Source organism: Rhamphochromis sp. 'chilingali' (genome assembly GCF_963969265.1).
Source record: "Rhamphochromis sp. 'chilingali' genome assembly, chromosome: 20".
Lineage (NCBI taxonomy): Eukaryota > Metazoa > Chordata > Actinopteri > Cichliformes > Cichlidae > Rhamphochromis > Rhamphochromis sp. 'chilingali'.
This window is the reverse complement of record NC_137947.1, coordinates 30,421,654-30,493,742: the sequence shown is the minus strand read 5'-3', so window position 1 is coordinate 30,493,742 and position 72,089 is coordinate 30,421,654. Positions and strand designations below refer to the sequence as shown.

General features: G+C 41.1%; 1 long non-coding RNA gene across 2 annotated transcripts; it reads left to right on the top strand.

The window, feature by feature from the left end:
* The first annotated feature begins 40,886 nt into the window (after positions 1-40,886).
* On the top strand, positions 40,887-69,080 carry LOC308388125. 2 transcript variants are annotated; one of them, XR_013970058.1, is made up of 5 exons: positions 40,887-41,616; positions 41,832-42,002; positions 57,651-57,734; positions 62,366-62,452; positions 62,573-69,080. It is a non-coding gene; the product is annotated as an uncharacterized lncRNA (long non-coding RNA). The 2 variants fall into 2 exon arrangements; XR_013970059.1 differs by lacking the exons at positions 57,651-57,734; positions 62,366-62,452; positions 62,573-69,080 and adding an exon at positions 43,038-43,663 and having other exon boundaries at positions 40,897-41,616.
* Positions 69,081-72,089: the final 3,009 nt, after the last annotated feature.

Below are 72,089 nucleotides of genomic sequence, written 5' to 3'. Positions count from 1 at the left end.
CATTTGTTATTCTTATTAGCAGGCTTTTCTGAAAGTTCCCTAAAAAGCTTTCCCCTTATTGAAAACACCACAGTAAAAGTGACAGTGACTAGAAAGAGAGATTGAATTTCCTACAGTAGGTTCTCTTCCCTGGCTCCCTGTGACATCCAGCCTGGAGATGGCTGACATGGATGGAGTCTAGCCAGTGTTACACACATACTATAGCTCTAAATCATGCATGTTCCCTTATAGTGCTCGATAATGTCCACAGTGACGAACTCTAATTGACTGATATGTGTAATCCTGGACTCTGTTCCTCTCTCCATCGGCTCTACATGCTGCCTCGTCTCCAAGTTAGTGGCTGATGTTTGGCTTCCTGCAGCCAATCTGAGCAGATGCACACTACTGGAGGTCACTTATTTTAACACTGTCACAATTACAGCTTCCACAAGTAAAAGTGTGCATCCAATTAGACATGTAGGGATATAAGACAATGTAGCTGATCGTCAGCAGGCACACTGAAACTTTGCATCATCCAGTGTGTCCAGACTGCACAGCGCCGAGGGCACTGACTGTGTACGTATCCTCCAAGCAAACTAGTGTAGCATAATAACAACAATTATGCTTCCCGCATGTTTGCAGCTGCCCATGTGACCATCCACAAGGGATTATAATCCTGGCCTTATGCACCACATAGTCCCATAATCTGCCAAAGAACTGCAATGCATTTATTGTTTGTGACAATTTGTTTCAAAACGTAGTTTTCAAGGACATTAATATAAAGATGTTGCACTGCAGAAAGACTTTGTCTTACTGATTCAATACAAACAGTTCAAATTCCTCCAGCTGGCTCATCTTTTTCATGGACAGAAGTTTCCTTACAATCAGACGGAGTTATATAAAATCAGCTGTGTTGCCCTGTGAGTGGGCAAACAAACAGGAAGTCAAATGAGGCGACCAGATAAGGGCTTCTTTGAAGGAACAGATGATCATCATCTCAGTAGAAGTCTGGAGACGCTGCTGATTCAGCCCACGAACGTTAACAGAATATAAAATACGAAAAAATAATAGAAAAGCTGCAGATACACTCTGACAAACTGCAACACAGAGTTAGAGCAAAATAATGATGCATGTAAACAAAAGCAGCGCTGACGCTGATATCAACTACTCGCATAAAACAGAAGACTGTAGATATTTCAGCTCAAGTGAAGATAAGAGGGAGATGGACCAAGGGACATGAAATCCATTTCAGTTTTAGTTTTACCGAGGTCACACGGGTGACACATCCAACTGTTTTCTCTACCTCAATAGAGAAGAAAGCAAAAGGATTAAAGGGCACACCGTAACGTTACAATCCAATGCCAGTGCTGTGAAACAGGCTGCTACCTATTACAGTATGATGCGTAGATCAGTGAAATTATTGCAGAGCTATTTTCAATTTCAAAAGGTCAAGATTTTTACAAAGTCCTGTTTACTGAAGCAAAACTTGAATTAAGAGCCGAGATTTCCTTTAAGACCTTTGCTTACACGTCACATAAAAGCTTCTGCTTTATGTAGAATCAACAGTGTGGATCAGATGTGTGGTTTGCACAAAAAGGTCACTGACCTCAGTCATGACCAAACGCGTGTTGATGGCTGCTTCAAAATGGGGACATTTACAAATCACAACAAGTGTCAACCATCAGCTGCAAGCATCTGTGTTAAGAGCGGTTTTCTCTAAACAAGTGTTTGCCCAGAGACGCTATTATAAGGTCACAAGTTCATCTATTCATTTCTTTAACTGAAATAGGAGCTAATGAGTCTCACCAGTAAATCAGTCTGTAAATATATTCCCACTCGGCTGGCTTCAGCAGCTACTCTAAAAGGTTAATGCAGAGAGGGACTGATGAAAAAGAGCCACAATCGGACCGTTTAAGTGGTTTTGAAGCAACACATGACTGCATCCTTTTTTTGAGTGGTTTTTGCAGCCAAAGTGCTGCTCATAGGGGTTCATATGATTGTTGGGTTTTTTCTCTGTATGTATTATTGTAGGGAATATCTTACAGTATAAATAAAATGAAATTGAATTGAATGTGCACAGTTCTTTTATTAGGCCTGACTGTGACATGTCCCATATCAACATGTACAACTCTTTAATAGATCAAATCACTTTGGTTTGTCAAAGACGCTTCATCAGATGTGATTGTTCAGACAGGTTTGTATTTGGTTGTGTTTTTTCTCTAACCTCTATTCATGGTTCACTGACCGACAGCCAGGACTGGGCAACTGTTGTCCATCAAAACACCACAGCGGCCGAAGTGACAGCGTGTTAGTCATTGTGCTGTCTGATTAGAATAAATCCCTGCAGACTCTTCCCCTGTGTGGCTGCTCTTCTCACCTAAACCATGCCAAGAAAATATAGCCAGGAGCCCGCCGGCGCTGCCAGAGGCCTGCTGTGTGGGAGAGGTCTGTTGATTCCTCGTGGCTTTTGCCACAGATGCAATCCTTCCCTCGAGAATAAATTCACATAAACAAATTAAACCGTGAAAGTCAAAGCTGCACGTGGATTCGCTTTCTACTTGCATTATGTTCATTTTCCTCCCTTGGGAGTTTGTTTTCATTTGAGCTTGTTAGCATTAATTTCATTAATTCAAACACCCTTTGAAGAAAAAACGTTAATGAAGATTGCTAAAAGTTTTCTCAACCACTCCAAAATTCTAATTTTAATTGCATTCAGGCCCCAGCTCTCCTCTCAAGACCCTTGACATCCCATCGACTTGGAATTTCTTCTGAAGCACCAGATTGACTCTGGAGGCAGAAATAAATTAGCCAAGACAGACCTCATTAGCCAGAGGGTATTGAAGCTTGACTACCTTGGACACCTGCATGCCATGAAGGGAATTCTGGTCAAAAATATAATTTAATTGTAAATGTCAGTGACTTATTTTCAGATGCTTTCATTAAAAACTAACAAAGTGTCTAATCTAGAAAACTCACAATTATAATTCACATCATTTGTTTTATGTAAAGGTTTTGATTTTCTGTAACCAAATCAGCTCACGGCACATTGCCTTAAATATATTAAACAAATAAAAAGGACAATATTATATCTGAGATCATAAAATACAGCATTAATGTCTCAGATACAGCTGTGCCAGATGTCTTATTCAGTTGCTTTTATTTTGCATTTTTGATGCCTTGACTGCTCTCTCAGTGTCTTTTCCTTCACACTGCACATTTCATGAAGAGATGAATAAAGGATTTACTAAAAATGAGAAGGTGGGAAGCAGACTAAATGAGTTAGCCTGTGCTTTATTATCCCACTCCCTTATGTGTGTATTGAAGAAAAAAATGAGTGTACAAAAAAGGAACAAAGGCGGGCAGGAAAAACGGAGGTGAACTGAACAGGAATTCATGCAGATGAAAAAGTGCAGAGCAGACAGGAGTTTCTGGAGCTTTATATTTATTCATTCATTTCTCGTTCTTTACCTTCTCTTGATCAAGAAGTCCTTGTTGATTTTTTTTCTCATTGATAAAAAGTATAAACCAATTCTTGAACACAAGCTTTCTCATGCTGGAGAGCCTAACAAGGATATCTGGCATGCTAATTTAATACATCCATCCAACAGTGAAATGAGGTCACAGACGTTAGCACAATGGTCCTTTTGGAGCTATCTTTTAACAAAGACGTGATGCCCAGAAAAGATGGCCATCCAACGTTATTCGTGGTCAAAATGTTTGCTGGATAATTGCATAGACTGTGATGCTGAGATTACATTAATTGACTAAGATAATTGCTGAGTTTTGCACCATTCCACTGTGATTTAAGCCAACCAGAAAGGTTATTTGTTCAAGCTAATTCAACTTTGTCAAATGCCCAGCCAACATAATTGAAATATTGAGCTGCTGGAATCATGTTTATAGCCTGAACACAGTGATGCAAATTGCTTCATTATCTCAGGAAGTCAGAGTCTGTGCACAAACACCTGCCTTAAGGCATAAAGGCACAAAGGAAGGAGCTCTGTGTATGGATCGGTGCCAGAAGATCACGTAGTAAACAGCAGGTACACAATCTTTACTGGCCTCGCTGACATTCAGTTTTTCTTTCTTTCTTTTTTAAATAAAATCACATCATCTTTCTCTACATTCATTCGGGAGAAAGTAGACCTGCTGTCACACAGCGGAGATAAACTGCACGTTACGATGCCTGGGTCGTTGAACCAGGGTTTTTGAGTTTATTATCAGTGTTGGTCAAGTTATTTGAAAAAAGTAATCAGTAACTAATTACTGATTACTTCCCCAAAAAGTAATCCTGTTACTTTACTGATTACTTATTTTCAAAAGTAATTAATTACTTAGTTACTTAGTTACTTTCAGCCCAATTCTGCTTTTTCTACATGATCCATCATACAAAATGTAATCAAATGGAAAAGTCTCTTTTTAAAACTTGTTTTATTAGTTTTAATCTTTTAACTTAATGCATCAAGCAAAAATTTAATTATATGCAACATTCTCTGACTTGAATAAATTAGTTTAACATTTAAACCTATTTTCTGCACATTCCAGCACATAAAATATTTTTTTGTGTGTGTTTACACTCAGTCTTTCAAATAGATGCAAGTAAAACACAGCAGAAAATAAATAAAATCAAAGAGGAGGAGTGGGGTAGGCGGAGGTTTACCCTGGTGCAGGTGTGCCGCAGCGGTCAGTTGAAGAATCCGCGAGTTTCTCTGTGAGTTTCCCATCACGTCGTAGCGCACTCGGTGCTTGCTTGGAAGTTTAGGGTTTTTTTCGCTGTAAAAAGAAGTTTTCTTCTCACGCACAACGGACGCTAATGTTTTTGTCACTTTTTATGGAATCAAACTCAAAGTAAGGTCAGTACTTCCACGCTTTAAACGCTGCACGCTCATACTCTCTCCCACAATCGATATATGATCCACTGTTGATCTGCACACAGCTGCTGTCACGAACTTCACACGTCACTGTCGTGAGACATTCTCGCAAAGAATCACGGTTTTAGTAACGCAGTAACGCAGCGTTCCTACGGGAAAGTAAAGTAACCGTAATCTAATTACCGTTTTTGCAATAGTAATCCCTTACTTTACTCGTTACTTGAAAAAAGTAATCGAATTACAGTAACGCCCATCTCTGTTCATTATATTATTTATCATTTCTAGTCTTTGGTTTCTTTGTTAGTTGTTCTGTCTTATCGTTTATGTCTCTGTGTAATCCTTAGTTGCTGTCTCCCCTCTCGGCTATATCTCTGTGTCTGTGTCTGCCCTGGTCCCACGTCTCTGTTCCCTCTGTAGTGCTTGCCTGTGAGTCTGTGTCTGTAAATTCAATCTGTGTTATGTTTCCTGTTTTACTTTGAAAGTCCGTCTGTCATGTAAATGCGTCTGGTTGTGCTTCCTTTGTCTCGTCAGGCCTGATTTGCCCCAGCTGTGTTTCCCTCCTGTTACCCATTCCCTGATTGCTCCCTCTGTGTATTTAAGCCCTGTGTTTCAGTTTGTCGGTGTCATGATCTACCCTTATCTTGCTGTGTGGTCTCTTTGTGTAAGTTTTCCTTGGAGTCTTAGTTTTGTTACCCTTTTGAGTTCACGTTCCGCTTCCGAGTGTCTGCACATTGGGTCCTCCTACTACCACTCCTGCCTGCACACAGCCTGCACGTAACACTGCATAGTTTATTCAAAATATAAATAAATGAATGAGCAATGAAGAAACTAATTACAATCAATATCATTTTAAATGATAGTCAGAGGCTGTCTGACACTGCATTTACTAACTTCACAACATAATATTAGCAACAACACTGTGTGTGTGTGTGTGTGTGTGTGTGTGTGTGTGTGTGTGTGTGTGTGTGTGTGTGTGTGTGTGTGTAGAGCTATCATCCTTTACAAATATCAAATATAGTAACAACCCGTCAGTGAAGTGCTGTTAGCAAATACAACCCCAGCTCCAGAGCTGTTGGGATGCTCTGTGTAAATGTAAACAACAGCAGGATGATGTCATTTGTAAACCCCATAAACCCATATTTTATGTACAATATAAGCTAGAAAGCATTCCAAACATTCAGTGCTTAAACTGCAAAAGTGTAATTTTGAATCTGTTGATAACAACATGTCCCAACAGAGTTGGGTCAGGGGCGTGTTTCCCATCATGTAGCATCGCCTCTTCTTTTAGCAACAGTCTGGGAACTCCAGAGAGCAGCTGCTGGACTTTTAGCGGAGCAATGCTGTCCCGTTCCTGTGTGATGGAGGATCCTAGCTGCTCAGCAGTCCTGGGTCTTCCGTGTCCTGTTTTTGGTTTTGTGCCTAAAATCTTCTCAGTTGGGGAAAGGTCTGGACCTGAGGCGGAAAAAAATATTTCAGTTTCAACAAATATGGGTTTTTAAGAGCTCCACATTACTGTAGCCTGTTTTAATTTACATTTTGCAGTGCATAAGCTTCAAACACACACACACACACACACACACACACACACACACACACACACACACACACACACACACACACACACACACACACACACAGCCCACTGCGGTTTTGCTAAATCACACATAAAGCAATCAAACAACATACTACAGCCAGTGTGTGTATGTGTGAGCCTGTATTCATATCTTTATGGGGACCAAAAATGGGAAGTTTACTATACTTGTGGGGACCAACAGCCCTTGTCCTGGTCCCCACAAGGTTTTGTGTGTGTGTGTGTGTGTGTGTGTGTGTGTGTGTGTGTGTGTGTGTGTGTGTGTGTGTGTGTGTGTGTGTGTGTGTGTGTGTTTGTTTTACAACAGTGGGCTGTCTGCTTTCTGTGTGGACTACCATAATCCCTTAGCAGGATCACAGCGATGCGACACTCATATTGCTGTAAGCCGAGAGGTCAAGCGCTTCCCAAGCACACACAAACATATTTTGCTGACCTCTTATTTATAGGCCACCCATAAATAAGAAGTCATTGTTTTTGACCTTTAAGTCACATTTACATTTTGAACATTAAACTTGATCCCAAATGTCGAAGATGTCATGTCACAGCGTCTTCAGGAGATGGATGCACATACCTGCATTTTTCTAGGTCTGGGCGAGAAAAAAATATAAAGATTTTATATCTATACTCTTTGTATTTGTTAGGATTTTGACACAGCAATAGTCTTATACTACTTTATAGGTGTGTACATATTTACTACCCAGCTTACCGACATGAAGTCCCTCGAGGGGCCATTTCAGACCGAGTCAAGCCAAAATGGCCAGATTTACACCAGGAATAACTAAGTTAACAGTCTGCTCCAAGATCAGTGTCTTCTGCGATGCCAGTTTCATGCCGTGTCTTCTGTCCTCACCATGTGTTCTACCAACCCAGTATCAAGGTAAAGCATGTAACACACATGCTGGTCCACCATGTCCACTTCATGTTTTGTCTCTCAAAAATGTGAAATGGACACGCATGCAGAAGGTGCAGTAAGCTGCAGCAAGCTGGTTGGTCAGTGTGTCTATTACATACTGTGCCGTGATATTAGATTGGATGACATGTGGTTTAGACAGCAGGCTGACCACTCACCAACTGATACAGGAGCCAAGGTTGAGATATTTCACTCGACCTTTTCATTAAAAATAAATGAGTGTTACAATGAAATTATGGAACAACATCATACACATGCAGAACTGCACACCTTAACTGAACACCAATCAGTTAATGGCCAGAGCCACCATTATATTCCCCGCTGGGGTTAGATATTTTAAAGCTTCACCATTTGAGCACATTGGCTGCTACCATGTTGGTTTTGTTGGAGCCAGAAGCGACCAAACAAACAGTGGAGTGTAACAAACTAATGAAATACTAGAACTTAATTTGTCACTGAGCAAAGTCCCCAACCTACCTCTCAACCTCTGAACTTGACTTCTCAAATATATTTGAAATAAATGAAGTTTACAATTATTTGACTTGTATGTTTTTACTATGTAAAAATCTTGAGCCACATGTCTTTTCAAGCAGTCAGTGTTTGATCATCTTGACATAAAAAAGAGCAAAAGATGGAAACAACCAACGATGTCTTGAAGGACACTGGCAGCTCAGTGACTTGGGTCAATGAGGCTCAATGAGTATTATATGAAGATGAGCATGGAAATATCCATTGGTAAGCTACATTCCTTCCATGCCACATCAGTAGGCACCACATAATACTTCTAATGGACACCATGGGCCTGGAGACCACATGTTGAGAACCCCAGGTCACCAGAAAAACCTACCAGCGCAGTTATTTGTGTCTGAGCATTTCATATACTTACTCTACACATCAGTGTAACCGTGACAACTGCTGCAGGCAAAGAGAAGCAAGGTTTTTAAGATACTCAGTTAATACAAAACAACAGGAGTTAAGAGATCCAATCTAATATGAAACTGCTGACAGTACGATCCCCACTTTCCTCCGAGACTGTTGTCTGTCTGCTGCTCCCCACTTCTTGATCCCTCCTGGGTTTGATCTCTGCCTCCCAACCTGCTGAGCACGTGCTGGATTTGCCAGACGGTCAGACCTCAGCGCTCGCCTGTTTGATTTTGACTGTAAGCTCATTAGTATTTCAAGCTAAAGCTGCTCTTATCTGTTCTGTCAGTCTGCAAGTCACGAGTTCAAATCCCGTTTATACACGTTACACTTACTTAACCTCGAAAAAGGTGCGAGAGAGTTTAAATCTCACCGAGACAAAACATCGTGTAATTACCAAGAACACCTCAGCTTTTTCCCTCTGGCTCATTTTGCATGAAATGATCACGTTATCTGTTTTGAACACTTCTGAGTATGACTATGATTATTCACCAAACTGAATTCGCTCTTCATTGGTCTTATTAATTGGAGTAAATAAAAACAATTGAGTTCCTCTAATGTGTTTGTCTAACAAATAGCTGGAAACTAAAATGATATTTTGTTGTCTTCAAATGTTTGCCATTGTTGCTTAATACTGAACAGAAAAGGCCATTTTCAGCTGTTTAGTGGGAACATGAGGGCCCACACAGAAGGAGGAAATACCATAATGAAAGAGCAGAAGGCTTTTTGTCTCCTCCCTTCCCTCCAGATGGAATTAACAACATTTCTCATCATTAGTTTAGATCACTGATCATCCTATTAGGCCCACTGCATCCTCTTCTCATAGCATCCATCTCATTATCCAGTCCATCCTCATGTCCTCCCTGTCCTCTGCCTCTTTTTCACTTTCTCGTTCTCAGCCGGACTCTGAGCCTAAACCCAGACGTCCCAGTGAGTCGCCCTGCCATCTCGAGATAATCCCAGTCACTGCAGTGAGACAGCTGGGAGGGTGGAGAGGACAGTGGAGAGGCTGTGATACAGCTCTGGCAGAATAATGAGGAAGGAAATGGATGAAAGAGTAAAGTGGCAGCGGGGACAGGAGTGTAGAACAATGGACGGGAGAAGAGAAAAGAAAGAGCAGGAGGATAATTAAGTCTCCTGTACGCCCAAGTCATTCGACTTCATTTATTTATTCATTTACATTTTTAGCACTTTGCCTGGCTGAGTTCATTTTCACAGAAGGTAGTTCATCAAATGTTTCTGTGACTCTGCCAGTTTCTCTTAGCTGGGTAGTTTTTAATGTTACAACCCCAAAGCGCTAATGTTGACGCTGCAGAAAACTGTATTAATCACAAAGTGCAGCTTCAGTGGAGAAGAAAACTGAGACACAAGATGCTGGACTCGTGGTCATTATTAAATTTTGGTGGTAATTTAATTTAGTCAGAAAATCACTGTCATGCATCGATACCAATGCTGTGTGTTAAAGGGGGCCAACCATCCTCTTCGTATTTCTGTAGCTAGGAAATGCACCCTTTTGAAATTCTAAGCTTTTTATCCATCAGGACAAAACATCTGGTTCTTCACACGTCTTAAAATTAGGCAACTAAAACCTCAACACATTTCAAAGACACCTTGACTGCTTCCATAGGAATTAAGAGGGAAGATGGAGCCAGTGCTGATAACCAAATGCACTTAATTACATCAGGAAATGTAAGCACCTCTATAAACGTTCTGGTAGTTTGCTGTGCCGGGCAATTTTATTTCTACATTTCATCTTGCATAAACTCAATATGTTTAACATATTGAACCTGAAAACAAACACACACACACACACACACACACACACACACACACACACACACACACACACACACACACACACACACACACACACACACAGGACCACAAATAACAGGACCACAGTTCCTGAAAGCATTCTCAGCAAGTTGTGTTTCTAGAAGCATTTAAATTAAGGTAAAATAAATATGAACACATGCAGCAATTGATCACATTGAGATAAGAATTTTCTAATGTTAGATATATTTTAAAGTCACTGAAAGCAGTTCTGGTGACCTTATTGATGCGATTATTAAAACTAAGCTCACCATCCAAAACAATTCCAAGATTTCTGACTGCCTTGCTGTGTTTCAGAGCCGGCAATGATGAATATGAAACATTTCTATGTCTTCTTTCTGATCAGTTTGTTGAGACAATGCCAAGGAGGAAAGACATCAGGGATAATCTTGAAGAAGCAACTGTTGCTGTCCATCAATATGGGAAGAGTTTAAGTATAGTGCACTTTGAAACAGTACAAACCATCAGAACTGTAAGAAAAAAACATTCATTCTGACTCGTAAACACGAGCCTGATCATCACCACTGCACAGTTAGAAAACTTTGCACTGAATGGCTCAAGGACCTCACACCTGTTTTACTGCATGTTTATGCAACAGATTATGCATGTTATCCAATCTTCTTTAAATACAATCACATCCAGAAACTGGGAGAAGATCTGCATGTGTACATGAACTGAGGCAGGGAGGTCTCGCGGCAAAAGTGTTAAATCGTTGCACCTAAATGTTGTCTTTTATAAGCTTGAGACCAGGTTGACTGCAGTGAACAATTAGCCGAGAGGTGTATGAGCAGGAGAAAGTGGAATCCTTTCAAAATAAAACTGGATAGTTTAATCGATACATGTACTCTAAGGATGCTGACCAATTACTCTAAGATGAGCAGGACAAAGAGTGAACTGTTTAATTTCCTGTACTGTAACTGTAGCTCATCCAGAGCACCTTCAGATGTCACATGGTGATTGATTTAAATTGTCTTGACTAATTTTATCCTGGATGGAGTCACAACAGTCATTAGGCTGATGTCCATTTGAGTTAAAGATGCAGATACAGAGAAAGACAAGAAGAAGGTAAAAGAGAGAGAAACAGAGAAAGTGAGTTTGGTCAAAGCCACAGTTTGTCATATTACTTTTAAAAACTTTAATCATTTCATTTTAATGGGATCACAGTGGTGCATCACAGGCACAGATTTCCCCTGGCTCTTTGACCCAAATTATAACAGATAATGACCATCGGAGTACACCTGGACTTTTATACTTTCACTCTGTCATGAATCAGCTCAAAGATCAGACAAAATGGGAGAAAACACGGAGAATGTTTCTAAGATTGGGGAAACCTGCAGTCAGCTGAGACTGAAGAAGTGAAAACGTCCAGATGAACAGAATCAACCTTTGGACACGGAGAACGGAGTTTGTGCAGGGAGAGCTCAGTAGGTAGCGTGGTCGCCCCATGATCACAAGGTCGGGGGTTCGAATCCACTGAACGGCTATCATGAGGTACCCCTGAGCAAGGCACCGTCCCTACACACTGCTCCCTGGGCACCTGATTAGTGATTGCCCACTGCTTCACTGAGTGAATGGGTCAAATGCAGAGAGAATAATTCCCCCACGGGGATCAGTAGAGTATACATTAAATCCTTACATTAACAGAAGCAAAATTGATTAAATTAAATTGAAAAGAAGTAAATGGTGGTTAATTTTTTTTTTTTTTTTTAAAGAAGGAAAACTAAACCCAAAATCAAACAAACCACATCAGGAACGTGGGCTAACAAGGATATTTGACATGCAGGCTGGAGTAGCAAACAATCAACCAACCAACCATCCGATTAAGTAGTTGACCTGCTCCACCTCCTGAGCCACAGCCAAGCCAACGTCCTAAAGATTTTTAAAGGAAGTGGTCAAAGCTAAAGTAGAGACAGAGATTGCAACATCCCAAGTTTGCAAAAGAGCAATTAAAAGGGTATGTTGATTGGAGGAGCTGGGTTGTCTCTTCCTGGTTGTTAAACATGATGTTCACCAGCTATAGTGGCCACTAAATACACCGTCAATGTAAAAAGCTTCTGACATTTCCACTTTGTGCTGTGCTGCACTGGTTGAAATGATTTTGGTTTTGCTATAATGCAAATATACTTTTTCCATTTTTGTTACGGCTGCGATGGCTGGTGTGTTTGTGGAGCGGACAACACGAGAGGCAGAACTGAAGTTCAACAAAAAGCGAGCCTTTATTATGACTGTTAGAAAAGCGCAGGAAACAATGACGGAAACTAAACCATGACTTAAACTGGTGAAGCTAAAGCTCAACATGAAAAAATGTAAACATGGACCTGAATCTGGAAAACCTCAAACTTGAAAACATGAACTCCAGAAAACATGAAGCGAGGCAGAAAGACGACCTGACACCAAACAGAAGGAGATAGGACTTAAATACACACAAGGGTAATGACTGAAATGGAAACACCTGAGGAAACACAGCTGACACAAATGAACATGACACCACAGGGAACTAAACACACTGAACATGGAAACACAAGACTTTCAACATAAAACAGGAAACATGGAGAGATAAAAACTGGGACACACAAGCTTGGTACGAAAGAAAGAAAGAGGGAGTGAGGAGAACGAGACAGAGGAAGCATGAGAGAGAAAGGTAAAATAACACAAGGGACACAGGAAGAGGGAACAAGACATGATGGGCATACATGGACACCATTGACAGACAGGGGAGACGAGACACCGAGCTGAGACAACATGGAAGCAAATATGACTAAATAATAGAGATGGCACGATACCACTTTTTTATGTCCGATACCGATACCGATATCATAAATTTGGATATCTGCCGATACCGATATGAATCCGATATAGTGTTTTTTAATCAACAAAACTGTTTTTTAAATATCTTGCTGCATTTTGTATAAGTTCATACTCAAGTTTAAAACAACAACTACACTAAAGCTATTCTGTTATACCTGTATGCAAAAAAAAATATTTCATAGTTCAGCAATACTGATCAATCTAATAAACTTAAACCTACACCATCCTCCCTATTCTGGTATTTTAAAGAGTACTTAGCGTAAATATTAAGCAACCTAACTAATAGGGTTCCAACTCCCAGCAACAACAAAAATAAATAAATAAAAAATAGGGAACCACCCCTCACACTCCACCTCATGATGCTTAATCAACGTAATCAACCTTAATTTGATGCAGTGTGAAAAAAAATGCACAGAAATCAATTATTTTTCAAGAAATATTAAATAGATTCAACATCTTTCTTCAACAGAATTGCAGACTGCACAGATGGTACCTTCCCAAAGGAAAAAGTACTATAGCTTACTAGGGTGTATATATTAGACTTAATAGTCACTATATACAGTAATGGACTTCTATTCATTTTGCATCAAATTAAAACTTTGGGTGTCAGATAATTATTTATTAAAAGCTCGACATTTTAAATGAGAATAAGAAAGAAAAGTATGTCTTTGTGCCCCCTTTTCCCTGTTAATGCTCTATCGGCCCCCCTGGCTAAACTTTGCTAGATCCGCCCCTGCACAGTTACCAGCGTCAGCTACGTAGAAAAAGATCCTCGAGTAGAAATTAATATTAAATAAATTCTAACAACAGCTTATCAAGCTTAAACGTGCTGCTGTTGTTCAGCCGCTGGTTTCCTCTTTCTGGTGCAAAGTGGGCCAAAAGCAAACTAGAGACACGGACTCGCGACAGAAAAGCCGATCAGCTGATCGTTAAGCAGTTTCATGATTGAAGTAGCAGCAGGAGAGGCAGTCGCTTGTTAAGCTTAACGCAGGAATGCTTTACAAACATTCAGAGATGGACTTACACACTTGCTTTACTTCTCTCGGGGATAACTTTGTCGGAGATGAAATGTCGGGTTGCTAGCGAAGCTCCAAATGCTATCCAGACCACCGACAGGTCCCGCATGCCACAGCCGCTCTATCACGTGATGCATACTGCTCCGACGTGCTAACGTTCTGAGGTGAGTTACGGCGTGTTGCAAGTTTTGTGAGGTGCTTTCGTGATATTTAATGGATCGGATCACATTTTTTATTTTTCTCCGATATCCGATCCAGTAATTTAGGTCAGTATCGGACCGATACTGATACGTAATATCGGATCGGTCCATCTCTACTAAATATACAATCAAAGCAACGAATAACTAATACGAACTAATAGAAAGTAAACACTCCAAACACAAAGAACTACAAAAAAAATCACAACCTCAAAAATGCCAGTTTTAAGCACTTCTATCCTGAGTCTATAACATCAAATGATGATGATGATGCAAAATCCCAATGATTCATCTGTGTCTGATTCTTAGTGCTCACCTTTGGCTGTGTAAAAGTAAGCTGGTGGTTTTGGAAACTATTTTTACACAAATATTATACAATCTTATAAGATTATACAAATATGCAATATATGCTTGAAAGTCCAGAAACCTTTGTCTAAATCAAACAAGGATCGGCTGTTGTGGCCTGTTTTTCACACATCGAGAGCTTCGGGCTTGTTTTCACTGTGTTTATTCCAGCACTGCTGTCCACACTCATTAAGAACTTTCACTCTTGTTAACATCAGCAGAAACCTCCCTGCAGCACAGTTCCCAGCCACCAAAACAAGAAGAACATTTCAGCTGGCCCTTCCCTGCTTCCTAAGAGGAAATATTTCATAAAACATCTCAAGAAAATAATCGTATAACCATCAAATCACATCATAGATCTGAAACAAAACGGGCGGTCTTTATCCTTCAAGCTCGGGTCCTCTACCAGAGCTCTGGGAGCTTGAGGGTCCTGTGAAGTGTCTTTGCTTTTCCGGGGACTGCGCTCTTCTCGGATGTTGTTTCTGGGATCTGCTGATGCCACTCTCCTAGCTTGGGGATGACTGCACCAAGTGCTCTGATTACCACTAGGACCCTCCATGCATGGTCAGGAGCTTCCTTGTCCTGATGTCCTCCTTTGGCCAGCATATTATCCCAGCAGGGTATCTGAACACTGGCAGGGTGGCAGCTCGATGTCCTCCATAGAGGACGTAGCAGACGATTGCATCATTGCGTTATGAAGCCTGACAGGAGCTTCCATGTGGTACTAAGACAGGTTATTGGTAGTTGAATGGGTCCGGTTCCTTCTGGGGCAGGTTGGGGATCAGGACTGTCCGACCTTCAGTTAGCGATTTCAGGTGTCTCTCATCGATTAGCAGCTGGTTCATTTGTGCTGCCAGACGCTCGTGGAGTGCAGTCAGCTTCTTCAGCCAGTAGGTGTGAATCATGACGGGGCCTGGTGCTGTCCAACTCTTCATACTGATTAGACCTGTATTTTGAAGCCTCAGTATTTGCACTTTGGCTGTTGCCATAATGTTTTCTTTTGCTCTGTTCTGACCACTGGGCTCAGTGATAATTTATCAGGTACAGCTACATAAATAGGTACAACACTGATAAGAAATGAAATACAAACATCTGAAATGAACTAAATCTCTCAATAAATCATGTTATTTGACAAATGGTTTCATTAAAAAAAAACAACACCAAAAATTACAAAATTGTTGAGAGATCCAGTTCAGCCTGGCAAAGACATATCAGCTTCCTGTGTCACGACAGCTAACAGTCAGAGTGGCCACGTTCCTGTCTAACTACCCAAACGACTAATTTAAGCTGTAATTTCTGCTTGAAGGTCGAACATAGATGTAACATAGACATGGATGGGATTTGGCTAACTCTTGAAGACAGCCTCCAGTGGCCATTAGAGGAACAGCAGTTTTTTTTTACTCTGTTTTTCAAACCCAGGGGTCTGTTTCCATGACAGAAATACAGTACTGACTCATGAAACCTTAAGAAAATGGATCAGCTCTTAGAGGTTGTCTTAGAGGATTCATTCCAAACATAATGACTGTTGTTTTATATTCTGTTCTGCAGACGAGTGCTGGTGTCTAAAGTGTGGGTCCTAATGGCTTGGCATGACAGTGGTAATTACCAATCTGTTCCCCCTTGTGGTGCTCTTGTTTTTCTCTTCCGGGGATATCACACTTTCAATTCTTTGAAAGCTCAATATGAAGAGGAATTTAATTTTCTATTATCATGTTTGTTCACTGCTGTTGGTCGTGGAGCTGCAGTCGCTGGGTGATCCACGAACACTTGCAGAGATTTGCAGGAGAGCAAAATGTCACAGCTTGGACCTTTTGTGCATTGTTTCTCAGAACTGCAGTTTAAATTTAGCTGCAGTGAATGAAGTGAGACCCTGTGGAATACCTCCAGAACTTTTACCAGCATCTCTTCATTCTCTCTGATCATTTTGTTCATGTGGAAAGAAATCATTTAGATCAACTCAAGCGCCCTTCTGCCACATACAAGATGTCTTTGATTAAAATGTTATCAATTGTTATCATGTGGGAATAAAGTAATGGTAAACAGCCTGATTCTTATGTAGCACTTTATACAAGATGCCACATTCACTTTCTTCTAACCTAACATTCACACTCTGATGGATGCATCAGAGAGCAAATTGTGGTCAGCATCTTACCCAAGGATAGTTGGCATGCAGACTGGGAGAGTCAGGGATCGAACCACTAGATGCCCTGTGCAGCCTCCTGACCTACAGCCACCCTAATAATGGCAGCGTTTGGAAACTGACAGTGCTTGACTGTGATGTCTATTTCCTTCCATTTTTTACCGCTTCATTAAAAAGGCCTAAATAGCTACGATTTCATATGTCACAACTACTTTATCATTCACCAACACAGTCTAATCTGGGCTGCTTATGGAAGTTAAAGCTCATTTACAATTCAAACCTTTAGACCTGACAACGTTGGAGAGAGAACTCAACAATAGGAAGCTCTTATTTTACAGGAAGAGACCTCAGGAAACACCTGATAATAGTAATAATGCTCGGCCGGGAGAGGAAAGAGAAGACACAAAAAGGAGCGTGACATTTTGCTTCTGTAACTAAGGAGAATTCTGGCGATCGGGGGCGGGAGCATAGACATTATTAGATGGATGTGGCCACCGTGATGTCACCCACTGGGTCTGAAGCTGTATTTTGAAGGCTTGAGTCGAACTTTGCACAAACTCAGTGTCGACACCAGTCAAGGTACAAAGCGGTTTTCTCAAAGACGTCTATGGGAACAGAAGTCTTTTTGTGACCACCGCTATCGCCACCTGGTGGCAGAGATGCTCAGAAAATGCAATCGCAAGGTTTGCTACGTTTTTATTCTGCTGGACACTAATTTGGACAAAAACTTTATTTAAAAGTGAATGTGCTTTTGTTTTCAGTGAAGCTTGAAACAAAAGAATCCATAAACTAATTGGGAAAGTGTTTATTGGGATCATGCAGCCAAGCAATGTCTTTTTCTTTTTTGCAACCACAGAATTACTTTCTTTTTTTTTTGTTTTTTGTACTGCCCCTGCTGGCCATGAGAAAGACTGCAAGTTTAAAACCCTCCTTTTTCAGAAGTTTTCAGAACATCAGATTTTCAGTGGTTTGGGTGTGTGACTGGTCCATCTGCAAATAGTTATTAATGCAGTTTCGTTGTTTAATGGAAAAAATATGTTATTACACAGTTGCTATATATTTAAATATTTACATTCATTGTCTAATTCTAATGATTCTCATTGTATCATTTCTGTTTTTCAACAGAAACAGAAGCAACTTTATCAGCTTCTGTGGCAGCAGCAGTCCTCTGCTTATGGACCTTAACTGGGTCGCTCTTTAAAATCCATATTTATGAGGCTAAGACATTTTGCCCATGGGCAACCTAGTTTGTATGCACACAGAGGGCCGCGTGTACAGCTGAATTGATGAGCATCAGTTGCTCCTACACACACGAATGCATTAGCACCACTGCAACAAAAGTTTAGGATGTGATTAAAAATTTCATTGTGGGGCTGAGATGCAGTCAGAATTCACATGAGTCAATGCACAAACTCAAGACTTGACACAGTGTCACACTGAAGTAAGACAATAAAGATCTGACTTGAAGCAAAAGCCAGAATTATATGGCGTTATTTGTGCCACTATTCCGAGCGCACGTAAAAACAAATTGCAGGTGCATGTGTTGCATTTTGAGCGAGAGAATGGTGCTGTGTAAACTTCAAATATCTGCTCGATTCATCAAGACATCACATATTTGCAAAAGTGCTCTGACGTTTTCTTAGATGCCTGTAGTGGCACAAAAATAACGCCATAGATTTACTCCTTCAGTTCTTATCTTATAAGTTATGTGTGTAATATTTGGCAAAATTAGCCAGTAAGTTCTTATGTTATGTTATGGTCAAAATGTGTTCTTACAAAGCATATTTTGACCATTTAGTTTTAGAGAAATCCACTTGAAGCCTCAGTGGACACAAGAATACGAAATATGGATAAAGTGAGGTGAAGGCAGAAACAGGACATCCTTCCATTGTTGTTTCCATTGTTAACCCTCTTCAACTTGAAGAGGAGCTACCAGTAGTGCTGCAGCACCTTTCACTACAGAGATGTTCTCCTGTGACCTCTGCCGTCTATGCAGTAGGCACAAAGCCAAAGGACCACCAGCACATCAGAAACAAGAACAGCAGCAGCCCAATTTGCAGCCAGCTCCACATATTTTTGACGTCACTCTGAGGTGACAGCGACATGTCCAGCACTGGTCTGTAAAACTGTGTATATCACTAGAACCCTCTAATAGTAAGAGTCGTGTGATTCCTGTAGACGTCAGACCAGACATGCACAAAATCAGAATATAGAAGACATAGAAATGAAATCCATTCTTCTAACAGATATTCCTCATTTTGTTCTCGTGGTAGTAGAACTAAATTTCAAAAATAATCAGGTCTGTCTGGTGCTGTAGCCCTCAGTTTGCTTCCCGATCCTCCATGTTTTGTGTTCTACATTATTATTAGTTTTCCTGGGTTTAAATCAGCTAATGAAGCTTTCTTTTTGCAGAGACACATTGCCTCTCGCGTCCTATCATCCACTACTCTTGCCTGTAGATTCCACGGGCTTTTGGTTGATGTTGGTTTTTCAGTTTGGGTTTTGGTTGTGCTCCATGTGGCTGCCATGCGGGTCTCCAGAGACATTAAGTCCGCTGCCACAGTGCCTTTTGTTATCCCCATCTGCCACTGCAGGAATCTTGTAGTGGCAGATGGCAGACTGTAGGCCGTGCATTGGGAACTTTAAGGTCACCCACGAGCCCAGGCTAACCACCACTGCCTTTTAATTTGAATTTGAATTATATACAAAATGATACAAGGTAATGAATAATGTTAAATAATGAAGATTACAGTTGACGATATGCAATTTTTGCCTGAGCATATGATTCATATCCTTTTCTTGCTCATGAGCCCACATGCCCCCAAAGGATTGGCACTGTCCCCCTGAAAGAGACCACCGCCATCTGGTTAGAAATTTTACATAAAGGATCACAATGATAACTCTGAACAGTTCTGTACTGATTTGGGACAACTGGATCCAAGCCACGCCACGAGGATGTCAGAAACACCGCACCCCCTCATAGGGGTCAGCGACTCGGGTTTTTCCTTTAATTTGTCATCCATCTGCTCGTCGTGACTCGGAGTTCTCTGTGAGCAGCCCGGTGTGATTAAGTGAACAATGAGATGTGTGTGAGATTCACATTAACTGACGTCAAATGAGCCGCGGTGAGAAAAACAGCACAGCTATAAATAATGATTTTCTGGTGAACTTTTACCTGAATGGAGCTGGCAGTGAGCTGTCATTGCTGTTAATTAGCACCTGGATAATTGGATGCAAATTACATTGCATCTGTGAATTCGCAGCTTTAATCTGACCACAGGGAACTCCACACAATGTTGTATCAGTGTTTCTGTGAAAATTTATTACTGTGATTCAATATCCACCTGTTTGTTTTTGTCATCTTTTAGTAAGAAATTGTGGAGCTTCAATCGCTATTGATGAAAACTATCTTTTCATCATATACAGGAGTGTGAAAAAGAAAGTTTTCACAGGACATATGACACACACCCTCACTGCCTCCATAAAAAAGAAGCATAATAATCAGATGCTCTTAATTCACCGATTGTAAGCACGGCTTTATAAACAGACGAGTCGTGGCTAGTTGTTGGTCTGGAGCATTCAGGTGTGTGTTAACAAAATGCCAAGAAGGGAAGCAATGATCCCAGCGAAGCAGTTGTTGCTGTCCCTCACTCTGAACAGGGTTATAAGGCCATTTCAAAACATATTCAAGTCCATCATTCCACAGCAAGAAAGATTACTGACAAGTGGAAAACATTCGAGACAGCTGCCAATCTTCCCATCAGTGTATATGCCCCAAGGACAAACCACGCACTGCTCAAAGAAAGTTTAAAAACATCCCAGAGCTCAATCTCAGACTCCTCTGTCATGGTCCCAGACCTGTTATGTTGGTAGCAGCTGGACACTAAAGAGTCACAGCAACAACGTAACAGGAATCACCAAAGATTCATTTAACGTTGTAGATCGGTATCAGTGGTGTACAGGAGTGGATGGATGTGCAAAATGCAAATTAAGACAATCCTCCAAAAATGGACCAAAAGGGATGGTGAGACATGGAGACGACACAAACACCACCACAGGACCAGAGCAGAGCAGCAGAGGGGGCAGAGACCTATGAGGGCTAGAGTGGCGGCGTTTAAAGAGCTGCCGGCCAGGTGTTCTGCATTCCCAGCCATCTCCTCAAACTCCACCCAGGAAACTCCCGCCACACCACATGCACAAAGACCGAGCCCACACGAAGGACCACCTGGATATATATGTCTCTCTCTCTCTCTCTCTCTCTCTCTCTCTCTCTCTCTCTCTCTCTCTCTCTCTCTCTCTCTCTCTCTCTCTCTCTCTCTCTCTCTCTCTATATATATATATATATATATATATATATATATATATATATATATATATATATATATATATATATATATATATAGAGAGAGAGAGAGAGAGAGAGGTCTATATATATAGAGAGATGTAAAGTTCTGTCACAAAGTGTAGATTATTCCCCTTCACATCAGCGTGCTCGGACACCTTCCGATCCTCTGGGCCTAACTCAAGTTGCCAGGCCTCAGTCCAAGGTTGGCCCATCATTATGCACGATCCCATCAACGGTCACCAAATTTAATCAAACTTAATTAAACATTTTGCTTTTGCTTTAATGCATCAGTGCAACGAAAGAAAGCGTTCATCCTCTATTCAAATGTCTCATTAAATCGCTCCATTTCAAAGAGTATGTTGGCTCTTTCCTGGAATGCTTTTAATGTGAAACATCAGCAGGACCTCGTTTATAGATAACAACTTAATATAGATAAAAATAACAATAAAGCAGAAGTAAGTCAAAGTCGTTATTCGTGTAAATCTGTTTAAAAAGTTTCACAGAAGCCAAATGCTAAAGGAAAAGTAGGGCTTTTCTTTTTCCACCCTCCTGCTATTGTCTTATGTAATAATTTAATATTGTTGCACATTTCTCTCCATTAGTGACCTTCTTGGTGCTGTCAGGCAAGTTAATAAATGTAAAGGTAATTCACTTCTAAGTATACATCCATCCATTTTCTCTACCAGTAAAATATTAAAAGGAGCTTTTCATAGTCATGTTTAAGTAGAACTTGAGTGTAAAATGAGGGAAAAAAGAGTAAAAGCACAAAGTTAATGAGGACACACTAATCACCAGAGGGGTCATGTGACTGTGACATCACCACAGGAACTTCAGCTGCAGACCGCTCTGGGCATTACCACTGCTGGAAGATGTTAAGGACCACATTACTGTGCAGTGATGTTTAGAGCTATTTTATATTTGCATAAGTCCTAAAATAGTAACAGACCGTGTAAATCTTACGTTTAGTACGTGCGCTTTATCATTTGAATGATGTTCTTATATTTGTTCTTTTGTTGCTCTTAAACCTTTTAAAAACATCATGGCTGTAGAGGGAAAAGGTGTATTTCATGCCTTAAGACTGCATCTAAGCAATAGATAAAATAATATATATATATGCAGAATATGCAGAAAGAAATGAGGAAGAGAACAGAGAGGATTCACAGATGTAGCGAAGGATGGTTGGTATGACAGAGGAGGGTGAGATGGAGGCAGATGATCTGTGGTGGCGACGCCTGAATGGAGCAGCTGAAAGAAGAAGACTGGATCAGATCTACCGGAGCCCTGATGATGGGACAGACGTTCAGATTTCCTTCCAGGCTTTAAATGGAATGCATTAATGCATGCTAATGAACCACTCAAAGCCTTTTCACATTTCAACAACATTCATTAGTTTAATATTAATATTAAACTAATTAATATTAAAATATTAAAACGTGTTTCTGTTTCTAACTGAGCTTTTGTTGGGCGAGGACGTGATTTATTTTTTTGTTTTCAACGTAAACTCATTTTATCATTCAGATCTTGTCTTTGTGACTCTTTAATTTGCCACTTCGAATGAGAAACGTATCAATCAAGCCTGACAAACTCTGTTTTCAATCTGTGCGCACGTTTATCGCATACATCATCCATCCCTCTTCATCAGGCTGTTGTGACTCCATCGTGCCGCAGACTAATCCTCTCTCTCCTCCAATCCGCTCTGGGTTAACTTTAAAACTTTTCTGTGCTGATTACGCTTTGACTTTGATTGTCTTTTGATTTGAGTGACACTGATAAATATGAAAAATGTGCCCCTGAAAATTAACATTCACCAAAATTATAGTGTCTTTAAAGGTAATTTTTGTGATTTTTGACTTTGCAGTTCAGGTGTTCTTTGTCTAGCTATAAAAGTTACTCTCATAATTACACAATTTGTCATTTTTCCTGCAAGTAAGTAGGGCTGTGCTTTAAATGTGAAAGCTGTGGGTGTCTGAGGTGCTGACAGAAGTACAGACGAAGAGATGTAAGAATAAATATCGGGACTGTAGCACCTCAAAAGGAAGAAGCAGCATAGAACGCTATTAAAGTCAGTTATTGTTTAGTAAAAATTCCATTTTCCTATCGTCATACATTACAGTGCATGATTTATGCACACCTGAACATTTTATTTATCGAAACTGGGCTTTAGTGTGCAGCTGTAACAGTTTGCACATTTCTAGTTTTGGGATTTTCCACCAGGTTGAAATCTAGCAGCAGAGATTTCACTCCCAGCAGCCCAAAGAGCATTAGTGAGGTGCACCACTGATGTTGTGTAATACGTCTGGCTCTCGGTCAGAATTTCATTCTGGATGAGTAAAGGTGTTGGATGAGGTGAGGTTCATATGGATCTGGCTTTGTGCGTGAGAGCACCGTCATATTAAAACGGGTTCAGGCGCAAAGTTGGAAGCACACGGTTGATGTAGCATTAAATTCTGTTGAACCCAGAGCAAGAAAATCCCACAAAAAAATAAAACTAAATGAAAGTGCAGTCCTTTCATTTCAGCTTCCTGCGGGGATCTGAAATCTTGGCACCAGAAGTAACAGACGCCTTTGTCTGATGTCTCCTAGTTTAGTTTATCTTCAACTGATTCTCAGTCCTTTTATGTGACGTTTTAAAGTAGCGAAATGTCGCGGCTTATATAAAGTGTCAAATGAATACAGATTTAGTGTCCAGCATCATGAACTGAGCTCAGCGTGGCTGACAGCTGTGTTTATCAGTGCCAAAAACTCTGTTTTCTGCACCGGCAGCTGACATTTCTGGCATTCAGCAGGCTGACAGAGGTCAGATTACATGATGCTCTTTTAATTCCAACGAGACACACGAGAGCCATAGATGCTGAGGAACTGAAAGCAGATCAACAGTTGCCGTTCCAAGAAATAATCAGTTATCGCTTTAAGTACCACCCACACGACAGCCGAGCCAAAGAGCGAAACACTAAACATCAGCTGAGTCCGTGCTCGTGTTTGTCTCGCCTGTTGCACTTCCTACTTTCTTTATAGGAGACCGTCCTGCCTACGTGCTATCAGGCTCAGCCAGAGAACGCTGTAATGTGTACTCAGTGGAAATATTCTGCCAATTTACAGCTCCATAGTTGTATTCTTGGACTCCGCTAGAGTAGCTTTGCATGATTCACTGTTCAAACTAATCCAAGGTTTTGTTACACTGGGCTTCTTACACTCGTTATAAAGTCACTCCTGCTTTTAAAGCCTTGTTGTTGTTGTTGTTGTTGTTGTTTGAAAGGTCAAACTGTTGGGCAGAAGAAATGACCAACATCATTTCATCAGGTAAAGATGTTAATCACTTCCAGAATGAATTCAAATCCACAGAGATGAGAAGCTGAGCTATTCAAGAGCTCTATAGATAGAAATGTTTAATGTGACCTTTAATTAAGAAATAGTGAGAAATAATTTTGAGATAAGACCTTAGTTTTATATGACTGTGAACTGTGATTTGAAATAGATGTCTGTACCAAATACAGGAGGTTCTCAGTCTTTCCTGCACCCCCCTGCTTATCACAAATGGTTCAGTCCGCACAGGTGTAACCACCATTAAAGAAAACAGGTGCAAATATAAAATAAGGAGGAAACAAAGATCAAAGCTCATTGCTCTGGCAACCTTTCTGATGCTCCAGCCTGTCTCCTTTATCCCTGTGGCATGATCCCACTCAGGTTGCACCAGTCGTGGTATTTTACAGATTCCCCCAAACCTGTGCTGCCTTTTCAGAGGCCTGGGTGTGTCTGATGGAAGAGTGGTCATTTGGGATTAGCTGGATAATGGCATTGTGACTTCTTCCCCAGAATTGTGTTTCAAGACACAGGACCACACACAAAGTCTGTCTCGTTTGCTGTTTGCTGCCAAAAAGATTTCATTTATTTATGTATTGTCTTGTTGTATTTGAGGTACTAGAATTGGATTATGTGGCCAAAATGAGGGCTGCCACGATTAGTCGACTAGTCACGATTACGTCGACAATACATCGACGATTAATTTAATAGTGGATGCGTCGTTTGAAGCTTTGTAAGATCACAAAAGACGCAGGAATAAGCAGTTGGATTTAAGAGTGTAATAACGGACTGAAACAGAAGACGGCAGCACTGCATGTACAAGGATGCCAGCTGCCGTTAAACCCCGAAGAAGAAGTAGCTCTGTCCCAGAATTCATAGCGCGGCCCAGCACAGTTGTCAACAATGGCGGCAGCTAGTTAGTTTTAATATTACTCTTATTATTCTTTCTGGGTCACAAAATAAAGTTTAACATATTTTCAGGAGAGAATGTAGCTGTGTAAACCTCAAATATCTGCTCAGTTTATCAAGACATATTTTCAAAAGCGCTCCGACGTTTTCGGAGGCGTCTGTTACCCACTAGCTCGATAGCTAGCCGGGGGCTAGGCTCATTAGAGCCGTGAGAACACCGGACTCCCGGCAAATCGTTTTCAAACCCACCGCCGTCTTTTATGGGCTTAAATTGTGGTCATAAATATTTTGTACTTGTAAATCAGGATTTGTATGTGTAAAAAGAATTTGTGTGTGGATTTAGCCAAAAAAAAAATATGTGTGAAACTCAGCTCAGTTACAGTTGCAGCCATGCCTTTAACTCTACAGCTTGAACTTGTAAACATTGGGTAACGTGACAAGATGACAGTTTTAATGAAAATAACATTTTTCTACTCAACGTTTTAACAAGATATGTTTCTCAGGGAAGTAGAGCAGAATCATGCATGCACTGGTAACAGCAAAGATGTGTCCTGCGTGCATCCTAAATGCCACACTAAATGTACTTAAAGAGAAAAATGTTGTAATATAAGTACATAATAGGATCATAGTGAGAACAGTGTGCTGACGATGATCCCACATGATTGAGTGAATATGAAATGCTCGAGCTGTGCGATACACTGTTGTTTCCCTCTTAGGTAAATATAAAGGCGTCTCTGAAATGCGACAGACGCAGTGCTGCGTGCCATTCTGAAGATGTTTGATGTTGAAGGCGATGCATTATGGAATATCACCATGTGTCTTAAATGCTGGATTTAGTGCAAATAATCATAATTAAGCTTACAGTTATTAGCTGTTGATTGACAGTCTTAGCGTGGGCACATTTGTCACATCCTTTGCACCTTCTGTTGCATTTTTGCTTCATCTGCCTGGATTCAGAGCGCTGAATTCCCTCTCCACGGCTTGGTTAAAGACTCGGGCATAGTTGTGTTTTTCTCTCTCTTTCTCTGAGAGAGACATTAACACTCAAACAGACCTTGATAAATTTTTTAAGCAGAGTTAAATTTTTGTGGATCAGAGAGAAATTGTCTCTGGGGTCTCAGACAAATTACTTGAGATCACAGGGCTGTGAAATAACGCAAGCTTTTTTTATATTGATATCACTCTCTGTTTTCACCCGAGTCCTATTTAGTTGAGTTTGCCTCCTGTGAGACTCTCCAAAAATATACTGAAAGATTTGGAAGTTTCATTCAGCTGAATATTTAGAAATGTGTTATTAATAAAGTTAACCTCGTAGGGAAGGACGGGACTTTTACCAGATCGATGTAGGATCATGTGGGCCAATCTCCAGTGATTATATATTTAATCACCTTTCTTACTCACAAGCATAGACTGGGTAGTGGCCAAAATGAGAAGATTGCAGATACAAGCAGCAGAAATAAGCTTTCCCCAAATGATGTCTGGGATCACATTAGAAATAGGGTGAGGAACTGAGTTTTTTGGGGTAGACTCGGGGTCGGGCTGCTATAGCCCCACACCGAAAGGAGCCAACAGAGGAGATTCAGAACAGGTTTGTCCTGGGCGCCTCTTAGGTGGTGTTTTTTAGGCATGTCTGAACAGTGTATTAAAGATAAGTTTAGATTGTTTTTATAATAATAGTCTATTTACTTTGATGACATTAATTCCATAACTATTAATGCCTTAGGAAGAAATGAGTTTTTCTATTATTATTTTGCTGTTGCGATTGTGTTTGAGAGCAGATCATTCTTCAGTCAGTCGTCCATGTAGATTAAATATGTGGGTAGGATTGGGGTCATTAAAGAGGCTTTGATTTCTCTGTTGCTTTTGGGCTGCATGCTGTTAATGTTTATTCTTAGAAGAGGATGTTTTTGTGTTTGAAGTGCATTTGTTCTGCTCTAGAAAAGGTATAAAGTTTTCTTTGTTTTAAAGATGTTAACAAGCATAACATTTGATTTGAAACATTGTGCAGATAACCCTGAGCAGGGCTTAACTTTAAAGCTGGGTGACTCTGATGAGTGGTCACAGAGGTCTGATGTGTGTCCTATCAAGAGTGCTGTCTTTGTCCCGGGATGCCTCTGAGTCTGAAAATATGCTTGAGGAAAAATCAAAAGGTGAAGAAAAGAAAAACAGGATATAAACCAAAAGTAACCCTGCATCTATCGTCTGGCAGTCTTCTTGCCTCATCTGCACTGACGGCACCGACTCCCTTTGAATCCCGTATAGTTTCAAGCTCCATGACAAACAAGGGGACAACCTTGCCTAGATAATTTCTTTCAGGACGCATTAGTGGGCTGATTTTAATATTTATGCTCCATGGAACCAAAAAGGAGATAGTCAGGGATTTAAGATCCGGAAATGAATAAATCCCTTTGGAAAACATCAGTAGGTGAACTGTGAGCCGAGGCTCCCTGCAACAAAAACACCCCGTCGTGGAGAAATATGTGCTCTGTTTATTTTTTGCTGTCACATTAATCTCACTGTCCTTAAGAGGTGATTTTTGAGTTCAAGTAGAAAAGGTGTTATTTTTTTTTCCTTCTCCTTTCTGGTATTTTTGCCAGATTTTGTTGCTGTTGATTAATCTGTGATCCGTAATGCTCATTCTCTGCTTACAAAACGAGCAAAGCAAACCAGCCATCAGAAAACGATGCGTTTGTGAGATCTCTATTTTCCTGGAGTGATAGAATGTCCCATCTGGCTTGTAAATACTCTGATTTAATAATTATAATAAAATAATACAACATATAATATATAGAAACACAAATGAGTGTTTTTCTAGTACCAGACCTGGATAACTGACGAGGGCTGTGTCAGGAAAGAATAGGACTGATCATCATTTAGGGATGTAAAGGGAGAGAGTTGGCTTCTCTGCACCGACTCGCTGCTGATCCTGAATTTAATTTCAAATCTTCCTGAATAATCAATTATCTTAAAGACCTCATAGTATCACCCAAACAGAGGACTTCACTCTCAGACTGCTGGTTTAGTCGTGGTTCCGACAGTATGTGAAATTAAAATGGGTCAAAATGGAGTTTTACTGGTTGGCGGGTCTCCTGATTGTTGGGATTTTCTCTGTAACTCTGTAACCCTGCAGTCTAAAGCACCTTGGGATCACTGTTGTCATTTTCACTATATTAAAAAAAAGTTAAATGCAATTTGATGAAGCGATATATTCTCCCTCTCTCTCTCGAACACACATTCACAGTGAATATACAATATTTGTACTTACAGGACTGTGCAAAAGTTTTAGGCAGGTGTGGAAAAAATGCTGTAAACAAAGAAAGCTTTCAGATATCTAAAGGATTGTTTATTAGCCCCAAATGTACAAGTACTGGAAGTGATGGTACGGCCCCCACAGAGGCCTGATCTCAACATCATGGAGTGTGTCTGGGACTACATGAAGAGACCGAAGGATGTGAGGAAGCCTACATCCACAGAAGATGCTTAGTTTTCTGGGATGTTTGGAACAACCTACCAGCCGAGTTCCTTCAAAAATGTGTGCAAGTGTACCTAAATGTACCTTCATATCAGCTGGATGGTGTCGTGACGACACACCTTTGGAGCAGGAGGTGCAAGTTTGATTCCCGCTAAAACTTTTGCACAGTTCTGTAGCTGTTAAATGTCTCAGTGCTCTGTGTGATAAACAGTGACTTTAAACTATTACCTGCTAAGGGGAGCTGTAATTCTTCTCTAAAGCTTTATTAGTACAGGCGACCCCTGTAACATGGGAACAATGTTTTCACATTTTTTGGGGTAAAAGGGTAAAAAATTCAACTATAGCTGCTGCCACTTTTTCTTATGAGTGGAGGAAAATTGTGCATGTATTTGCAGCTGTTACCACATAATTCATTTTAGAGCAGCGGTGTAATGTGCTTAACAGCTCGTCGTTTTATTTTTGTTCTCAGCTGCTCAAGTTTTGATAATCATAGTAAATTGTTAAAGTTTTGAAATTAAGTTTTAAAGTTGGTTGTGGGGGAAGCAAAGAAAATGATGGCAGATTTGCTGAAAAAGATGTATTTGCACTAATTACACTATTGAAGTTTCTCCAGTTTGACAATGGCGGAAAAAAGATGGAGAGCTTTGCAGAAAGAGCTCTGAAGCAAAATACCGGCTAGGATGGAGACGGTAATCGCACCTATCATTGCTTCAGTGCCGGTGAATTGAAGATTGCATTACTCAAGCTGATAACAACTTGTTATGTTGCTGTTGATGGGGAAAAAGCCTGTCCCAGACAGAGCTCTGTGCTTATTGTGTACGACTCCAGTCAAACACAGAAAGTACGGAGGAACTGGCCTGACCTCGTACATCTTTTGGCTCTACAATTACGATGATGGTACGGCTTAGTGCACAAATGTTCCAGACATGAAACACTCGCAATTAAACTCAATTTTCATCTGAAGTCAACTTGAGGGAAATCTGGGAGCTGTTGGCCAGCTGCTCTTACGGTGTGTTCACACCGAACGCGATGGACGCGAATAGAGCGTCAGGTTTACATGTAAAGTCAATGGAAAGGCGCGATGACGCGCGATTGCGACACCAGCTGCTTTCTGAACCGAGACAGGAATAAAAAGGACCGAGCTTGGAGGAAGATATGTGAAGAGATCGGGCAACCTGGTAAGTTCATTCATTTCTCTTTTGAAAGTTTTCACTGACCCGGGGAAGCCGCACAAAAGCTAGCAAGCCACCGCTATTTTCCCACTGACGTACAAATACCGTTCTGCTTTTATGCATGTTGTCATTTAGGAATATATTTTATTGTTTATTAATAAACAGCACACAGTGGTCCCGCTGTTCATCCGTCACTGCTTTGCTTTTTCGCTGATTTTTTATTGCACAGTACAGCATTGCATTCTGCAGCCTGATTGACAAATCTCCTGCGCTTGCCAAATTTATCACGTTTGGTTTTGATAACCATCGCGTCCAATAGAAAAAACAGCACAAAAACACCCATAACTATGAGCCTCATTCGGAAATAGACACCTGCACCGTGAGGGAAAAAGGCGCACGAAAGTGGCGGGCAGATGAAGACAAACCGCGGCATAATAATACTTTTACGTTTTGCAATCTACAAAGGTTTGCACTTTGAGAATCAATTGTGAGAACTGTGACCAGGGGCTAGTTATTCTGAGAACCCCTGCAATAAATGAGGGACCACTGTCTACTCTACGATTATTATATCCAACCTGTTAACATTTAATACTGTATTGATAGAACCAACTGATTCTGCAGCAGAGCATCCCCAGTCCCTGAGCTCCTGCTGCTGCACCCACAGATATGTACAGCAAGCACTGATACCTTTTTAGTCGGTGGGATTCCCTTGTGATCACCTTTACTAAATATCTACAACCAATCTGATTATATCCTGTTATTGTTTTTTTTTTTTTTTTCAATGTTGAAATTAAAATCTAGTAGCAGCCTTCTCATTTCTTTGTTTTGTGCTGTTTTACAGGCCCACAGAGGAGGACGGCTCCGAGGCAGATGAGGGACGGGTCCCAGGACGGTCCATCGGCGGTGGAGCTGGCCATCCTGGAGTCCCTGAAGAGGCCACACCAGTCTCCAATGGAGCATTTCCTCCTCAGCCTTGTTCCTGCTCTGGAGAGCAGCTGGTCCTTTTTATTCCTGTCTCTCTGTAAATTCTTATATTTTATATATTTATGTTTAATGTTTTTCTGTTTGAGAATTTTAATATTATTTCAAATAAATGTTTATAATGACTAATGTCTCAGTTCTACTACACAGCAAATGTTGGCACACAACTTGACACATGTAGAATTTATTTCATATTATACTAATGACAAAATATACTGATACAGTGGGATGCAAAAGTTTGGGCAACCTTGTTAATAGACATCATTTTCCTGTATAAATCGTTGGTTGTTACAATAAAAAATGTCAGTTAAATATCATACAGGAGACACACACAGTGATATTTGAGAAGTGAAAAGAAGTTTACTGGATTTACAGAAAGTGTGCAATAATTGTTTAAACAAAATCAAGCAGGTGCATCAATTTGGGCACCACAAAAAAGAAATGAAATGAATATTTAGTGTATATCAATGTGTGTGTCTCCTATATGATATATGGGGTGCCTTTGTCTGGACGTGCTTCCCATCCAGAGCTGCACAGCACAGAGGAAAGTTCCAGCGCTCCTGGAATCCCTCTGTGATGGACCGCCAGTCTCCAGGTGAAGGCACAGCCATGAAGTCGTCCACTAGACAGTCCCAGATGGACGTCGCTGCCTGGGGGGTGATCTGACACACCGACTCTGAAACTGAACGCGATGGTCCTGAAGGAGTCCCCGGTGACAAGGAACCTGGACAAAATTGTTCAAAATCAGTATTATGTGTACTGCAGTTACAAAATACATTATTCAAATTCCAAAATACTTTTGTGATGTCAGATATAATCACAAAACATGAATCTTACATAAAACCTTTTGTAATTATAAGGATAATTACAAAATGTATATTAGATAATATCTAAAACAGTTGTGTTTTATTTTAACTTTAACGTATCATAATTTGATTGGTAGCAACTTTCACAACTACAGTGAGCCAATCACTCATAATTCCTAAACATGTCAATCAGGTAGGAATGAAGTAAGACATTAATAGAAATAAAGAGTTGTATGTTGACATGTAGCCCTTTCCTTGCTTAAATCATTAATATTTTTGAAAAATTAATCTGTGATAAGACAGCTTATCAAGATAGAACCATGTAACTAGAGATGAACCAAACTGTTCACAGTTTTATCTAACTCTGTTTTAATAAAGGCTGTGACCCCTGCTATAGAGTCTGACAGCTGCAGGGATTATATACAAATATTCAACTATCCCAGAATTAAACCAGGTCTAAATAAAAAGGAGTGAGTATCACTACAAGGTTAACTCAGTGGTCCTAATGCTACAGTTTGATATCAGCAAACACCGAGCGCATACATTGATGTGACACCACAGCCATGCTATCATGCAAACACTGATAACAGCATAAATCGAATTAAATCGGGGCTTGATGAGACCTTCTGAGTATCACTAGAAATATTATAAAGAATCGTCTCTGTACCACAGTTTGCTTTCAGTAAACACCGACAGCATTCACTGTTAGCATAGCACATCCATGTTAGCAGTGTATAACTGGATGGATTAGCATATTAGCACAGATATCAATAAAGGACTACCTATTAAATAGTTTTACTAACCTCAGGCAGACGGACAGGCGCTCTGCAGGTGGGATTGAGCGCCTGTAGTTGGTGTCTAGGCGGGCGATGCTGGGACCGACGAGGGAAAGCAGGTCCTCAAACTGGCCGAGTGAATGACGGTGATAGCGCTGGAATTGGCCGTCATCCAGGCGCAGCTCCTGGAGCAAGTGGTGAAACTCACCAAACTGCTCACGCCTCTGGAGGACCTGATGGACCCAGGTACGGCAAGGATGTCCTTTACGCCGCTACTCTGCTCTCCACAGTACATAGAGAAGGGAGACTCTCTCTTCAAGCGCTAGCTCGATAGCTGCCATCTTGCAAAGATACCGGTCTGGCACAACTCCCTCCCACATTCCTCCCACATTTCCGGTTCACGCGCGTCAAAATATCATATTTTGACGCGCGATGGATTTTTCTTGGACACGCGTTGAGACGCGAATGTACACGCGTCAAATTAGGGGCGTTTGGGGCGTTTTATTCGCGTCCATCGCGTTCGGTGTGAACACACCGTTAGGCTTCCTGGTTAATTTTCTGGGTCTTCAGGTGTAGCCGGCGGATACCTGGGTCAATATTTCTTGACGCAGAAATAGATACGTTCACATGAAAAAGTGAACAAAAAGCTAAATCGTCCACAGGTAAACACCAGGGGCGACCGTGGCTCAAGAGTTAGGAGTTCGCCTTGTAATCGGAAGGTTGGCGGTTCGAGCCCCGGCTCCGACAGTCTCAGTCGTTGTGTCCTTGGGCAAGACACTTCACCCGTTGCCTACTGGTGGTGGTCAGAGGCCCCGGTGGCGCCAGTGTCCGGCAGCCTCGCCTCTGTCAGTGCGCCCCAGGGCGGCTGTGGCTACAATGTAGCTGCCATCACCAGTGTGTGGATGACTGAATGTAGTATGAAGCGCTTTGGGGTCCTTAGGGACTAGTAAAGTGCTATGCAAATACTAATGGTTTATAATTTAGACACATATTTATCAAATTTTCCTTCTTTTGCTCGGGACAGTTACTTTGTACCTGCAGCCAGTGGCAACCTGTCCCAGACAATTAGACGACTATTAGAAAATAAGCTTTATACATGTAATAGTACCTGATGCATCACGATGTCTGAGAGGCCTCCCAAATGCAGTTTTTGCATTTTTTGCAGTTTTCGATGTCCAGACAGAAAATCGTGCATGTTCCGGTTTCTTCATGAATCTTTCACTTCTGTGAGCTAGAGCTACCCACCAGCCAGTGAGGTTTCTCCTGCTTAGCTCCATACACCTGTGAAGATGACGAAGCAAAAATGGAACAATGTCCCAACTGTTAAATTAACTAGACAGCGAGCATCACACACGCTGCTTTGGTTGTCGGTTTACATGTTTGCCTCCTTTCCAGTGACATTAGGCTCATCCTGAAAGACAACAGGCGTGACTGGTGCTGGCTCCAAAAGGACGAGATTGTTTGTTTGTTTGTTTGTTTGTTTGTTTGTTTGTTTAGTCAAAGCTCAACGTAAATTAAACTTCAGATCAGGATGTGAGTTGTAGATTTGTCTTACTCAATGCTTTGGGTTTCTTTTTCATTCAGAAAGTTGCTGCCAGCTTGACATCTTTATCATGAATACCAACAAAAATATATTTTATATATCAATAAAGTATGAAAGCGTCCAGTACGACTTCTCCAACTCTTGGCATTATTCTTCTTCGCTGCTCATATGCCTGCTTTGTATGTCCTGAACACCCAAAATCTGGCTTTACCATATAAGTCTCCGGCTATGAGGAGGGTGACAGCACAAAATGGTGTTTTTGTCATATTGATTACATTTTTTTAAAAAGTACCATCTGTTTATTTAAAAAATCCATCTTATTTTATGGACATCTTCCAGGTTCAGTCAAACCGTGCATAATTTAGACCAGCATCTGAGAATTTAATGCATCTGTCTGTGTCTACAGTCATGACTATTTCCTGCCAGAGTTCATTTGCACCCTCTTTCCTAACGTAGTGTCCTCTAAAGGTGCAAGAGAGACTTGATTCAGGGTGACAAAGTTGTAAATAACTCGAGGCCTTCTTCATGCGTGCCCCAGTTTCCTGCCTTATTAAGAAAGCGGAACATCTCTGTAATGTTTGAGCATGCAGGGGACAGAGTATTTGTTACTTCCACTGAAGAAAACATGTACTGGTTACGTGTCTTATGGAAACCTCCCTGTTTCCTACACCGACAGCTTCCTCTAAACGCTGCCAAACTGCTGTGGAAAATGTCACAGGCGGGCAAATGTCGGTATATTCACTACAGCTCCAGGTGAGGTGGTAACAGCGTTCTGACGAGGGCAAGAAGAAAAATGTGTTATGTAGCACTAGCTGTAAATTTTCCTTAATTGCCCTCTTGAGACACGCAGCCGAGACTCCACAGGCTAAATGTGACGGTTAGTTACACAGATGTACCTGTCTCAACACTCTCTGTAGTATAGCACCCACTGTAGACGAGCTACAGTCTGCAAGAAAGATGAAGAGCTTGTGGTTTTGTAGTTAATATTCCTTAATTACGCCCTCGAGACATGCAGCCTGGATGCTGTAGGCCAATGGAGTGCTGGAACCTGCTTTCCAATGTGTTGTTGATGGTCAGTGGTGATTCTCAGCATCCTGGCTTAACCTCCTAGAATCCAGGAAATCCTCTCTATTCATGTACAGCCATAAATTACCCACTTGTGCAGCTCTTTTGAGGTCTTTGACAGCTTGTTAGTAGGCCATCACTCACAGACTAAGGATACCTTTATTAATTTACTTGCTGAAGAGTCTAAAAGCACTCAGAAAACACTAAATATTAAGCACGCTCTGAAGGCAGAAGTTAGACATTGTCTTTAGAAAGAGCGTGTGTGTTTATGAGCATTTGAAAACATCTGTTTCTTAAATAATCCCATAAATTTGTAAATGTGCTTGAGCTCGGTCACTTTGTGCTGTTTAACACACAGATGATGTCAGATCAGTTTGCCAAATGCTGATGATCTTAGCAGCGCTTGCACCTTGCAGGTTGACGTGCAGTGTGGCTACGTGCTGCAGCAGCAGTTCATTTTGACACAGCTTTTATACAGCTGCTCCAAATCTGCTGACATCTCTCCCAGAGCGAGTTCTGCTGTCTGTTGTCCAGTGACCGTGTAACACCTGACAGTTGATTGGTGTTGTACGTGAATTAATGAATATTTAGTTTAGTCTGTGCCAGCGGGTTAAACGACTCTAACAAACTCTCCGCTACCGACTTAAACCAGTCAGACGTTGGTTTTCCAGCCGTGCTGCATCACCTACAACTGCAGCGTAGCATCGTTTCTTGCACTCATCAGCCTCTACCGTGGTGTCTTCCTGGGGGTGTGCTTGGTGATTTAAATGAGACCGACTGAGGATGAGATCGTCCCTTTGCTGGCAGGATGAAAGGAAAGAAAGGACAATGGTGCCTCTTGGCTAACTCCCAAATGGTGTCTGGCGTATGTGTCTTCAGTGATGTTGGTTTTGCAGCCTACCAGGGTGTGTTTTTGTTGTTGTTTTTTATAGTGTTGCTGGACTCAGGCAGAGGAAGCTTCCTTTCATTAGGAGAAACAGCCTAATGGTAAATTTATGGTTCCTTTTGGAAACACATACAGCTCTCAGAGCTCTTAAATGAAGATTTAAATATGCAGCCTTCAGAATTTTATGATGAAAGAAATACCATCTATAGCTCAAATGTTATTTTTACACGTTGTCTTACACAGCACTCTTCTAAAACATAATAAAAAGAAAGGGAGAAAGTAGAACATGAGTAGTAATAAAGTCATGAATAATAATGAAGTGGTTAACTAAGTAATACAGGTGCAGTGAAGTGTTTTACTGCACCAACTGAACAGAAATCAAATAGAAATAAGACTGAAGGCAAAACATTTCCTTCATTTTAACTGTAAAATTGTTCATGTTGAAATTTATTGGAATTTTTAGCTCCATCTGTGACCGGAGCAGCATGAATTAACTAAATGTGTTTCTATAAGTGTATTTTGGCTGTACGCCGTGCGTGATTTGTGTTTTTCTGCCTGCTGTATACCCAAACGGGGAGCTGGTGTGAGACTTATAGATGAGGGGGCTCATCCAGCAGGCAGGGATGCATTGGACGGAATGAGGGAAGCTGTGTGGAAGTGCAAATAAGCTCGGCACAAACATATTGCTGTGACTGTAATTGTAAACCCACACTCTCTCCTGTGTGTATATAGATGCCAGAGTCAGTGTGAGCATCCGGCTGCCTGAAAACGACTTGTTCTAAAGAACAACCCAAACGGATTTGGCTGAAATATGGCAGCTGAATACCAACTGGCCCACAGGCCACTTCGTTTTTGGAGGCTGCTCCCGGACTGGGATTTCTGCCACTGGTGAAGATCAGTATTCATCCATGTCTGTTACAGGTTTACATGCCACACTGAAGGGCTGCTACACTGCATCGCATTCTTCGGTGCTTTAATCAAACCTAGAAGAAACATAACAGGCAGAGGCTATGATGAAGACTCTTTTTGCTGGTGAATGTTTGAAATCCGTTCTACGGTTTCTCATTATATCTACCTCCTGCACACTGTAGGTTTGACCTTTGTCTATTGTTTTTTAGTAACTTGCTCCAGTCTGCTGTAGCAGCACATCTCTCATTACACATCGCATTTTCCCGAGGTGGTCCCCCTGCAGAGGCTTACAGCTGATGTTATGATGTCACGCTGCGCCCGGTATTCCAATTAGAGGAGACTGTTCGTTTGCTTCAAGTCTGTTAAAGGAATGTTTTCAAATCCTTCTGACGGATCACTTGCAGAGTAAGTTTTTTGTCTTTAGCTGATTCTAACCTGGATGTGTTACCAATCAGTCTGGCTGCTTTTTAACTCGTTGACATTCTTCTAACCATCTCCTACCCTCTGACAACTTACAGGGAGACACTACTGGTGATTTTTACCATAAACACCATTAATGCTGCTAAAAAAAAAAAAAAAGTGTTAATTAGGTTAATTAGAGCCAGCTTCATATTCTTGACTTTTTTCATAATGAGATCATCTAATATAATCAAGGACTTCCACTGTCTTTACTCTTGGTTTCATATGAATGAATGGAGGCCTTTTCTTTGCTATCATGTAGAAATGTAAATTTTATGGGGTGAACCTATTACTTTTAGCAGTTTTCATATATAATTCATCTTCTACAAATGTGTAAATTTCTGCGGGGGGCAGCCTGATCTGATGAAATAGTCTTTTTTTTCTGAAAAAACTATGAACTATGAAACTTGAAAAATGAAAATTTTAAGGTTAAATGTATAAATGAGGTGTAATTTCAGATAATATGCGCCAAGCTGCGTATATGTTCTATAGATGTCATGTATTAGCGATGCAACCTGACCTAAAATCTCAAACTTGACCGGTGTATTTGTTAGGTGAGGCTGTGTGCAAGCAGGAATAGGACCCAAGGTGCAGACTCCGGAGACAGACGTGAACTCAAAAAGGCTTTAATTTAAGACTCAAAATATAACATGACTGAAAAAACTCAAAACAAACTTAAACTAGAAAAATGACAAAACACACAGCAAAGTAAACGGTAGATCACGACACGGACACAGAGAAACACAGGGCTTAAATACACAGAGGGAGCAATCAGGGAATGAATAACAGGAGGGAAACACAGCTGGGGCAAATCAGGCCTAACGAGACAAGGGGAAGCAAAACCAGACACATTAACATCAGACATGGACTTTCAAAGTAAAACAGGAAACATAACACAGACTCACGGGCAGGCACTATAACAAAGGGAACAGAGACGTGGGACCAGGGCAGACACAGACACTGACTGGATGTGGGGATACAGCAGAAAGGGGAGACAGCAACATGGAACACAGACAGAAAACCAGAACACAAAAACTCTAACCAAACCCCACCCAGAGAACCTAAACTAAGAATAATCCTAAAACCCATACAGCAAAGCTAGAATATAATGAAATAACAAAATCAAAGAACCAAAAACACAAAACACTGGGTCAACGACCCAGGGACCCTAACAGTATTAATGAAAGGTTTTGCTCTAAGATGAGTTTAGCTCATGTTGACGTTTTAATTTGAAGTTTTCCAGGTAAAGAAAGTTTTAAACTGCTCACACTCGCACTGCAGCCATGAACTCTTTAGACGTCACTCAGACGATGTGTGTGTGTGTGAGAGCCCAACACAGTCTGATCAGACATTAAAAGGTGTGTAAGCAGCCGGCTCCTTGTTAAATGATGTCCCATTGTCCCATTGTCCCAGCTCACAAACCCAAACTTCATTCTCTGTAGAATGTTTAACAAACAAGGCTGGAGAAGTAAGTCTACTAAAAGGAAACATTGTGCAACTTTTAGATTCTGATTCTCAGCAAATAAATATTAAAATTGTGAATATGTCATCACCTACAATTCATAATGTCATCAAAAGACTCTGAGAATCTGTAGAAATGTCTGTGTGCATGGAACAAGGCTGAACGTCTGTGCTGGATGTCCTTGATGTTCAGGCCCTCCGGCAACTGTGCATTAAAACCCGACATGATTCTGTAATGGAAATCAGTGCACCCACTCTGTGTCTGTGAACACGGCTCACTGTGACATCCACAAATGCAGGTTAAAGGTCGTCATGCAGTGAAGGCAGCAACTGTGAACATGATCCAGAAACACTGCCGGCTTCTCTGGACCAAACTCATTTAAAACGGCCTGAGGCAAAGTGGGACACTGTTCTGTGAGCTGACAAACTGAAATTTGAAATTCTGTCTTGAGAGATGAGGGATCATCCAGCTCGTACTCAGCAGTCAGTTCAAAAGCCTGCACAGTGTTGGAGTGCTTTAGTGTCAGAGGACTTGCACATCTGGAAAGGCACCATCAATGCTGAAAGTTATATACAGGTTTTAGAGCAACGTAAGCATCCATCCAGAGGTCTCTTTTGGAGAAGGCCTTGAAAATTTCAGCAAGTTGATGCTAAACTGCATACTGCACCACCTGAAAAAGCGCCACAGTAGAAGAGCCCGGGTGCTGAACTGGCCCGCCTGACGTCCAGGCGTTTCAACAATTTAAAAAGAAATTTGACACGATGTAAAATGAAAAGTATAAAAATGGAGATTTGGGAACGTTGAGCCGCTAGGATACTCCTTCAGACAAGAACGCGACAGCATTTATATCCCAAGCAGCTCCCAGAGATTTGTCTTTAAAAGAAGATTGAAACTTGTTGCTGCCATCAATCTAAAACATGAGTTGTTACTTATGTTTTAGATTTCCAACTTTTAAGCTGTAGCCCTGGCTATATAAGTAGCTCATTATTTCAATTTGTTCATTAATATTGATAGTTAATTGCAAATGTTTAATGTGTTCAAGAATGTATACAAATGCCTGCAAAGTATGTGATGTGTGTCAGTTAAATGCACAACCTTTTTATTTGTATTTTGAGGTTTATGTCATTATTTTTGATATGGTATTGATATGTACTACAGCTCCAGTGAACCCTGAAGTAGTATCAGGTAGAGGGGTGGGAGTAAGTGGGGAGCCGTGTGCACTCTGCAGGAAGTAGTGATGTGCGATACCACTGATTTCCTTTCCGATCCGATACCAAGTAATATTCAGGGTGGTATCGACGATACTGATCCGATACCGATACTTTGTACAAAACGGATTTTATTTATTGTATCTCAAATTATAGCGTCATAATGATTACAGGACATCAGAATACCTTCTTCTTATCACTTAATAATGCAGAGTTCATCATATAGAAATAAAAAAACTAAAGTTGTGTGCTATTTGAACACCTTGCCTGCCTGGAGGACTAAAGGACTCCGTGAGAGACTCTCCCCCTAGCAGCACCTGTCCCTCTCCTCCTCTTCAGTTCGCCTCAACATACGCTCGTCATATTTTGTGATATGATTTACTCTGAGGTGTTTGACAAGGTTAGTGATGTTGCCACAACCATACATGCCAACCCTCCCGATTTTTCCGGGAGAATCCCACCTTTCTCCAGATTTTCCACCCGGACAACAAAGTTGAAAAACCATATCGCAGAATTCATAGCGCGGCCCAGCCAATTCCAGTTTCCAACAATGACGGCAGCGACTTAGTTTTAATATCACTCTTATTTCTCTTTCTGGGTCGCAAAAAAACTTTTAACATATTTTCAGGTGAGAATGTAGCTGTGTAAACTTCAAATATCTGAGCCGACCGACACATCGTCTTCAAACCCCCGCGGTCTTTCACCACTCGGGTTAAACATGATGTACAAGTCACTTTGATAACTTAAAAATGTTCTTGTTTGGCTTTTTCAGTGTTTTATTTGTTCGTGAGTAAATCGGTTTGGCTGAGATTAAAGTTATTAGATTAGATTAAATTAAATTAAACTTTATTATTCCCTCGGGAGGGTTCCTCCGGGGGTTTTCACACAGCTGAATAAACGTCAAACAGAAAACTGATTAAACAGAAGAGTTTACGTCAGTGTCCGGTTATATTTTAGACAGCAAGAAGCAGACGGCAGAGTTTCACTCCACCGAGGGAGCTCGTGACGTACTACCCGGCTTTCTTTAGACCGCGAAGGCCGGTCCTCAGGTGGAAGCAGCCTCTGAATTTGGACACCCCCGCTGTTTCCGGGCCGGCCAATAATAACGGTGACATTTAACGTATTTTATCCGATAAATAAACCCTGTAAAATATATTTATCCGCCCAAACAGCCCTTTTGAATGTCTCCCTAATTCTGAGGTCTCAAGGTTGGCAAGTATGGCCACAACACCTCACTTTTTTTGCCACATTTATTGCAAACCACGGCTCAGCTGTTTGTGGAGGTAAAATACATCCGCACAATTACGCTCAGCCATTGTTGTGAGTGCGCACGCCAAGGGGCTGCGAGACATTTATACAGCCGTATTTCGCACATGACTATGAAAGGCGGAAGAGGAAGTAGTTCCTTTGAATGTAGGCAATCCGAATGTTATAGTTTCTTTCCACTGTGTTCCTGTTAATGATAAACTACAAATTTACTCTAAATTACTAAAATATCGATATTTTAATGTGAGAATCGATTCTAGAACATAAATGATTGGTATCGGAGGAATCGATATTTCAGGATCGATCCGCACATCACTAGCAGGAAGCGAGAGAGACGAGAGCTGAACAGTGTCGAGTGAACGCAGAGTTCATAGAAGGGCGACAGACGCATTTTCGGGTTAACGGATAGTTAACTGGAGTCGAGAACTGTTGTACCCTACTGTGAGGTAAAGGTGGATTTTGTCTGACACTTGTACCCAATGTTATTGTGTAAAACGGATTAGCGCTAACACAGCCGCTAGCACAACTGCTAACATAGCCGCTAGCGTAGCCTAGCATATTCGCTAAGCTCTTGTTCTGCTCTGTTTTTATTTATTAAGCTAATGCTAAGATTGAATGTTATCGCATGTGAACTGGCATTTAGCGGAGTTGTGTGATTCAGTAGGAGGAGACGGACGTCTTGCTGGTGGTCAGAGAGGTCCCTTCTGCTGGTGTGCTGAAGTTATGTGTTCACGTGGGAGCACGTGGAAAGGACGACTGTGAGTGCTGCTGCCGCGGCCTGCTGGTAGCCGTGACCCAGTTTCCCCGCTATCCCCTTGAACTGCCTGGAGGTGTGAGTACTGTTGTTTGCACGTGCTTTTTATTTTTACTGCTTGGCAACAAGTGAAGCGACCATATTGTTTTAGGTCCCAACGCACCCTAGCCACGACTCAGGCCTGCAACGAGGGGTTTGCTAGCAGAAAGACTGTAGCACTTGAGGTGTGTGTGTGTGTTTGGTGAGAGTGCGTGTGGGCCCACAATATTATTTGATTATTTTGTTTCTGTTGAGGTAGATACCTTATCATTGTTTAACAAACTTTATTGATTTTACTTATTTTCTTTGTGTTGTTAATTCAGCATTCACTAAAGTGGAGTTAACTTTATAATTGACCTGCTTGTGTGTGATTTATTTCCATATAGTGTAGTTTTATTGCATATTTAATACCATAAGCATTAAAAAGGGAGTATCAATAGGAAAGTAACAACAGGAACCCAGGGCCCCTCTCAATAGAACGTGGGACGGGTGTTACAAAGCAAACACAGACAGAGTTCATCCCCATAATAGAGGGACCAGCCCTCCTTAAAGATCTTCCCTCATTGGTCTTTTCAGCAGAATATACCAACAGTGTCTCGTTAGGAGGAGCTCTGGGGAGAGTGGAGGCCACGCTGAAAGTGTCACTGTTTTTATTACTTCTGTGACCTTGCTCTTATCTTAAATTTTGACCAGACTCTGCCCTTTTTATTTATCTCACTTCTGCACACTCTATCAGAGTCACATCTTTTTCTTACTCACTGAACTATTCAGTGAGCCTCTCACCGAAATAAAACCAACATTTTTTCCTCTTGTGTGCTTTAGTATTTGTCTTTGTGTGATGCTGCTTTTAGTCTGACAAACTGTAACAACAAAACCGACTCAAAAATCAAGGTGAATTTTGTCTCTTATGTTTTTGAAAAAGTGTGAATTGAATAGATTTTCTTTATGGTTTTATTTTTGGAAATTCATTCTTTCTTTTATAACACGAGAGCCACTTGATAACACTGTTTGTTGGGTCTGGAAGAATTTCTTACTCATACTGAGAAAAACATTCACGTCCTTGTTCCTCTGCAGCATAAGGATGGGTGCACACGGCGCTGCTCCACAGCTGAGCTCCTGAGGAGAACAAAAACAAGACAGACTAAGCTGAAACTCTGACCAATCAATCTCAGGAGAGATAATGCAGTATCTGGGGCCGAGGTTTGGAGGGTCAGCCGGGATCAAAACGTGATGTCCAGGTTGATGCCCAGAATCCACAGCCTGAGGAGGGCGAGCCACAAATTTCAGAGAGGGGTCAGAGATGATACGTAGGCTAGCCGGACTGCTGACCCATGTCTTGTTGAGGTCTGAATCAGGTTAAACAGTTTGCATGAACCTCCAGATACCCTACCACCAAGGCCTCGTGTTGTCGCAAATAAAGCGGCTAACAGAATGCTCTCATTAGCAGATCAGACCAGTGTGAAGAGCGACAGCTGCTAGCTCTCTTCTGGGAGAGAGGATCACTTCCAATTCAAGTGCAAAAATAGTGCCCCAGAGTAACAGCAGCAGGAAGTGCTCAGTTAATATTTTGGCTCTTAATCTTCATTGTAGTCCTGACGACAGGTTCTGTCTAGTCTCTGATCTCTAATGGTTTATTAATAATTTAATTTACTGTGTTATCTATTTATTTATTTATTTAATTATTTATTAGTGTTGCACATGGGGGGGGGGATTCAAAAATGGCAGCTCATATGATTGTTGGGCTGTATGTATTATTGTAGGGTCTACCTTACAGTATAAAGTGCCCTGAGACAACTGCGTTGTGTAAATAAAATTGAATTGAATTGACATTACCTCCTGATTCTGTAGCTCTAGCTAGCGCCTTAAGGACCAGCAACAACTTTACATCTGCACCATGAACAGTTTACAGAGATAAAGAGAAGAAAGGAGGTTTTGGGGGTGGAACAGGAAGTGGAATATTTTTATTTCTTTATTACTGAGCAAGTACAGTATCTCAAATTAATCACACAATATTAACTCATTCAACAGTAAAATGCATTAACCTGTCTGTCAGACTTAATTAAAGGTCCAAGATTAACATTTCGGATTGTTGCGGCCTATCTTAACACCTGCTTCATGGGTTGTCCCATCTGTCCCATTCATGTGAAGTCACTATCTCCAAAACACTGTCATGAAGTTTTTGAATACATTTGGCATCAGGGTTTATCTGACTGGTCTAAAGGAAGAACTGATTCGATTTTAGTGGTCAAAGGTCTCTGTGACTGCGTGTCCAGATGTTTCAGGATGCTGACATTTTTGGGGTTTTATACATCACAACCAGCCAAACACCCCCTCTTTGTACGGGTGCAGCGATCAAAGCTATAGTTAGTAGGTGATGATTTGATCAGCTGTGCTGATATAGAGTTTTATAAAAGCACACAGGCACATAAATCTCCATAGCTTACACTTACACATAATCATCACCCATATGGCATAAACATTAAACCAAGGGAGTCATAAATCCATCCTTCCACTCAGAGCACTGCAGGCACTTTCCTCACAGCTGACGCAGAAACACAGGCGTGTTCTCAGGTGTCTGTGCTTCCAGTGGAGACCATGTAAGTGTATTCTATGGAGATTTATGTGTCAGTGTGCTTTTATAACACTCTACATCAGTTTAAGCGTGCTATACTGAAAGGAAAGTGCTCAAAGGGGTGGAGGGTTTTTTTTCTTCATCATCAGGGACAATGTTACATCACTTTTAGAGTCGTTATGTCTTTGATTCTCCTTTTATACCTTGTACAGGGTCAGTGTGTGTTTCTATTTTAGATGGAGAAGGCAGAGAATGTCCTCTAAGCCAACTCCTGTTTTAATGGACACTGCAGGAGTGGGCAGACTGAACAGCTGCAAAGGCAAATGGATTACCAAAGTAATGCTAGTAGTACCATAAGTAAGGTTAAAAACATTTGTTTTAAACAGAATTTTAACAGCAGCACAATAAACAAGAGCAGAATCACAAAGCAAACAAACCCCTCCTCTGCAGTGAGATCGTACACCAACACAAAGCATTACATTTGCATAAAAATCTCTTTTTAGTTCAAAAGAAAAATACAACAAACGGTGTGTGGGTCACAGCAAACTATTGCTTGGAAAAAATGAATAAAATAAGCAGGAACACTCATTTTAAATACTTATATAATTAAACTTAAAAAAGACCTTAAAAGAGCTAAACATGCCACTACCTGGTGGGCAGTTTGGGCTCTAGGGAAGACTTCTTTCTGCTGCTCCCCTTCAGGGGTTGCCACCACGGATCATACGCCTCCATCTCATCCTATCCCAGCATCCTCCACTGTCTCACAACCATCTGCATGTCCTCCTTCATGACATCCATGAATATTCTATGTGGTTTTCCTCTCTTCCTTCTGCCTGGCAGTTCTATATTCAACACCCAGCATCCACTGTCCCTCCTGTGCACATATCCAAACCATTTTATCTTTGCCTCTCTAACTTGCCTGTCTCCAAACAGCCCGAGCTGACCTGTCCCTCTGATGTACCCATTTCTAATCCCGTACATCCTTGTCATTCTTGCTGAAACTTGTAACCTTTTTAGCTCTGCCACCACCAGTCTGGCCTCCCATCTTTTTGTCAGTGCCAAACCATACATCACATACATCACAGGATGTCTCGCTATCATCTGGTAAAGCTTACCGTTCTACTGCAGGGGTATGGCAACACGTCGGTTCTCGCTGTATAGTTTTGGTGTTTTTGTGTCAAAAATCTGACTTGACATTTGTCTCCACTTATCCAGTGCTGGCTGCACAGTGCTTCATCTCTCTTATGCATGGTCTGTTACATGTTTTCTACCTCACTTCTACATTCTTTTTTTCTCTAAAGCATACCTCCACCTCTCCAGGCTCTCATCCACCTGCTCTCTGTCACTACCGATCACGATGTCATATGTTAAGATCATAGGCACAAAGTCTCCTGCCTGACCTCATCTGTCATCCTTTCCTCAACCACTACAAACAAGAAGGGGCTCAGAGCAGATCCCTGACGTAATCCTACCTCCATTTTTAAACCCATCTATCACTCCCCCCACACACCTTACCTCATGCATGTCCTGTATATGGCTCTTCCATACACCTTTCTCCCACTCCTGACTTGTTCGTGCAGTATCACAGTGTTTCTCTCAGCATCCTATTATATATTTTCAACTCCTTCCGACCGCCGTACTTTTCCATCTTCTCCCTTTAATTTTTTTTTTCAGTAGTACTCTTCTTCAGCCAAACTGATGCTCAATGATCATCACCTTTCTTCCTAAACTAGCTTCAGCAGCTCGTTCTCACATCTTCATGGTGTGGCTGATCAGCTTTATTCCTCTGTAGTTACCACAGCTCAGCACATCACCTTGTTCTTGAAAACAGGTCAGTTCCTCAGACATCCTCTCACTCCAAACCTGTGTTAAAACAATCTGGTAAAAGTCCACTGCTCCATCAGATTCGGTCCATACCCTTACAACTCCATCAATACCTGGATTTTTCCACTCTTCGTATTCTTCGCAGCTACCCTCACTTCCTCCCTGCTAATCTTCCGCACCTCCTGATTCCCTAACTTTCCTACCATCCGTAGTCCCTTCTCTCTTTCTTGTTTTCTTCATTCAATTCCTCAAACTATACCTCTGTCTCATCAACACATACTCTTCACTTCATCAAAACATTTTCACAATAATCAGCCTAACCTGCTGCACATCCTTTCCAACTTGAACTCTCTATCTCTCTTAACGAAGTGATTTTCTTGTTCCTTATTGTCCACCCTCACATTCGATTCATTACAAGCATTTTCCTTTGCCTCCTCGCTCTTTGTGGTTTGCCTAGGCTTGTGCCTCCTCCTCATGGATGGGTTAACGACACAGATTAAAAATAAAATAAAGATGTGCATTGAATTTAAAAACAGCAGAACACACGGAGTATCTATGTGTGTGATATTAATTATTTGATTTAACTTTTGGAGCCTGAAACCATAATTAATGTAATAATATTAGATTATAATACTTCTTGCACACATTGTTTACCTGAGTGTACTACAATGATTTTGGTGACAGTTTGAATCTATTCAGTACATTGTTCAGAGTTCATGTACATTCATTGGAGGATGTTCATATTAGTTGTAATGAGCCCATAACATAGCTCCCATTAATTCTCGGTTCTTTGGAAGATTTATTTTATGACTTTGTGTCAAAAAAATAACTGGGGAGGACAACGAGCCTCCTCTCCAGTCAGTCTGTCGTCCTGTGGATGAATTCCAACTCCACTTAGACGACTGTTGGCTCCTGCTGCCCTGGTTCCTCTCTGTAACTTCAGGGAACTCTATGGAACCACCTGCTGCTGCTTCTGGTTAGAAAACTGTTTCAGAGCCAGCTGGAATTCAAGCTGGTGGAGTTGGAGTATGGCCGATTAGCTCTTCTCTTTAGGGATGTAGCTGGATAACAATATGGGAACGTGCTGATGGGGAAAACTCAGAATGGGAAGGGCTGGGACAAGGAGACTAGCTGCATCCAAAATGAATTAAAATGAAATTCAGTTCAGTTTTCACCAAATAAAAACTGTTGGCACTTTACATTGTAAGATACAGACCCTACAACAATACAGAGAACAACCCAACAGTCATATGACCCCCTAAGAACAAGCACTTTGGAGACAGTGGGAAGGAAAAACTCCCTTTTAAGAGGATGAAACCTCTGGCAGAACCAGTCTCAGGGAGGCGTGGCCATCTGCTACAACCAATGGGGGTGAGGGGAGTAAGACGGGGACAAAGACACGCTGTGGAAGAGAGCCAGTGCTTAATAATAACTCATGACTGAATGCAGAGTTGTGCATAAACACTGTATATATTTATCATATGTGCAGTATTTTTATGTTTAAATTAATTGTTAGTATTTTTTGAGTACCAATAATAGACCTGGGCAGCCTGCCCAAGAAAAATCTATGTGCGGTGAACCCTGAATGACTTTATTGTTGTAGAGCCTGTTTATTTATGTTACTGGTGTCGCGGCGGTGCTCAATGATAATACGCTGACTTTGTGTTTGCACTCATTTTAGGATAAATGTAACAGATTCAGGCAGCACGGTGGCACGGTGGTTAGCACCGTTGCCGCACAGCAAGAAGGTCCTGAGTTCAATTCCACCATCAGGCCGGGGTCTTTCTGTGTGGAGTTTGCATGTTCTCCCCGTGTTTGCGTGGGTTCCCTCCGGGTACTCCGGCTTCCTCCCACCGTCCAAAGACATGCAGCTTGTGGGGATAGGTTAATTGGATAATCCAAATTGCCACTAGGTGTGAATGAATGTGAGTGTGAATGGTTGTCTGTCCCTGTGTGTTGGCCCTGCGACAGACTGGCGACCTGTCCAGGGTGTACCCCGCCTTTCGCCCTATGACAGCTGGGATAGGCTCCTGCGACCCTGATAAGCGGAAGCGAATGGATGGATGGATGTAACAGATTCAAAGCATCTCTGACTGAGACTTACCCTTTGTTAGCCTTGTGTAATGACTTTACTTCATGACTTTCAGTGTCATAGCAGAATCTAATTTACAGGAAGGCTGGCTGTGTTATACTCTATATGATTTAGCAAATCTGGGGGTCAGGCCTTTGACCTGCATTTACAAAGATGCCCATAATGAATAACTATAGAAGCTGTAAAAAACTTCACTGCACAGTCAAAACACTGACCTCATGAAACATTCATGCCGCACAGATTCAGTTTCTCTCTTAGATTTATTTTTATTTCAGCGCTATCATCGTGCAGAAAATGAGAAAGTTTGTTTTCATGATTTATGATGATGAAAGCCATATAGGAAAGTGAAGTCAACTGAAATTTGAAGGTTAAAGGTTGGACTCCTTATATTGGCATTTGCTGGCTAAAAATGGCATCACTTATGTAATAGTTCTGGACTTGGGATAACATCATTTGTTCCTGCTTTTTGTGTGCTTCCGGCAAACATCTCCATAAACACATTTTGAGGATGGCTTTCAAAACACTTTTTTTCCAGGGGGTAAAAGGCATTAATTAAAAAGTTTCTCCTGGTTTTGGTCTATTGGAGGTGAAAACTGTACTGCTCATTATCTCAACTACTCTTGAACCCAGCTGGAACCTTGTAATTACAATACTATGCTCCCTCATCATTTCCTTTATTTGCTGCTGTCAGGGAGCCAGAACGGTATAAACACTAAGCAAGTAATTGAGACAAACATGAATGAGCGCACCAGCCCAGAAAAGGTTTGAACAAAAATCATATGCATGCATACATGTGATTCAGAGATAAGGCAAGACCCAGAAAGAGAATGAAACCTCCTTTCATCCCCACCAGACATGTTGTATCAGATACAGACTTATTATATGGCTCTCTTTCTGTTCCCCAGTGTACCGAGCACGGGGCCGGTGCTGCTCAGAGATGTGATGCTCCACCTCGGTGCCTCACAGATCCATAACAAAGCCTCGGTGAAATAAAAACCCAGCATTAGGATTTTTTTTTTTCTCTCCAGTTTTTGCTCAACAAATTACCAAAGATATTCAGAGCCTACCTGGACCACTAATGGCTGCAAATGAGTGTTTTTATTACAGACATTCAGAAATCATAAAAGGAAGATGGATTTGGCTCTCGAGTCACATCGCAGCCCCTCCAACATCATCATGTATCTGCCTGATGGGTCTCAGTCCTGAGGCTGAGAACCTGCTCAGGATCTTCCCTCTGTCTTTGACTCTTAGTAGCTCTCTAAGCAAAAGGCGTTTATCAAAGTGTCATGGCGGTCTCCAGAGGCACATTTCAAAAGCCTCCCCCTTTCTTATTCCTTTTTCTCTGTCTGCATTCAGAATTCATTTGTTAATGTAAATTTTAAGGTGGATTTGGACTGAATACATGCAGAACAAATGAGGTCCTGTCATCTGGCTAATATGAGTCAGGCTGTGTGGTGGTGCCGTATGTAAATGACAATGTCTCTACATCAATTTTATTAAGAATATTACCTCTTGTGTAATCTCACCGGGTGAATAATGATTCAATTCAGGCACAGTTCTGTTCTGTATTCAATATAAAAGAATAAGAACATATTTAAAACTTCTCCACAGCTTAAAACTGTGTGGAAGGTTTTACATGTCATCAATCAGAGCGACATGCCTTCACTGTGAGAAAAGTCTAAATAGGTTTAGTCTCAATTTAATGTTTTATCACATGACAGGTTTAACACAAAAGGATGTTTGGCATCTAAATAACCCCGCCTGTAACTGTCCCCGAAAGTTGGGTGATTGTACGATTGCATCGTTCTTGTTTGTTTTATTTATTTTGCTCATTTATGAGACTCTCATTAAGGAATCACTGTTGTATGTAATTAAGGTGGAGTTATCTTCATGTACGATGAATGAGTGCGATTCAGCTGAAACCTGGCATTGTGCTGTTCCCATATCTGAGTAATCTCAGAGTGATCCCAGATTTAAGGCTAGGTAAGTTAAGCATGTGTGGCTTGTTTAAAAAGGGTATGTTTTAGTTTCCGCTGTGCTTATGCAGAGATAACATGCTCGCTCTACTCTTTGTTCATCTTTCCGTGTGTTTATCCTGTTTTCAATCCGGATGCGCTGCTTTTTGTGCCATTCTGCACTTCTTTCACTCTTGGCTATATCCTGGGATGACATCTGTCTGTCACGTCTTCCTTCATTCTGTCAAGCCATCATCACTTGACCTCCCACTTTGTCATTTGCCTCGTGGACCGAGTCGTGAGGCTGCCTTGACCCCCATCGATTGTTCCGTCCTGTGAATCTGATGTTTTCCTGTGTTCAAGATGACCACATGACCACAGATGGCACACATGTGAGGCACGTGCCTAGGAAAATGATGACATTTAATGTTTCTAAGCTATGCTGGACTGGTGATGATGAAACCTAGCCACAGACTGCTGGTGGATCTATGTACTAACTACTCTTACTATTATAATAATACATTTAATGATCTTCCAGCTTTTGAAGTGGCGATGATTCTGATATTATACTTATAGTTGGTCAGACTCAAGTCTTTGTTGGAACAAAAGCCAAAGTTTCCCATTGTTACTTTAAAAGAACAAAAAACTTGGAGAAATTCTTTAGGACAGATTGTACCAGAAAGCTGTGATTTCTCCCCCCCCCATTTGATTTATGGCTGAGGCTCTTGCATGGAAGCTTGGTGAAACCTCTGCCTTGAGGACCCTTGAATTAACTATCCTCCTAACCCGTCCGTAACAATCTGTGCCCTAAAGCAGTTGTTCAAAGGAGATTGCTGGAGGGTAGACAGCCTTTGCACACAAGCTTTGAGGGGAGCAGCTAAGTCCCCCTCACTGCTTCTAGGCGTGAATAATATTGTGAGTAAAATTTGGTTTAATGTTCAATAAGGTGGACTCTTATTAATATTAGAGGAACAACAGAATTGCAACTGGGGCAGAAAATAATAAACATGTAAGCATAAAGTTTCATAGAGGGCGGATGACATATTTGATGACATTTGAAAGTTTTTTTTCTTTCAGACAGTCGTACGTTAATATAACCAGACTTGGCTAGACTTCTGACTGACTTTCTATAATAAACCCAAAACCACACAGAATTTGAAATCAACAACTTACTTATTTGAATTCCAGTCATTGTCCAATATTAAGGAATTGCATTCAAAATCATGTCCCTTATTCATGTAGGGCTATCCTGCACTTGAAACAAAACTTATAATGTCATTGGATCGCTTTAACCGATTAGAAAAGGGGGAGTTGTGTTGACCACAACTGCCACACGGATAATCTACCTAACAACATTCACCCCTAAGGGTCGTTGGAAACTCTGTGGGTTAAATCTGAGTGAAGGATGTTGGGCGCTGCCCCCGTGGAGTCGCATTCAGTAGTCTCTCACATTCAAAGTTGTGATTGATATTGCTGAAGCACAGTCTGACTTGTACTCACCGGAGGGGTTGAAAGGCTACAGTGCAAAAGGATGTAATTCAACTTGAGTTTCAGTCCCCACGGATGTTCCCGTCCTTTGTGCTTTCAGAGGGAGATAAGAGGAAGCAGGGCAAAGATGAGGGGCAAAATGAATGGACTGAAGGGATGTGACTTGACTCCAGTTTATTGAATTCACACTTAACGTTGTTCGGCGAGGAAGAGCAGAACTGACGTTTGACCGCTAGGCCTTGTATCACACACCAGACAGGAGAAGAAAGTTGTCGACCCAAGATGGGCTCGGTTATTGATTTTTCTGAGGAGGTTATTTCAGCACTGCAACCGAGATTTCCTGTCGACTGAGAGGCTGAGATATGAAGCCATTTTTTGGCGTGTTGGTCAAAATCTGGATGAAGTATACTGACCTTGTGGACATTAGCTTCCGTTTGCTTTCTGCTCTTACGAGAGGAGAACCTCTCTTTAGCTTACATGGTAGATTCAAGATTCAAAATCTTCTTTTTGTCACGTGCATAGTTATACAAGTCATGCAGTGAAATGTGTCCTGTTACGCTCCACGACTGGGCAAAAAGAGAGAGAAAACATTATATACAGTAAGTAAGTAAATATATACAAAGTGGACATTATGTGCAGTAAGTGAGTGAATTATATACATTAAGTAAATAAAATAAAACAATCTGGAAATTTACAGTTACAAAATTTGGTGATGTACATTGTGTGAGTGGGGAGTTAAAGTGACTTGAACTGCAGTGAAGCCAGAAGGATCAGGCATAATATGAGAATTTGATAACAATGAGTCCTATCTCAGTCACTCATGGTTGATGGGGGGGCGAGAGTGCACACCCCTGTGGCACTCCCGTGTCGATGATGATGCTGTCGGGAAATTCACCTACCCACCCTCACGCCTGAGTTCTGTCAGTGAGGAAGTCCAACACCCATGCACACAGACAGCTGTTGAGTCTCAGATCCCTCAGCTTCAGTCTGCCGGGCACTATTGTGTTAAACGCTGAACTGTAATCAACAAACAGCATTCTCACATAGTTACCCTGTTTCTTGTCCACGTGGTTGAGGGTGTTGTGCAGGACGTGGGCGATGGCATCCTCTGTGGATCTGTTGGGTTGGTAGGTGAACTGGAGCGGATCTGTGGTGTCTGGGATGGAAGAAGAGATGATGTTTTTCAGCAGCCTCTCGAACACCTTCATTACCACCGAAGTCAGTGCAACTGGCTGGTAGTCATTCAGGCATGACGGCTTGTTGTTCTTGGGCACAGGGATGATGGTGGATCTCTTGCATGATCTCTTAGCAAGGGACTCGTTGAAAATGGAAGTGAGCACACCTGCTAGCTGGTTAGCACAGCAACGCAGCAGATGGCTGGCGGTGCCGCCTGGTCCTGCCGCTTTCCTTGTGCTCAGTCTCCTCAGTGCCGCTTGGACGTCGTGCTCTGCGATGCTGTTCACCAGTACCTCTCTGATGATGTCACCGTCCTCAGTTGCCAGGCGGTTGTTAGCATTAACCGCCTGGCTAATCTTAAAGCGGGCGTAGTACATGTTCAACTCATTGGTGAAAGCAGATTCTGCGTTGATCGTTGCAGTGTCTCTGGCTTTATGATCCATGATTGTCCGTAGTCAGTGTCACATGCTCTGTGTGTCGCCCTGGCGGAAGCGAGACTCCACACGCTCCCGATGCTGGTGTTTGGCATGGTAGAAGATAATGATGGGGGCTCATGGTTGCGTTTTGAGTTGCCTTTCTAACTAACATTTTTTGTGCACATCTACTGAAGCCAAATCCATTAAGGCAAATTTAGATCTTATCTGTGAAAATCTAACTAGTGCTTCTGAGATACACCCAATATCACAAACATACAAAACTTCCATGGGTCATTGTTCCCCCCTTCTTTTTAAAAATACTTTAATATTTATTTCTTGACTCGGTCACAATTAACCGATTTTGCCATGTTACCATTTCTAAGTGGTTAGCCTTAACCGTTTCCATCTCGTGTTTCCTTACTGAGTCTGATGCATTGGCCCTCAACATCATTCAGGCTCTGTAGAAAAGTCTCTTCTCTCGCACGTAGGCATGCTCTATCTTCACTGTTGTAGTCTGCAGCTACCAGTGCTAGACCTTGTTTTATGAGCTAACAAGGGTTGCAAAGGATAACTAAGGACTATTAGTAGCAACTGCAGTCCACAACGATGGAGCCTCCTTCTGAATGTTCTTATGGTGGTCATTGTGACATCACACATTCATTTGTAGAGTCAGAACTTTACTGTCACTGTTTTGTTTGTTTTGACCATACACTATCAGCTAAGTATAGCAAGGCTGCTTAGCAGAGTGTGGGAATGTAAAATGCTTTTTAGATGGTCTGTATGAATGGCAACGTCACAGCTACATGATGTGTACGTTATGTTGATGATGATGTTATTTGTAAACACATTTTGCTAAACAACGAGTGCAGCGACACTCTGGGGCCACTTTTGGTCCCATATCTGTAAAAGTGTTCATCAAACAGTGATGCTAATAGTGACCAGTACACTCACTGATTACCTTATCTTTTACAGTGATTACGTACAGTGAAACAGGAAAAGAACAATATGATAAATTAGCATGCCTGTGTTTTTGTGTTGGACAGGCATGGTAAATGAAAAATGGAATGTAGTTAATCTCATCTCATTAAACAACATTGTATTCACAACAGAACACGGAAAACATCTCAAGTTTTTAAACTGAGCAATTGTAACATTTTAAGAAAAATTCTGAATTAGTTGGCGGCAGCAAAGTTGGGAGGGGACCAACAAAAGGCTGGAAAAGTAACAGTACTAAAAAGAAACAGCTGGAGGAACATTTTTGCAGGTAATTACATGTAGGTTAATTAGCAATAGGTCAGCAACATTATTAGCTATAAAAAAAATTAAAAAAACAATATTTTAATAGGCAGTTTCTCAGAAGTAAAACCATACCATGTGATGATGTTCCTCAACATAAAATTGCAAAGACTTTGAATATCTCATCATCTTTGGTACGTAATATCATCAAAAGAATCTGGGACAATTAAAAATATCAGTACTGAATGACCTTTGGGCACTCAAGCCCTGTCATGAAATCAATGCATGGCTTATAGCAGACTTCCAGAAATCCCTGCCTGCAAACACAGTTCTCTGTGCCGTCCACAAATACAGGATAAAGCTCTGTGACCTGTGTCTGCTTGACCCTCTGCCAACTTCTTTGAGATGTGTCGCTGTTGCCAAATTCCTGACGTAATTTTATTTTTCTTAAAATTGTACATTTTCTGTTGCAACACGTTCATATTTTTTATGTTACGTTGTGAATAAGATATGAGTTTACAGAATGACTGAGTCTCAGTTTACAGTTTCATTTCATATAATGTAATCTCAAAATCAAATCACTTTTATTGTCACATCACATGTGCAGGTACATTGGTACAGTACATGCGAGTGAAATTCTTGTGTGCGAGCTTCACAAGCAACAGAGGTGTGCAAAATTACAATAACATAAAACAAGCAAAATATAAGAAATCTGAGAGCAATGAATATATGTACAATATAAGAGTCATATTTTACAAATTAAAATAAAATATACAGAGGTTTGTAGTTGGATATTGTGCAAAGCAAGTGGCATTTATATACAGTATGTAGTGCATAATGTTGAAGTTCCAGTAGTGAAGCTGAGGTGTCTATGAAGTGTTCAGCAGTCTGATGGCCTGATGGAAGAAGCTGTCTCTCAGTCTCCTGGTTCGGGACCGGATGCTGCAGAACCTCCTTCCTGATGGAAGTAGTCTGAACAGTTTATGGCTGGGGTGACTGGAGTCCTTGATGATCGTGGCTCAAGAGTTGGGAGGTCGCCTTGTAATCAGAAGGTTGCCGGTTCGAGCCCCGGCTTGGACAGTCTCGGTCGTTGTGTCCTTGGGCAAGACACTTCACCCGTTGCCTACTGGTGGTGGTCAGAGGGCCCGGTGGCGCTAGTGTCCGGCAGCCTCGCCTCTGTCAGTGCACCCCAGGGTGGCTGTGGCTACAATGTAGCTGCCATCACCAATGTGTGTGTGGATGGGTGGATGACTGGATATGTAAAGCGCTTTGGGGTCCTTAGGGACTAGTAAAGTGCTATATAAATACAGGCCGTTTACCATCCTTCCTGCTTTCCTCAGGCAGCGCTTCCTGTAGATGTCTTGGAGGGAGGGAAGCTCACCTCCAATTATCCGTTCAGAGCACCGCACTACTCGCTGGAGAGCTTTGCGGTTGTAGGCGGTGCTGTTGCCGTACCAGGTGGTGATGCATCCAGTGAGGATGCTCTCAATGGCACAGCGATAGAAGGTCCTGAGGATGCGGGGGCTCATGCCGAATCTTTTCAGTCTCCTGAGAAAGAAGAACTGTTTTGTTCATGTGTACTGACCACGTAAGATCCTCAGCCAGATGTACACCAAGGAACCGGAAGCTGCTCACTCTCTCCACAGCAGCACCGTTGATGGTGATGGGGGTGTGTACTTCTCTGCACCTCCGGAAGTCCACTATCAGCTCCTTTGTCTTTGCGACGTTGAGGGTGAGATGGTTGTCTGGACACCAGTGGGTCAGGGCGCTGACGCCATCTAATCTCTGTACTATTTTTAGGCCTCCCTTGTTAAAGCACATTCTGTGCTCCTACTTGGGTTGATAATTACAACATAGCCCTGAAATAACTTCATTCTCGAGAAAGAAAATGGTCTGTATCTCACAGCAGTAGTTTTCCTTGCAGTGCACAACAAAGCCAAATGATTAATTAGTGGTAAGGTGATTAATTAGACGTTAGATCAAGTAAACAGCAGGGAATGCAGTGTGAGTGCTTACCCACAGCTCCTTTAAATGTAGGACATTCTTCTTTCCATTATGTACAATGTATGTAAGCACACCAGTCTTGTTCTTATCCACTGATGTCATGATGCATAATTCATGCTTTATGCTCTTGCGACTGTGCATGTAGCTGCGTGTACACATATTTGGTTCGTATGAAGACATCTAACTGACTGTGAGTGAGTGACATATATCTGTGCACTACTGATGAGCACTACTTAAGAGACTTTGTAGATACTAATTCAGCCGTTCCTTTTATATGTGTAGATTAATAAGTTGCTGGGTTAGTTAAGATAGCTGAGGTTTACATACAGTATGATTGACTTATCACAGAGCACAAAAAAAACCCACCTCTTCTGGGCCACAAAGCAACAAATTACACCCACTGACTCAGAGGCAGGACTACAAAGAGGTGGGGAAAAAGCAGTAATTACTCAGAGGGGTAAAATAGTGCTGATTTTTTGCCTTTAAGCCTCGTCAAATTACTCATAAGGAAGTCTCTGTTCTTATATGACATTAACCCATTCTGTTTCCAAATACATAATGTTGGTGTTAGCACCAATTTGAATGTAGCGTGCTTCATACTTAATTCAATACTTTATTTGTTGCAGGAAGCACTGTGGGCATAGACTGTGGTCCAGTACAATAAACTGTTGGTGAAGTAAAACTTCCTCAACAAAAATGACAAAGTTAGAGACGGCTGCTCATCCTGACAGGAGGAACACAGGAAAAATTTAGACACTCAAAAAGTGTCTTGGGGGTTTGGGGGATTACACAATGGAAAAAGCAACATTATTTAATTCTTTTTTTAAAGAACGTCATAATCCAACATGGCATTTACACAATCCTCTTTCCAAGACTTTTAAACAGTTTTGAGTTGTTTAAAGTCACTTGTATTCTTTTCTGCAGTAAGCGGTGACAATCTGCAGCGAAGTTGTTGAAGAGAGAGCAGAAACGCAGACACGTGAAGATGGAGCTTGATCTTAATAAAAGGTGAGCCGTTTATTAAAGGCTGAATGAAAACCAGCCAAGAATACTGTGATGGACCGAGCAGTAAAGGAAAGTCCAACACAGGTTAAACTCCAATTTTACATTTTTTAATTCAACCCAAAAAGCAAATTTGGTTAAATTATACAGAAAATCAAAATCTTGGGCTCATAAAAGGGGTCAAAGTAAAGGAACTCAAAAGCTGGCAACAAACAAACTGACCTAAATGAGACACAGGGGAAACTTAAATAGTGGCCGATCCACCCACAAAAGCACAAAAAGGGATAAAACACACACAAACTTAACTGAAAGTAACATAATAAAATTTCACTCCGTGATCCAGAGCTGTGGTATGACCCAATTTGAAGGTCCAAATAGGCTTGCTCCGCCCCTTTTCCACCTCCAGTGTAAACTAAAATGTGCGCACTTATTTTATTATGTGATTGTATAAGTCAATAAGTTCTAAACCAAAACCAATTCTGTATTACTCTGTAAATTAAATTCCGTATTTAAAGAAAGAAAAGTGTAGTGTTATGTGTAAGTCTATTGTAGCTCTGTGATGTTTGGTAGATATTACCCAATATGTGTGCCTGTAATTGCAGCCATCACGCATACAAAACAAGAGGCAAAAGGTGATGAAGGCGTATGCTAACCAAACCTAACAACCTGGAACATGGAGGGAGATGAGCTGACGTTCCAGCAAGGGACAATGGGGAACTGACATAACACATATACACATGAGGTGATTAGGAAATGTGGAGATGCATGGGAACACAGGAGGGACAAATCAAGACAAGACAGGGGAAGCAAAACTGAACAGAATGCACATGAGACGAGAGACTGACAAAATAAAACAGGAAGTACACGACGAGACATGATTGGGGAAACGGGCAAATAAGCATGGAGACGAGACTTCACAGGGAGACCGAAATTACTAACACAGGAAATTAGACACAAGAGAACGGGCAACACAGGGAGGACTGATGAGAGAAACTTAAAGGCTACATAACAAATTTAGGCTACGTTCACACTGCAGGCGAAAGCGCATCAAATCTGACTTTTTTGACCCTATGCAACCATCTATACAATCATGGTGTGACAGTGTGAACGGCACAAATCCGATATTTTCAAATACGATCTGGGTCACTTTTGTATGTGGTACTGAATCCGATACATATCCGATGTTTTAGAAAGCGACTGCTGTTTGATGGTCATGTTGCATTAAATCCGTCTTTTACGTCACTGACACAAGACGGACGCCAATTATCAGCGCCGGAGAAGACATCGTGAACGCTTCCTGGCTATCCAGTGTAGATGTCAGTGAAACTCTTGGGAAGACAACGTTGGAGAAACGTGAACATTTTATCTGCAGCTATCCTTTGAAGCAGCGCTCCTCTAAAACAGCAATAAGGATCATTATTAGGCCAAATGTAAATAACAAAATAACTTTATAACTTAAAGCAAAATTGGGAAACAAGTCTTTATATTAAGGCCATCAGTCAAACAATACTGTTTGTTCTGGGTCTAAACAGAGCGCGTTGTGTGTGACGTCCTCTTTTGCGCATGCGGCCGCTTTGAGCGTTCACACTAGAGCACGTTTGCTGTCGCATTTTATTTGTAGTGTGAACAAGCAGACAAAACAATCGGATTTGATCAAAAAATCTGAATTTATCATTAAGACCTGCAGTGTGAACGTAGCCTAGGACCTGAGGATGCAAACACCAGAGTGAGTACAAAGGATGAAACAATGAATAACTGGAACCTAACTAACTTCATGGCCCCTACTCAAAACTCGAAACACCGGGTCAAAACCCAGAACCATGACATAAACAGCCGGTAGAGGTTCAAAATCAGCCGTTATTTCCTTTCTCGATTCAGGACACCACATCAAATAAAAAACGTTGTAGTCTGGCCTGCTCTAAAGCTCACTATGTGTTCTGGCAAGAATTGAGGATGAATGAAAAAGGAGCTCGAGCTAAGACTTGGTGGGGGAAACAAACAAACAAAGCCTGGGAGTAAATTCAAATTAAATGATATTAAGTATAAAATATTTGATATTAAACAGCCAAACCTACTATTTTCCCCAAAGAGAAGATGATGATGTTCCCTTTTTCTCATCCTGTTGTTGTCACAAGGGCCAATTCTATGAATAATATTTACTTTAAAAGAATTCCTTCTGCACTGATGGATGTAATCCATCACTTTAAGGGAGGAGACTGAGGAGACGGGCAATTCTTCCTTGTGTATGGTTAAATTTATAATCCCTGCGGCTGCAGTAAAGTTGAAGCACTCTGTGTCAAGAAAGGTTCTTCATAGCAGAAAAACAGCGCAGAGTAGTGGACTGATAATAAACAGTAAATATAAAACTATAAATATATAAAAGTTTTAAGCAATCAAGTTTGAAATCACAGCTGAGTGAAAATACACACCTTTCACTGTGTTAGACACACAGGTTAATGTTGCTAAGCTTCATTTTATTAAAGCTATTCAATAAACTGTAAAAATCCAAAAAAGTTACAAAGTACCCACGTACACATTTTGAACAAAATTATGATTTCCTGCTAAAAGCACAAATGTAATTAGTAAATCAGTAAAAGTAACTGTACCCTTTCCCACTCATCGGTACCCAATCGAGAAAATGGTTTTAAGCTAGCCAAAAAAACTTTCACCAGACTGGCACCATCAAACTCCTGGGCCAAAGCTGCAAAGGCTGATGCCAGCGGCTGCAGTAGAGGTGAGAGCAAGACATGCACCAGTAAATTTTGTCTGCGACATTTTAAAACGAATCGGTTCTCAAACCTGTCAAAATCTGGGCGTGTGATCGAAAGGCGCACGCAGCAGCTCCGCTGAAGTTTAACGTTTGGCCTCTTTGATATGAGAAACACGACTAGTCAAGATTACCTTTATTTTTTGATCACATGAAGTTACTGTACATGAAAGATTGCTGACAAAGCTGCACTTAAAGGAAATGCTTATATTGAACAAAAACAAACTTTGTGGCTTTTATTGGATAAATGCTGAGATTTTTTTTAATATAATGAAAAAAATCAATGTAATTGTAATATTTGCATAAATAAGTCGTTTAGTTTCACTCCTTGTTTCCTTTATGATTATAAAATTATTTACATCATTTATTTTCTGTTATTATGTTGTAGGTGTTTCATTCTAAGTGCACCCGAGCCGTTAAACACACCCGCCTTTGCCACCCTGCACATTTGTATTGAGGACGTTGTGCTCGTTCCTTGAACTCTGGGGCGAGAGGCCTAATTTCCAGTGATTTTAACCTTTAGGCCTCCCTGCTTCCTTACAACTCGCACCAATCAGTGGATGTAACCTAATTTTCTCTCCTTTGATATATTATAACAGTACACCAATTAAGTCAAAGTTGTTTATTAGAGGCCACTGAACTTACTCTTTGATGAAAAATGTACTCGGCATAAATAATTTCAGCTCTTGCTGAGTAGTCACAATGGTTTCATTGACTTTGTACTTCCCTCGAAGCCTCATCCTCGTCCTGCTTCTGTTGGATCTTTTACAAACCCAGTTTTATTCTTACAAGGTGTCAGAGAGAGTGGGGAAAGCAATTTCTTAACTTTTTTTTCTAAGGTGCCCTTTTGCTAAGTGTTTTTTAACTGTGATTTAGCTGAAGGGGTTCATAGGTTTGAAAAGTCATCTCAACATTAACAGCCATTTTTATGGCGGCAACGGCCTGAATTTACAGTCCAAAGTGGAATACAGCGAACATTAAGCTGGATATATGAGAAAGCTTTACACCTTTTCATTAGATTCAGTGTTCTGGCCAAAATAGACTTTATATATATATTTAATCCAGGCAGTTTTAGAATTTATATACAAACACAGGCAAAGCAGCAGGAAGATGGCACACTTTTTAAGATGTCGAGAACATGACTGTTTGTTTTGACTCATTGCTTTAAACCCCCATTTTTTTAAAACAGTGAAGCAGCAGTGGTATTTGTCGCTTTGAGAAAAGGAGTCTGCAGGCAAGCAACGCAGCTACGAAGCATTCAGAGTATTTGCGATCTGACTTCTCTGATTCAGTGATGTGTGGCAGCGCCTGTAAACCTCTAACGAATGTCTCTGTTTCATTAAGCTACACTAGTAAATGCTACTGTTTCCATGTTAACACCCTTTAGTGCAACACACAGTTGCTTTGCAGTAGTGATTAACTGAATAAGCAGCTACAGCTGAGAGGCTGCACGTGCTCCACGTGCTGCATTTCTTTAGTGCTGCTGACGGTCAAAGCCAGAGACGGGGCAGTGGTCTGACGCAGGATATTTACTGTCTGTGTTTGTGTGTTGCACTTAAAAGACATAAATCTTACTTTGATTTTCCACATATGTCCCGTGCTTTAGCGTCTCGGTTCCTTTAGTAATGGTGGTCATTTGTGGTAATTGTCAGTTGACTGATCTTCCAGAGATAAAAGTTCCAGTTCAAGATCATTATTTTAAATAGCCAGAGCTAGTTGATAAAAAAAAGTTTTGTAAATGGGTCAGAAGTCATTCATTTCACTCATTTCATGCATTTATTTCATGTATCCATTTCCTCCTGAGCTACGTAGTTACAAGTATGAGGAAGATTTCAAGAGAGAGACACCAGTTATTTTTTCCCTCTTTCAGAGCACTGACTCACAGCTGACCTCGCTTGCATTACGTACGGTAATGACTCATTTAGTCCACCTTAGCGGACTGATATTAGATGAACAGGTACAGTAAAATGTGAAATCATAGAACTTTCCTCTATATTTACACCTTTGTAGCTTTAAGCTGTCTTTGTAATCATGCATTAATAAAACATCTGTTTCTTTTCTTCCACCTTTCCATTAGTATTAGCCTCCTTTGGATTGACTAAGAAAGTGAGTATTTACTGGGACAAATCTGGGAAAAGTGAGTGAACCTCTGTGCTTGTCTGACTTCTTGTCTTGTGTTCCAGTTAAGATGAGATTGGAGACTGGGTCATAAAGAGACTTAACCCTACAGTCTTTACTGGGAAAGTCAAGAGAAGGAAAGCTTAATGGGAACCATGCCTCAATCACAACGACATTTGAAACAAATATTTCTAATGTCCTGGATTTTTATGAAGCCACAAAAACCTTTCTAGGAAGTTCAGCACTGTTGCTACTTTAAAATGGAGATCAAACCAAACACTTAAAAAGCTCAGCAGAAGCTAGCTCACACAATACTATAAAATGTATGCGTCTCGATGGCCCTGACCCAACCGCGATGCTGTGGCGTGACCTGAAGAGAGCGGTTGCCCTAGTTTTCTTTTGTCTGTTTTCTTGCAGTCAGTTGTCTGTCATGGTGCCAAATATGCTTAGAGCAGGAGACCAGAGCTCAGGCTTACAGAGCGATTATTTATCTGCAGTAAAACAGTGCGTTTAAGGTGGAAATGCTTTATTTCTGTCTCCTAACCAGAAGTGAAGTTACAAACCATATTTGTTCATAAAATGAAAGCAGGTCTTAGAACTTCTCCACCATGAAGGCACAAAAATTAGTCCTTTTTTTGGGCCATAGTTGGTCTTTATTCAGCAACACCTCCTGCAGCCTCCTGTGCAGCAGTGACAAATACATGGTGGGCTGACATTTGGGAATTTTATTTGTTCAGCATTTATTTACACTTACACAGATGACTTTAAGGAGTCTTCATATGTCTGTGGATTTAATAAAGTGCTAAAATAACTGCCATGAAATTTTTTTAAGTGCAGTGGAGGAGAAGAATGTGCAGGACTGGATGCCATCGTGCAGCATGTGGTGATCGGGTGGGTTGTCCCTGCTGCTTTAGTAGGCATCGGTATGAGAGTGACTGTGACATCCCTGCTGCAGAGGCCACCTGCCCCACGAAAACACCCCGAGGCCCAGAGAGGACACGTTGTCACAAGTCTGGATGATGTGAGGGATGGCACGAGTCCTGCAGCTCTGCGATTCCCAGTGTTTCCCCCCCAACGAACAGTCTCATACTCTGAAACCCTGAAGAGTAATGGATGAGACATTCGGTGTCATTATGTTCCACTTTTCAAGCAGATGAACAAAGAAGCAGCAGCAGCTGCCAACAGGAAAGCACTAAAAATAATTAGCTTTCACATTCTGTGCAATTCAGGATGAAATAAGCAGTTTCTTCCTCAGTAAATAAGATGGAAGGGGTGTAGCACTGCCTTCCTCTAATGAGTTTGCTGACTAATCAGATCATAGTTGTTTTGTTTTGTTTCAATCACGGCCTGAAACTGACAGTTGCACCACAATAACCTTCATTAAATATGTAACTTTTTATGGTTTTTAAAAACGAAATCCTCTGTCATGATAGCATTCATCTGAAGAGGAAGGTAAAAAACTCCAGTGAATTATCACTGAGAAAAATCCTGCCCTACAAGTACTTTAGTGAAAGAGTTGCTATGGTGACAGGAATACTTTCTCCTTCAGTTTGGCTTCTGAGCTGATAAACTTCACAAGGACACTCAATGACATGGTGTCATTGACGTGAAGCAGCGCTTACACTGAACATGATGAAGGTTTGGAGAACTGCTTCGTTTTTTTGGATCGATAAACACTTTTTAATGAGGTCAAAGTTTTAACAGTTCATAGAAATTACCTACATTTGAGTTTCATTTAAACGTCCTAAAAGAAAGGAACACTTTGCATGGCTCTGCCTTCAGTCTCGGTCCTGTCTAACTCATTATTCCAGCCCAAATTACAATTATTATTGAGATTATACACAATGGTTCAAATAATTATACAACATTATAAATCCACAATGAAACATAGAAACTCTTCTACTGAGAATAGAACCTTATGCAACTCACTGACTCACTGTGAGTCACCAGCCAAACTTATTTTACCAGAGCAGAACTTCTCGTTAGGATTTAACTAAAGTTTGTTGGTGTAATACGTTGGTCTGTGATTAACGGTGGGCGAAACAACGTCACGGATTGTGCATTGTGGGTGCAACTGATAATCGACAACTAAGCACATATATTATACTTATCGAAGGCCTAATTTATGGTAGGGATGATGGGAATACATCATTGCCTCTACTCTGAATACCTAAGACTCTTTCATTCTTTCTACCATCTCTCCTCCAGTGTCCAGTCTTATAAAGAAGCTTTAGTTTTTTTCTAGCTTTGGACATTTATGAATCATTATTGTTAGAAATGAATAATACCCATAGGTTCTTGTACACATATCATAAGTGGAACCAATCTGCAGCTCAGCCTTCTCTCCTTATGCACCTCTGAACCCCTGCAGCTGTTTAATATTGCTTCGTTAGTGTCTCATCTTAAAGTCCACTTGCACCTCTGCGATGAACCAAAAGCACGTCTAAATAGCAAATGTCAGCTTCTATATCCAACTGACCTGATTTTCACTCCAAAGGTGATCACTGGGACTATAAGCAGGAAACCAAATAGCAGATTTCAGTAGAAAAGTCAAAAGTGTTGAAGCCAGTGGTGCATTGGGAGCATGCAACGCTGGCAGACAGTGCAGGGGTTATAAGGCAATCTTTGTCTCTCTAATCCAGACTAAGGCTTAACCCCAACACACTCTTTTTAAATGGCAGCTAAAACTAAACATTAAGCTAAAGGCACCAAATTTGGCCTAGATGTGCCCACGCTCATTTTGGTGACTCGATGGGTTAGGGTCTTGGTGTTTCGTGTGATTACTTTGTGGTTATCGTGGTTAAGACTATACTGTCCTGCATGTATCGTGCACAGGGATACAGCACAATCACCAAAATACACTTTGCTTATTATCTGTCGTACTCACCAGCTTCTTACAGCCTTGTCCTCTCTCCTCAAATGAAAATGAAGTTTTTTTTGGAGACAGGGGGCTCACGTCACAGATTCAGGAGTCATTGTGCTCACAACTAAAACTTCATCCAAAACTAAAAATGGTACAAACAACCAGAAGAGGACAAGGTTGCATAGTTTAAGGTATAAAGGGGTATAAATGTTTGGTTTTTGGTGTTGGACAGAGTACAAGCAGCCCAGACAAAGGTCAGTGCCCACAGGTGAATGTGAGGATTTGAACCATCTGAGTGAAAAGTCAAAGCTAAGAAAATTAATTTACATAATGTACAGGAAGTAGAATTACAGGAGATGAATAGTTGTGGGTGACAATGATCCCTGTGCCGCCTGCCAAAGCTGTGTGCATACCACTGCAAATCAAATTTCGTCTCTTTTAGTTTATCTTATTATATTTGGACACCTTTTAAAAGGATCAGCATATTCTCTGCCTCACGAATAGTTCACTAATTGCCCCCGGGAAAAGTTCTGTACCACTCACCTTCTTCCTCTAACGATTTTAACCTTTTCCAAGACTACCAATGTTGTACTGTGGCTATAAATTTACGTGAAATCTGCCATTTGGTGGCAGCTTTGATCCTAAGTGTCTCCATCAAGTAGCATGAATGCAGTTTTAATATTCGTGCCACTGTTTAAGTGGAACTTAGTAACCGCGAAAGTGTGCAAAACTCTGAATATGATCCTGCACTTTTCAATCATGTCAGATGAAATGAATTCTGTTGGATCAGGTATGAAAAATCGAAAGAAAGTTGAAATTGGAAGCCTTAAATTACTTCCTCACTTCACATTCCATCCATTATTTGCAACTGACCTTAAAAGGGGGACACTTTGTAGAAAAGTAGCAGAAAAGTGGGTTTTAACTCAAAATCTGAAGGTCTATCGTCAGCTGTACGACACGGTGCCGCTGTGCCCCTCCTGCGTTATGTTTCCCTTGAGTTTCGAGCTGTAAATCTTGCAGCCTGAGCAGACAGAACCTGACCTGAGATGTACTGTATTCTTTTTCTCAAGAACACTGTCGCTGCTTCATTTCATGCTGGATGATATCTTGCTCAAGGACACTCTGGCAATTACACAATCTGTCTGCGTTTAAGTCTGCGAAGGTCTTTCTAACCAACTAATCATTTTTAATCCACGTTTCCCTGAAATTAACTCACTGGGGACACAATAAAAACACCTTATAGATCATAAAAGTCTCCACGGTATTGGCCTTTTTAGAAATCATCTTGATAATGGATCTCGAGCACAGCCTTTTCAGATTAGGATGTGCACACAAACGCACACACTCCATCTGTAAACGGTTACCTCGGGGACTGACAAAGTGAAAACTGCACAAGAAGCTGGAGTGAGCTCAGAGCAGTTTGTTAGGATTATGTAAGATAAAGCTACTGGAAAATATCAATAGACCAGATTAGTTGATTAGTTGTCATCCCTGAGGGGAAAGTGGGCTGCAGCAGCATCTGTAGGTGGTAAAAGGATAAATCGGAGGCACGGGAATAGGTGAAGGGCAAATGAGGTTTTTGTAACATCAAAAGAAATTTTGCACTGAAAAGTAGATGTATGTAAATAAGCACGCGTGGTCAAACAGTCATATCAATCAAATCAAATCAGCAGAGCAGAACATCAGCATTATGAAACGAGGCTCTACGGGGGAGGAAGCTCGGGCACTAAAGAGGTTTCGAGCTTGGCAGATTGAGTTAGAAAACTGTAGCACTGATCTTTTCATAGCACGCAGCTGATTCATCCCACAAAGCAACAGGATGCAAACTTTTAATTTATTAAAACAACTCTTAAATGAATCTGTGCTTTCTGACAGCTCCCATTTTCAAGATTTCAATCTTTCAAGTAGGCAATGCTACATTCAGATTATTCAGATTATGCTCTTTTATACAACTCATTAATCGCTCTGCCCAAGTCTGATTGTTTCCAAGTAAAACCTAACAAGCTACAGAAGAGCGCTGGAGTTGCACACATGTTAAAGATGCAGCACCACAAACTTCTAATTTTCATTTTTTCTATGATGACGCAGCTTTTCATGCGCATTATGAAAGATGGAGGTCATGTGATTGTTTTGGTTCGTTTGTTTGTTTGTTAGCAGAATTACTCATAAAGTCATGGGCAGATTTGCATGAACAGTCAGAGTTCATGCTCAGCCCAGCTCAGAGTGGTTGGCTTTTCGAGTCAGCTGTGGTCTGCATGCACAAGTGTTTGAAACTATTCTTTATGATTATGAGTTTTAAACATAAATTTGCAAACATTGTGACTAATTCCGATACCCTGTGCACACAGGGATGCACTTCATGAATGGTGAGGTCTCAGATGCTTTTGTTCTAATATTTAACACACATTTTTTATTAACTGCAGATGTTTATTGGTTCTAAATATAAACTAAAGGTTTACTTGCTTTCCCCTGTTCTCAAACTCCAAGGCACCAGGAGATTTAAATAACATATACTGGCTGTTAAATCCAATCACAGTGACAAATATTCTGCATTTAACTCCGTTTCTCACGTCAGCCATGGTGAACGTCAGGTGGATGAGGTCAGACATCATTCTCGTGAAGCACACAGCAGGAGGACGTTTGTCTCAGCTCTGTTCTCTCTGGCGTCACGACACCTCTGCACTGGCAATAACCGTGATACTAAACAAAATGAAAGATGATGACTTCCGGTTGTAGTTACAGACTGTCTTTGCAGTTTATTGTGGCTTTCTTTTGTCTCAGTTACAGCTTCACTGCAGCCACAGCTTATCTGCACATTTTATGGATCACTAAAGCAAGATGTCAGCCGCTAACAGCGTTCGTTGTTCTGTCCCCGCACCAACTGGGTCCAGAGTCACCATGGGCCTCTTGGCTGCATTTCTGATCAGCGCTCTCCTTGTTCGGCCTGTGAGTTTAGGTGGACGGCCTTGTCTTGGTAGGTTTACAGTTGTGCCATACTCCTTCCATTTCTGAATGATCGCTTGAACAGTGCTCCGTGGGATGTTCAAGGCTTGGGAAATCTTTGTGTAGCCTAAGCCTGCTTTAAATGTCTCAATAACTTTATCCCTGACCTGTCTGGTGTGTTCTTTGGACTTCATGGTGTTGTTGCTCCCAATGTTCTCGTAGACAACCTCTGAGGCCGTCACAGAGCAGCTGTATTTGTACTGACATTAGATCACACACAAGGGGGCCGAATACTTTTGCAAGCCACTGTAGTTAGGGCTGGATCAGGTGGATCAGTTATGCTGCAATAGACGTAGGCTGCCGGGGATTCCCATGATGCATTGAGTTTTTCCTTTTCAATCACCTTTCTCACTCAACATGTGTTAACAGACCTCTCTGCATTGAATCATATCTGTTATTAATCTCTGTCTCTCTTCCACAGCATGTCTTTATCCTGTTTTTCATCTCTTTTTTCTCTCTCTTTCCTTCCCACTGTAGCCAAAGTACTTGCTCATAGGGGGTCATATGATTGTTGGGTTTTTTATCTGTTGTATTGAGGAGACAGTATTTGTGATTTGGTGCTATATAAATAAAATTGAATTGAATTGTTTTATATTGCGTGAGTGAAATGTGGACCGAATGAGATGAGATCAAACTGCCTGGGCAGAATATTTCACTGCTCTGCTTTCAAAACGTCTTGAGTCGCTTTCATATAATCCAGCCAACTTTGTTGCGTTTGACTGAATCTGAGTCTCCCAACTGTAGAATCAATTTAAGTGTTAAAGATAATGAGAGACCCGCACTAAGCCATAAATCTGTTTCATTTTAAATAACAAAAAAAGAATAGACTGAAAGTCTATTGGTTGTACACTTAATTTTGTTTTCCAAATTAAAATGGGGCTCGGCGCCAATATTGAACCCTTTGCAGCAAATCCACCTCAGTTATCAGCACCAGCTTCTTTCATTTTATAGATTAGCTCAAAAACTGAGCAAAAATTGCAAACTATACTTCAACCTTTTATTTCTCCTTGACTTGTTAATTGTCATTCTCTCCTGGTAGGACTTGCTTAGTCAGTTTTATCTTGTCGGCAGCTTGATCAAAGTGTAGGAGTGAAGCTCGGTACAAAAAAGAGGGACCATATCTGTCCTGTCCTGGCTTATCTTCCTGGATTACCCAAGACACGTAGCTAAAACCTAAATGTTTTTGTTTTGCATCAGCACCAGGTTATATCTGTGGACTGCTCATTTGATAGCCCAAATAGAGACCTCTCAGATCTGCTGACCAGTGACTGCTTCACTGTGCCCAGTTTAAATGCCACCAGACTGTTGCAGCCTGCAGCCCTGCTGTGCGTGTTTATCTGAGCATGTTGACCTATTTCCATCTCATGATTATGGTTTGTATCTGTGTGTCCTGCTGCCTCAGCTGCATGCTTCTAAATGTAATATGTGCTCTTCATCATTGAACAGATTGCCGTCCTGCTCTTTATGCCAGTAATAATATAGTTTGGTTCCATGCATAGCGTGGACTGTCACAGTCTAATGCTATTGAACCTGCATTTAACACCTATTAATTCCCACCAGCCGCCTGGAGTGTTCAGAGTCAGTAAAAGGAAAGAAAGAACAGGTCAGGCCCAGAGATCAAATGAAAATTGCTGTGATTGAGTGCACTGAATTACATTAACATTTATTTTTTTCAGCTAAGGACTTTTGTTGAGCGTGTTCAGAACCTCACATTACTCAGAAGGACCTACTTGGAGTTCAGATGACAAAAAGAAGCAGTATTTTTTAGCTTTGTGGTTGGATGGAAACAGTCAACTTTCCTGGGGGAAAACTAGCTGGAGGCAGACGGGGATGAAGCTTGACCTAGTGTAAAGGGAAATCACGCATAAAGATGTTACTTGCCTCATTAGATCATGCAACATCAAGTGGAAAAGGGTGAAACTGTTCACACAGTAGGTCAACACATGTTCTCAACTCACTGAATTTGCTGATGAAATAAAATCTGAGCAGTTTCGTGGGACCCTGCAGTCACAGAGGGGCTCAGGGACATGGACACTTTGAAATCTTGGTTTTGTTCTTTTCCAAATCGCACCACAAAATATAACTACACTGAAAGAGAAGTATTAGTGCCATGGTTGAAACAAAACTGTGTTGACTGTTGATAGAACAGCATTCCTGGAGCAGCCATGCTCTCCTGGACGTCATTTCTAGCTGATATTATTTATTCATTTAAAATAAAATCAGCATTTCTAAAAATTCAGGTGTCAGTCTTCACTTTGAAAAACAGTTATTACATAAATTAGAAATGTGCAGAATAGGTCCAAATTTAAATACTAAGGATTAAGATTTAGAACATGAAGAGTCTCTAAAATAAGAACAGGAGCTCTTTGAGGTAATTTCCAAAAATAGCCATTAAGTGGCTGAGCTGAAATAAACTCTAATGCAAGAGCAAATTCTGTTTGGTGCCTTTTTTTAGGATCAACCCAAACCTCAACGTGATTGAGGACCAAATGTTTCGTATCTTTATGTATCAGAAGTTGGAGCCTGGGAGAAACTGAAGGTGGAGAGACCATGTCCACCAGTATGACCATCCTGTGCACAATAATTATTGGTGCTGCCAAAAAGACTTGTTTTGGGGGAAGAACATTGTTGTTTCCATCCACGATGATTTATTTGGCAGTACAGCTTTGTTCTGTGGACAGGCACTGATGTCAGCTTTAATATCAGTTCAATGCAGTTTTTCTATACACCAAATCACAACAGCAGTTGCCTCAAGGAGCTTTATATTATAAAGTAAAGACTACAGACTGAGCGGCTGCAGCTAGTCTTTTGTTGAGGTAACATAAACTTTGGATGCAAAGATTTGAACATTTCAGAGACCTGCATAGAGGATATCCTTCATGGCCTTGAAAGATGCACAACACGTTTATTCCATCATTTGGGGCAACCTTCCAAGTGAACATGGGGATTCACATTTGGAAATGATTTGATTGTGCGCTTGTCTTTCTGAAGTATACTGCAATTTGTGCAACAGCTGGCATCCGTCTGGCTTGGGTAAACAACCAGAGCTGTATGTTTTACCAAAAGCTAAACTTAGCTTGACCAGAGGCCTGAGGATGGCCTTTAGTTCCAAACGACGGCCATGTTGATATGTTTCCAAAAATATGTTTCGTGTTCTGACCACTGACATTTAATTTAAAGTTAAAGTTTAGAGCTTCAGTAATGGCTGCAAACTTGTATGAGTTTGTGACGTCTGCAGACAGTTTTGTGTTGGTGTTTCTGTGTCCTTTAACATTTCCCCTAGTCATTGACCTTTCGCTTCACCATTATACTTTTGTTCTGCTTCCTGGAGTATTATGAAAACGTTTTATGGGTGAAAGCAGATGGGGAACAGAGGTCGTATGAAATGAAACAACAGTGACTGCCCTTAAGTATTGTGGTCATGATCACGCAAAGGTAGCTGAGGGCTTGCAGCCAGAAATGCGCAGGTAGCGTTTTGGATGTAGATGATGGAAGTCATTTAAATCTAACGCAAATGTGATCTCTGATAACGTTTCATAGTGATTTTCACACTGAGAAGAGCCCTGAGCAACTCTGACAACTTTTTCAGGTTTTTCACCTCCCTACAAGT